General features: G+C 33.4%; 4 protein-coding genes across 6 annotated transcripts; 1 reads left to right on the forward strand and 3 right to left on the reverse strand.

Annotated features, from left to right (window-relative positions):
• Window positions 1-11,131: 11,131 nt before the first annotated feature.
• LOC126656097 (uncharacterized) lies at window positions 11,132-14,595 on the reverse strand. Of its 3 annotated transcripts, none has more exons than XM_050350581.1 (4): window positions 13,954-14,595; window positions 12,965-13,051; window positions 11,765-12,857; window positions 11,132-11,389 (listed from the first exon to the last, which is right to left on the reverse strand). In XM_050350581.1, exons 1-4 carry the CDS (start codon window positions 14,317-14,319, stop codon window positions 11,307-11,309), a joined length of 1,629 nt encoding a protein of 542 aa, XP_050206538.1. In that variant the 5' UTR covers window positions 14,320-14,595; the 3' UTR covers window positions 11,132-11,306. The 3 variants fall into 3 exon arrangements, with proteins under 3 accessions (XP_050206538.1, XP_050206539.1, XP_050206540.1); XM_050350582.2 differs by having other exon boundaries at window positions 11,132-11,403; XM_050350583.1 differs by lacking the exon at window positions 11,132-11,389 and adding an exon at window positions 11,442-11,681.
• Window positions 14,596-21,967: 7,372 nt separating this feature from the next.
• Window positions 21,968-24,512, reverse strand: LOC126657155 (uncharacterized). The gene is made up of 4 exons (XM_050351798.1): window positions 23,329-24,512; window positions 23,077-23,257; window positions 22,741-22,890; window positions 21,968-22,666 (listed from the first exon to the last, which is right to left on the reverse strand). The coding sequence occupies exons 1-4, from the start codon at window positions 24,510-24,512 to the stop codon at window positions 21,968-21,970; spliced, it is 2,214 nt and encodes a 737-aa protein (XP_050207755.1).
• Window positions 24,513-48,370: 23,858 nt separating this feature from the next.
• Window positions 48,371-49,182, reverse strand: LOC126657609 (uncharacterized). The gene is made up of 2 exons (XM_050352317.2): window positions 49,063-49,182; window positions 48,371-48,989 (listed from the first exon to the last, which is right to left on the reverse strand). The coding sequence occupies exons 1-2, from the start codon at window positions 49,153-49,155 to the stop codon at window positions 48,495-48,497; spliced, it is 588 nt and encodes a 195-aa protein (XP_050208274.1). The 5' UTR covers window positions 49,156-49,182; the 3' UTR covers window positions 48,371-48,494.
• A 13,035-nt stretch (window positions 49,183-62,217) lies between these two features.
• On the forward strand, window positions 62,218-70,776 carry LOC126657431 (uncharacterized). The gene is made up of 19 exons (XM_050352115.2): window positions 62,218-62,352; window positions 62,599-63,221; window positions 63,729-63,929; window positions 64,407-64,490; window positions 65,660-65,719; window positions 66,020-66,064; window positions 66,622-66,821; window positions 66,902-67,402; window positions 67,646-67,742; window positions 67,845-68,024; window positions 68,111-68,200; window positions 68,600-68,662; window positions 68,799-68,873; window positions 69,073-69,123; window positions 69,305-69,382; window positions 69,680-69,814; window positions 69,925-70,032; window positions 70,136-70,201; window positions 70,333-70,776. Exons 2-19 carry the CDS (start codon window positions 62,877-62,879, stop codon window positions 70,405-70,407), a joined length of 2,454 nt encoding a protein of 817 aa, XP_050208072.1. The 5' UTR covers window positions 62,218-62,352; window positions 62,599-62,876; the 3' UTR covers window positions 70,408-70,776.
• Window positions 70,777-72,089: the final 1,313 nt, after the last annotated feature.

A 72,089-nucleotide genomic window follows, 5' to 3' on the forward strand; every position in this document is an offset into this window, starting at 1 on the left:
AAGACGAGATTTGTGGTTGTCTTCCATGGAAGATGAGATCTATGCTTGTCTTTCATGGAAGACGCTCATCTACCATGTGGGAAGCGAGCAGGAAGACGAGCAGCGTCGGGTACAGAGAAGGCGGCGGATTTGGAGAAGCTTTTTCAATCTAAAAATATTATCAATAATTAATTTATATTAAATGAAAAAAATTATTATTATTTGTTGAATTTTGTGAAAAAGGAGGTTTATTTATACTATTTATAATACTAGTTTCGCATTACGTGCTATGCACGTGGCTCGTAGCGTAACTCATCAATGTACATATTAGTAAATTTATTATAATTATATCAATTTTTATTTATAATTGATATTAAATTAGTTAAGAATTTTTATAAAAATAAATATAATATATTTGGTTATTAAATTTTTTCCATACTGAATTTATTCTTCTTTTGGTTTTATAATCACCATAATTAAATAATTAATTTTATTTTATTAATAATATCTTAAAAATAATAAGATAGAAATTTATAATAATATATTGACCAAATACAATATTTTAACTTTTGTAGTTAAATCAAACTAAAAGATAGGTATTCATACTAATTTGGAGACAATTTAGCTACCTATTCTAATTAGGACTTTAATTACAATAGTGATTAATTAAATAACTAATTAGTTAATGACTATAAAACCTTTATTTAGTAATTAATTGAAAAGGATTATTCAGTAAATTTGTCTGCCCCCCCCCAATCCGTGCTTTTATATATAGTATAGATTGATGCCTATTTAGAATTTATGTCAAATATGAAAAATTTATTCTGAATGTTATCCAAATGATGAGATGTAAATTTGATGCTTCCGGTTCTAATTGAAACATGAATATACTAAATAGAGTAAAATTGATGATTTTTCAACGTTAAAGTTGGATCGAAAAGGGTTAAAAAGTCAGAAGCATTGGCCTTTTAAAAAAATTTATTTAAATATTAACTTAATTATTAATATAAATTATATTGTTTCCATCCCCTTTTTTTTGGCATTTAAAACAACACAAATATTAAAAGGAATTAATTTATCTAAATAAAATGAATTAGTTTATAAAAAAATAATAGAGAGTGACGCTATTACCACAGTAACAATTAATAAAAACATAGCAATATTTTTTATTTTAATGAAATCATCTTCAATCGTCGCTCTGGCAATAATATTATCCTTAATTAATATGGATATTGGCGAAACAAATATAGGGATGGCAATGGGGAGGAGATTCCCAGATCCCCATGGGGACGCGCCCCTAATAGGACGGAAAATCCCCATCAATTTTCCCCATTAGTACGGGGATGGGTGGAGATTTCCCCCCATCCACGGGGACGGGGGATATAGTCTCCACCACATGGGGATCCCCATCCCCGCCCCCATGGGGGATCCGATCTATTTTTATATAAGTTTTATTATAATTTTTAATATATTCTTCATGATTTTTAATAATTTAATTATTTAAAAGAAAATAATTATTATTTTTTGTTTGAAATAGACTTTTAATTACTTACGAAACGGGATAAAAAAATTTAGAGAACTTTTATTTTATTTTATTTTGATTATTTTATTTTAATATTTAAAATTGCTGAATATTTTAGATGATTAATTAATTTTGAGATAATTTAATTTTATTATATTGATATTGAATAGTTTATATTTGTTTTTTCAAATATTTAATAAATATAATAAAAATATTTAAATATTTTTATTAAATTATACGGGGATGTGGGGATCCCCATGGGAATGAGGAATCCACGGGAATGGGGACGGGGATAAATTATTCCCCATCAAAATAGATGGGAACGGGGATGGAGATTCCCCATAGAAGCGGGGACGGGGATGGGGAGAGCTTCCCCACCCCCACCCCACCCCATTGCCATCCCTAAACAAATACTAATATTTCACTTTTTTGCGATTTAAGACTAATATTTAAAATTTTATGAAACAAATTCTAACTTTTCTAATTTTTGCAAATTGTAGCATAAGCCGTTTTCTGGCATTATTTACTTATGTGGCAGCCATATTATTGAATTTTAAATTCCAATGTTTTAAAATTTTACAAATAAAATCTCAACGTTTAGCATTTTTATAACTTGTAACCTAAAAATGATGACAAAATGGCCGGAATTAGAACTTGAGCTACAATTTGTAAAAATTGAAAAGGTTAGAATTTGTTTTGTAAAGTTTTAAATGTGAGGCTTAAATCACTAAAAAGATGAAATGTTGGGATTTGTTTCGCAAATACCCTTAATTAATATGATGTAATTGCAAATGTTTATATATAGCCAAATAAAACATGAGAATTTAATTAAAGTAAAAAGTATAACAAATTCATAGTTTCTCTAAAAGAATATATAAATTTTAAATTTTTTATACACAATTAAATCCTCGTATTTTCAAAATTAAATAATTAAATTCTCTAAAATTTTAAAATCAAACAAATTAACTATTTCGTTAAATATGACAGTTAACCGAGTCAGATTTAATACAAAAAATATTCAAAAATAACCTTAATATTTACAGTATATTCCATATTAATTTCTTAAATTTTTTTTTAATAAACATCGTCTGAGAAGAAGAGAGACGCTTGATTTTACAAATCACTCAAATGCTGCTTTGAGAAGATCACCGGAGGAGGAGCTAGTGTTGACGGAGCAGGCAGAGAAGGGCTGTTATGGCATGTCGAATTGAAACTACATGCTTCCGGTGAGTATTCGATAGCAGTAAAGGAGGCAAAGAAGATCAAAGCCAAGTTTACACGTCACAATCAGCCACTCCTATTGGAATTTAGGATAGACATGGAGGTCCTGGAACTTCTAGATTTGTTAATAAACATCCATTCTCGATTATGCATAGTAATTTTCTTTCTTTTTTTCTTTTAATTATTTTATTTAGTGTTTTTAATCTATTCGTTTTCTTGTTTTGTTTTGTTTTAATTTACTTTTATGGCTATTGTTATAATTAATAAGATCTAATTAAAAAGAAAATACTAAAAAATGCTAAAAAATTATAAATATAAAATTAATAAATATTTTAAATATTAAAATTATTTTAAACTTTGTTCCTATATGATAATAAATGATATGACATCAATTAACGTTAGTTTGTAATGTTAATGGACGAAATGGTTTTATTATTCCATTTTGAAACTACGATGGTTTAATTATGTTGAAAAAATCTTTGAAAGTTTATATATACTTTTGAGAAAACTATACAAAATATTTTATGCTGCCTAAAATTAAATAAAATTTAAAATTAATTTGCTCCAATAGCTTATAAAGTTTTTCATTCTTATAAAGGTATTCTTTTTCTTCATAATTTGCATAGATTGATAGCTACGCACCTACACATAATATATCATGCACTCACAAGATTAAAGTGCACATCTATATTATCTTTTTCATGACAATTTACTCTGTATCATAAGTAAACTATTGTTATAAAAGTGCCTCAATTTTAATAATCAAATATTGTTCGCATACAAATTTTGTGTTGTCATTTAAAAAACGCTCTATATAAGCTTAATATATCATTTGACCTCTAAACTATATCATTTTATTGTTTGAAATCTCTAAACTAATTTTATATTCTATTAGACTTCTTGACTTTCTTTTTTATTCTATTTAACCCCTCAACTTTAACGTTTTTGCTGATCTGCCCCTTTTTTCCAACATGGCAAAAATGCGTGTTTTCAAACGCTTTGAAGCGCGTAAAGGATGATTAAAATGCATAAATTGTTCTATTAAACCCCTGAACTATATTATTTATTCTATTTGACCCCTGAATTATTTTATTTTCCTACTGCACCTTCAAACTTCTAATTTTTACCCATTTAACCTCCTCGAAAATACAATTATTTAATTTTTAACCATTTTATGTCTATCATGAATGATTAGAAGTATATAAATTACTTTATGTACGATGATATATAATTTTTTTTAATAAATATATTTTAAATTAATTTAATATTTTTATAAATTGTTAACGATAATACAAAAAAAATAGAAAAATAAAAATTATTATAATTTAGTCAAATAATTATATGATATAACTTTTTGTACATGTAAATATTTATTTACATTTCAATAATGATAAAGAGAGTTTGTGTATTTTTAACAATATTATAAAATATATAAATTTAATTTACTGTGATGATATTAAATAAAGACTTAATTGTTTAACAAATTATAATTTATAGTGTGTTTCACGAATTTCCAATTTTAATAATTTTAATATACCAGCTTTTAATTTTTTGCAATTTCAAACTCAAATCAATTCTGAATTTTTTAAATGTGTGTTAAAAATTGAAAAACACACTAAATTTCTTAATTTTTAAAGTAATTAAACCTTAAATGATTTTTTCAAATAATAAATAAAATATATCACTTTTTATTTTAAAAAGACATATATTTAGACTTAATATTTTATTAACCCCTAAACTTTACCCTTTTATTCCCTATGATCTCTAAACTATTTTAGTGTTTCATTGGACCTGTTAACTATGCTTTGGTTCTATTTAACCCCATATTAGCAAAGTCATGTCAGCAATTTTATCCACATCAGCGCGCGTTGTGTGCACGTTTCGAATGAGGGGTTAAATAAAACAAAAAAAGTTAAGAGGTCCAATAGAATATGAAATTAGTTTAGAAGTCGCAAAAAATAAAATAATATAGTTTAGAGGTCAAATAATGTATTAAGCCCTCTATAAATACATATAAACTATTATTACATATGTCATATAATCAATAATATAATACATAATTTAAAGTTAAAAAATATTTCTGTGAAAAAATCATTTATATTTAATTTTTGACGACATCCACATTCCACATAATAAAATAACTGAAAAGGCCAACTCGGCGTACAATGTAGAGGGACACCTCGCCACAACAAGCACAAGTGAATAAAATAAAAAAAATTATATAAACCATTTTAACCTAAAATCCTAATGTACTTTTTTTTGATATATCGTCTTTCTATTCTTGGTTTATTTTTCTTCTTCACCAAATACTTATTTGAGCGTCAGAGCGAGCGCTCGAAAAACCAATTTTTGCATTCTTTTTTGTTATGTTCTCTATTCTCAGATCCGAAACTTCAAGTAGAGCACTCCCCTATTTTCAATAATTTCGGTAACTCGTTGTTCACACCTATCTTTCTATTGTTTATGTTGTTGTTTTTGTAATTATTTATGTCTTTTAATCTTGTTAGATTAGTTTTTCTAGTGTTAATCTTTGATTTGCTTAAGATTCTTTACCGTTATACGAATTTCAAACTAATTCTTCTAGGTGAAATTATTTGCCTATGTCGTTGATGAATCAGGGTTATAGCCAATTGTTTGAAGTATATTGAAAATGGAGTTCGAGAACAGTGATGATGAAAATTTTAAGAACAAATAACGCTTGAGAATTCTCATTACTTGAATTCGTCGAAATATTGGCATTGTCAAAATTTTATTTTTAGGGTTCTATTATGTTATTTTATATTTTAGTATATTAATTGATTTACACTGTATTTTGATTTATCAATATATATTTTATCTTTTAAAAAAAGGATTACTACTAAAAATAATATAAAATTATTAAATATTTATTGAAAATTTATTGAAAATTTAAAATATTAATTGAATTTTTTATAAAAATTTAAAATTTAAAATTTACAATACTAATTGAAATAAGAACAAGGCTGAGTCAAGCCTTTTCTTTTCCATAATATCCTTGTGAACTCTAATGGCCTCTCTAAACTCATTCCCAATCATCATAAACAAATTGTTGGACCATAGAGATAATCTGAAATCGAAACTCAAACCAAACGTGTATAAGCTTGGTTAAAATCTTCTATCCATGAGAAAGATTAAAAAACTTCAGCTAACAAAGGTCATGTACCCATCAAAATTCAAAAGAAAATAAAAAGATTGTTGGAATTAAATATATATGCTTGTATTGTGAATGAAAATTATGATGAAGACGTGAATGTTTACTCACACTCTTGGTGTGATGACACAACTTAAATAACTAATTAACAAACGAAACAATATTTTATAATTTATAAATTGTAACTATCTAGTTACTATATCAGTGAACAAAAATTAATCACTTTGTTAAACCAACTTATTTATCGTTGTTCAACCATATATAGAAGAAGCATTGAGAAATAGCTCTCAGATTTAGTGTTGTCATTTCAAGAAAAAAATCAAAAAATGTTGGCATTTCTATTGTTTTTTGTAGCAATTTTGGCTTTATGCCATATCTTTTAAATTATCAAGTGGAGAAATTTAAAATGCGAAGGTGTTCTGCCTTGAGTTAATTTTTTCTAGTTATTCTCTAAATATTCATCTTTTCTTTAAGAAAATATTTCAAAATTATATAATAATAAATGACACACCATCAATTACATTAATTTGTAATGTTGATGGACAAAAGGATTTAATTATTCTCTTTTGAAACTCCGACAATTTAATTATGTCCAAAAAATCTTTAAAAATTTATATATAGTTTTAAGAAAACTCTAAAAAATATTTTATGTTGCCTTAAATTAATAAAATTCAAAATTAGTTTGCTCCAATAGCTTATAAAGTTTTTATTCTTATAAAAGTATTCTTTTTCTTCACAATTTGGATAGATCGATAGCTACGCACCTACACATAATATATCATGCACTCACAATATTAAAATGAACATCTACATTATCTTTTTCATGACAATTTACTCTGTATCATAAGTAAAATATTATTCTAAAGTGCCTCAATTTTGATTATCAGATATTGTTCGCACACAAGTTTTGTGTTGTCATTTAAAAGACACTCTATAAATACATATAGACTATTATGACATACATAAATATGTCATATAATCAATTATATAATACATAATTTAAAGTTAAAAAATATTTCAGTGAAAATATCATTTATATTTTATTTTCAGTTACGTTTAATTTTAGTGTAGTATTTACAAGTATTCTTAGATTACAACAATTCTTTTAATGGATGATGATGGAAACTTCTTCTAATATCGTGACTGTCTAGGCAACACAAACACAGCGAAAACAATTTTTTAAGATATTCTATGTTAAAAATGAATTTTTTTTTTATTTTTTGAAATGCCGAATTTTTAATATGTTTCTAAAACAGAAAACGTTATTTGAATGAAGTATTCATGCTACTTAAATTACTCTTATATTAATTTAGGATAATTATATTAATTTTATGAGATTTAAGATACTACTTTTCCCATAATTTTAAAAAAATAACTATTTCCCTCTTATATTTGTAGGGGCAAAGCAACCTCCGATAGTACATATATAACTAACTATAGCAAAACGGAATAGAATAGGCCCACGGGGCCAAGAGAATTCTAATCCCGGACTAAAAAAAAAATCATCCAGGATTGGTTTATGTCTCGTCTCGGATTAGTATTGTTGAGCAAGTTGTCGAGCTTAATGCATAAGGGACATTACTTGCAAAGAAATAAAAGAAAACCATGTTAGCCGCGAGGCGACTACTGAATATTCTCTGACAAGAGAACATACTCAAAATAACTGAAAAGGCCAACTCAGCCTACAATGTAGAGAGAACCTCACCACAACAGATATGAGTAAATAAGAAAAAATAAATTATAAAAACCATTTTATCCTAAAATCCTAACATACTCTTTTTAATATATCGTCTTTCTCTTTTAGATTTATTTTTCTTTTTCACCAAATACTTACTTGAACATCCTAGCGTGCGCCCGAAAAATTCCTTTTGTCATTCTTTCTGATTGGATTCTCTATTCTTATATCCCGGAGTTTCAGTAGAGCACTCCCCTATTTTTCAATAATTTATGAATCGGTAACTCATTGTTTTCACACCTATCTTTATATAGTTTATGTTGTTGTTTTTTGGCCAAATTCATCTAAAGGTTCCTGTACTTTATAATTTTTTTCGTAGGTCCTTATACTTCATTTTTATATTATCTGGTCCATCTACTTACCTATTCTTTATTTTCAAGTCCTTTTTGAATTTTTTCCAGTCCTTTTGTGTGACTGGAGGAAAAAACTATTGTAAGCAGAGGGACCGGAGAAAAAAAATTGTAAATAGAGGGACTGGAAAAAACTCAGATCAGACCTGAAAATCGAAAATAGGTAAGTATAAGGATAAGATAATACAAAATGAAATATAAGGACTTACGGAAAAAAAGTATAAAGTACCGAGGCCTCTAGATGGATTAAACATTGTCTTTTTTATGATTGTTGATGTCTTTTAATCTTGTTAGATAAGTTTTTCTAGTGTTAATCTTTGATTTGCTTAAGATTCATTACCGTACAAACTAATTCTTCTAGGTGAAATTGTTTGCCTAAATTGTTGATATATTAAGGTAATGGTCAATTTATTAAAGTATATTGAAGATGGAGCTCGAGCACGGTGATGATGAAAGTTTTAAGAACAAATAGCGCTCTAGAGTTCTCATAACTTGAATTCGTCAAAATATTGGCGTTGTCGAAAATTTTATTTTTAGGATTCTATTATGTTATTTTGTTTTTTAGTATAATAGTTGATTTTCAGTGTATTTTAATTTATCAATATATATTTTATTTTTAAAAAAAAGGATTACTACTAAAAATAATATAAAATTAATAAACATTCATTGGAAATTTAAAGTACTAATTGAGTTTTTTTATAGAAATTAATGGAAATTTTAATAAAATTATAATCATAGTTTTAACATTAAAATTTATTTTTATAATCTCATTTAAATAATTATGATCTTATATTAATAAAAATATAATAATTTTTTAAAGGCCTATTTACAATTTTAAGAATATCTTATAATTGTTTATTTTAAATTTATAATTTAAATTTTATTGATAAAATACTAAATTTAAATATATATTTTTAGCTATAAAATATTATATTTTAAAATTTATCTTTTATTTAAAAAATATTTTACATTCCCAGTTCGAAGATCTTATACAAAATTGATAATTTTAACTTCTCTTTACACTTTGTTAAATCGGTAAAGAAACTTAAACTTATGATATTATTAAAAATGATCAATAAAAATTGTAAAATGTGTGATATTCTACTTAATTTATTAAAACTATAAAATTTTACCAATTTGATCTTTTATTGAAAATCTAGGAGGCTAAGTAAAGGTTTACAATATGTGTCACGATACATTTGTTTAACGGATTAACATGAGGTTTATAAATCGTTTATTAAAAAGATCATAATTGCTTATTTAACATATTTATTAATATTATGTTAAATATATTTAACACATTTTATAGTCAAATGGGTATAATCAAACAAAAAATCACCAAAATAACTATAAATCTTAATACAACACATAATAATTAATAAAGGGTTAATGTCATAAAAATTCACCAACTTTACACATTTTCTCATTTTAATCACACAGTTTAAATTTTTTTCATTTTCATACACGAACTACCATTTTTTCTCAAATTCATACACGGTGCTGAAGTGTCACGACTCCATTGGTATAATTAGCTGAGGTGGAGGTCATTTTACACAAATGAATGAGTGTCACCTCAGCACCGTGCATGAATTTGAGAAAAAAATGGTAATTCGTGCATGAAAATGAAAAAATTTAAACTACGTGATTAAAATGAGAAAACATGTAAAGTTTGTGATTTTTTTTGACATTAACCCATTAATAAATCATGTGTTATATGAGTGCCTTTAGTCACGTATAATGACATAATTAATAAATAAATTTAATCGTGTCTTATATGAATTTTAATCTATTTAACCGTGACATAAACGGGGTGACTCGTTAATGACAAAACTCATATAACTCAACGTAAACCCGGTTAATTTCGTATTATGTCGTATAATCAGATGTCATAAACTGCAGTCCTAGCTATTTATCTAGCAAGTAACTCTCGCTTACTCAAAATAGTATATATATAATTAAAAATTTAAGTTCAAATTGTGTGAATAATTATAGTGAAAATTAGAGTGTGCAAGTGACTCAAACATTAAAAGTTTAAGGACATAAATATATATATGTAGCTATATGTTTATGAATTCCGGCCAAAACGCATATTTACGTTGATAAACTATTACTATTTTTCAATTTGGGTCCTTGCATTCAAAAACATTTAAAAAATGACATGTACTATTAGAAACATCGATTTTAAATCCCTACTATTGTGCAAATTAACAGAATATGGATGACGTTAACAATTAACAGAAATAAAACGTATATGTGGATCTCTATACTATATTTTTTTCTTTCAAATTGAATCCATGCGCAAAAAAAAGTTTAAAATGGATCCTTACTATTAGAAACATCTATTCATCATTCTATCACATAATTCCAATAATTTTAATAATCTATTTTTAATATTTTTTTTATTGATATTAATTGTTTTTAGCGTTTTTGACACTAAAACAGTCACGACAATTAATAAATTTTTTAAAATCTGATTTAAAATTTTAATCGTTCAAAATTTATGAAATCAAAATTAATCAATTTACAAATAATTTTTTTATAAATATACGACTAGTTTTAAAAAAATTAAAAAATTAATCTATTAAAAACCGTATGTCTTCCTCGCAACCCGATCTTGGTTGATTTTGAAAAAGATGAACATAGATTGATTCGTCTTCCACCCATGGAAGACGAACCAAAGAGTTGTTTGTTTTCCATGGGAGGAAGACGAGGTTCGTCTCCCTCGAAACAAACCAAGATTGAATTTCGAGGAAGACGAACGGTTTTATAAATTTAATTTAAAAAAAAATTAAAAATTGATTGTATATTTTTAATAAAATCTTATTAAATTAATTTTGATTTCATAAATTTTGAATAATTAAGATTTCAAGTTAGATTTATAGTGTAGGAACTCAATTGGCAAAAGCTTATAGTACAGCCAACCAAATTCTGATTTAATGAATTTTAAACACAACCAGTTTCGGAGAACAACGCGTTTTCTTCACGCTCTAACAGAATATGACAAAAGGATTTAAAATAGATGTTTCTATAAGTGTAGGATAAAATTTAATGCTTTTTAGTGCAGAGACTCAATTTGAAAAAACATTAGAGTGAAGGAACCCAAATATGAGTTTTGCCTAAATTATTAATTTATATTAAAAGTGAGATCAAAGGAGTAATTAAGAATAATTATATTAATTTAATTAATTAATCTAAGATGTCCTTTTTGACATAGGATTATGTGAGTTCGACTTGATGGCAATTAGGCATTTGCCAAAAGTAGTTCACACTATGGCATGCTAATCATCTCCAAGGCTTGTACAACCTTGAACATATATAACATTCTTCATCTTAGAAGAAGATCTGAATCCCGAATTTCGAGTTCTTGATCCAAAATATAGCTGCAGAATCACCATTCCTCCTAGTTGCATAACCTAATCAAATATGGCTGCAGACAAATATTCAGGTGGGAAAAACAACAACACAGACAACTCAACAAGATAATATTTTATAGAATTCATAAATACAATAATAGCCTCTGTACAAAATTCATTCCTAGCATGGATAATTTGTACATTTGTACTCTAGAAATATTATTTTTAATTAAAATTTGAGCATAATGTACTCTAAAATGATTCTACAGCTCAATTTTTCTTTTTAATCTAAAATTCAACATTGATCATTTTGTCCAGTTGAAAAGATCTGCAGCATCTAACCAGCTTTACCCTATTCAATAAGCACAATTAGCAATTGTAGCTATATATGTGCCGGACCATCCCACGAAGTTTCAGAATCGAAGAAAAGCATACCTGCATCAAACGCAGAGCACTCCGGAGAAAAAGCATTCAGATCTGGCACACCTTCTGAGGCCAATGCATCAGACTGGGCTAAAAGCCAGTTGTGGTAGTCATGGTCTACCACATGGTCTTTCGGATGGTGTTCAGTGCTTCCAGTAAAATCAGAACAAAGGTGATCAATAGTGGTGGAACCATTGTTCGAACTAGTTCCATTATAATGAATATTTTCAACTAAAGATTGCTGAGTTATTTTACTAGAGTTGTAAAGCCAACCGAGGTCAAAATCTGAAAAACCCGAATCTACAACATTTTGACTTTGATTTCCATATTGAAAAACATTTCCAGAATCATTTGACTGAGGAACAGGCTGAGAGTATGATTGAGCTAAAGGGAGCATTGTGCTTACACTGACATCATCCTTGTTAGGTTGGGGAGGGCTTTGACTAGAATAGGATTCTGAAATGTTGTTGGGTGGAATAACACCATGCCACCCAGAGGTACTTTTAGCATTTGCAGTCGTCTGTGGAGCAGAACTCATCAAACAGTGCGATGGAGGAGCACTATTCCTGTTAATTAAGGAGCCACACACTGATTGGTTAACTACTGCAGCTTGTCTGATGATTCCAGGCTTTTTAAACGTTGTTTTTGAAAAGACAACGTGTGGACCTCTATCTTGTGCAAGTGTATTATTATGCATGCCAATTCCAGCTGAATGTTGAGGAAAGCCAGGCAAAAATCCATTTCTACCCTGAGCATATACTGGTCGTTGGTTTCTTGTCTGGCTTATGATATTGGGAACACTAAACCTGGCAGAAGAGCAGGAACGAATAGTATCCCGTCTTGAAACCATATTATGCGTTCTCGTGATAGCGGCCGCTCGTATAATCTTTTCGGGTGGAAGTTGGTTGAGTAGGGGTAATGTCACGGGAAGATGAGCATCAGGACACTTCGGAACCGGCAAGGGAGACTTTTTCCCTAGCCTAGAACTTTCCCGTAGACGTTTCCACATTTCCTGTTTATCAGTGGCGTGACAATGATCAATAGTAGAGACACCTGCAACCCAGAGAGCACAGGGGGCAAGTGAATCACAGACATAACAGTGGCACTGCATTTCAGGAAGAATCGAAATCAGAAAAGCTCAATGTTAACCATGGAACTGCAAGGAGCAACTGCTATATAATGTAGGAACTCAATTTTAGAAAGTGACATTACCAATTCACAGTATTTTTCATGTGGGGTTGAACTGAAGGGATATTTAGCACAAAGATGCCGTGGATGAGGATAATCTCTACAAGCAATCTGCTTCCGAATAATAGAAAATTAATACAAATGTAAGAAAACAACAATTAGAGCTTTCAATCATAAAGAACAAGTACTATCAGGCTAACAGATTATCAGCATGAAGCTGGAGAAATAGATAAAAGTCGACATCAACTGTCACCAAGAAACAGAAAAAGTTACTGACAAGTCATTGATGTCATCAATAATATTGTAGCAAAAGAATCCATAAACTTCACATTCATAGACACTACTAATCATCAGAATCTAAAAGCATCACTAGGTGATACAACCGGACTATACATGAGCCAAAAGATCACTTTTCTTCCAACGTTATGAAATTAGGTGAATACTTATAACCTGTTATAATCATATCAATGAAACTTACTCTAGATCAATATTCATTTCCCCTTTCTTACATCGTGTTTAGCAAAACTGGACCGCCTAAGACAAACAAAACAGCTAAAGATAATATCAGATTTATCCTCTCAACTGAAGATGCTACAAAAGCATATGAAAAGAAAATACCCTTTAAACATACGCCATCTTCTTTGAATTAGATCTTGTCACCCATATCTTCTAGACTAAATACCATAGCATCTTCATATCTGCTAGCCTAAGGTCAAAGAATGCATCTCACCACAAGCTCAACCTTAATTTTCACAAGTTCCCGGCCATCAATTACACAAGCGACACCAACAAGGAAAGCACATCCCATTGTAATCTCTAAATAATCCAATTGCTAATTCCTCTAGTTCTAGACTATATCATACAAATTAACCAATTTAATTCTGAATGCTCCAAGCAACTGACTATATACGTAACTGAAAGGCGATTATAAAAGCAAATTAATCACAAACCCATACTTTACAGACAAAAACATCAACCATACTAAAAATTAAAACACTAAAAAAACACATTACCTGTCCTTTTTGTCCAACAACAAGAATATCATCTCCATCATCGTCACAATTATCAACAACATCCACTGATTTTTCCGGGTCACACTCCAAAATAACACAATCATCGTCATCATCGAAATGTTTTACTAACTTCGACGGCTTCTCCTTAATATTCTTATTGGCCGGAATATACTCGCCGATAACCACCACATCGTCACAAGACGATGAAGAATCGGCCCTTTCTCTATCAAAATTTTCAAGTAGCTGAGTCAACCAGTCATGGTCGTCGTCGTCGTCTCCACAACCGCCACTGCTGCTTCTCATTTCATCGAATGACGTCGCCTCCTCGTCGGAGCTGATATCGAAAATCACAGGATTTGAGGCCATGAGACAAAGATCCGAACTTTATCATGCATAAAATCTACATAATCAATCTTCTTATAGGGTTTCAAAGTATTAGAAATTGACAAATTTTAAAGAAGATGAAGAAATTGACTAATTAGGGCAAAATCAAAAACTGAATAAAACATAAAAAAAATTATGGATATGCAGATTGGTTTTATGTGGGAGGGAAGATTAATTAATTAGGGTTTGTTTTGAATTGGAAAATTGGGGTTTTGATGGAGTGTGCAGTGGGGGAGTGTTGAAATAGTTTTGGGGCCGGAACAAAGGATCACTTTACCCCCTGAACTTGTCATAAAGTATCAAAAACGTCCAAATTAGCAAAACGGGATCACTTTTACCCTGAACTTGTCAAATTTAGTACAAAAAACCCCCCTCCCCACTCTCACCTAGAGAGTGTACCTCACTCTCCGGTTTTAATAGGGGTTTTGGTTTTCTAAGGTGGTTTTTGATTGAAAAAAGTTTAAAATAGTCCTAATTTTTTTAAAACATTTTAAATTAATACCAAATAATTTAAAAAAATAACAATTTCATCCTTTTAATTTCAAACGTAAAATTACAAATTAATCCTCCAACTTTTACTTATATACCAAATTAATCCCTAAAATTTATATTTTTTAATAAAAAAAATTAAAATTTTTTACACATTAAATCAGACCCATGGGTCAAAAAATTGACCCATGGGTCTTGAAGAACAGACCCAGGTCTGTTTTTGAAGAACAGACCTGAGTCTGTTCTTCAAGAACAGACTGCCGTCTGTTCTTAAGAGAACAGATCGGCGGGTCTGTTCTCTCAAGAACAGACCTCGCCGGTCTGTTCTTCTTGAGAGAACAGACACGCGGTCTGTTCTCTCAGGAACAGACGGCGGCGCGGTCTGTTCTCTCAAGAACAGATGGCGGCGCGGTCTGTTCCTGAGAGAACAGACCGCGGGTCTGTTCTCTCAAGAACAGATATGTTCTGTTCTTGAGAGAACAGACCTCGCCGGTCTGTTCTCTCAAGAACAGACTTCCGGCGAGGAGGAAGTCCTCCTCGCCGGAAAAAGAAAAAAAAAATAAATTTTTTTTGGATAAAAGTTCAAAAAGGCCCCTAGATTTATTAGAGTTTAATTGTTATTAATTAGTGTTTGAGTGTGATTAATTAGAGTAAATTAGGTTTAATTAGAAACCCACTCTCCAATTAAGTGCCACGTCAGCATAAGGGGTGTTTTTGTACCGGTTTTAACAAGTTCAGGGTAAAAGTGATCCGGTTTTCTCAATTTGGATGTTTTTGATACTTTGTGCCAAGATGAGGGGGTAAAGTGATCCTTTGTTCTTTGGGGCTGATACAACCAAAAAGAAAAAAAGTGGGATAGGTTTGGAATTTTGTGTATTGTTTTGGGCTAGTTATGGGAAACAAGGAGTAGGAATGTTTTTGGAGTAAATTTTATACTACTCTATATTCCTATTTCTGTTAGGGACATTTTTTACCTAATCTCGGTACATGAATTTTCCATGTATTTAATGAGGTGTTAGAAAATTTAACATAATTTTCTCTTTTTTCTCATTATTTTCTCTTTTTTCTCATTTCTCTAACACTTCATTAAATAGGTACATGAATTTTTCATAAACCGGGTTTAGTAAGAACTTTCCGTCTGTTAGACTGTATGTTTTAATTTTTTTTATTTCTCCTAAAAAGGTCTTAACTGAATTGATTGGATGCAGAAAAATGTATCGAATTCAAGTAAATGTAATTATTTTTTATGGCGTTATGAACCCATATAGAATCGAGCCGCAGTGGTGAGCAATGAGATTAGAAAAATAAGTTGGGGTTAAAGAAAAAAATTATATTCTTGAAAACGCAATTGAAGCTGAATGAAGGAAGTGCCCAAAATCAATTTGAATCTGATATTGGTGTTCTTTGGATAGAGTTATGGAGATTAAAAATGAAACAACCCAAACTCAATGAAGAAATCAATAATGCAGTAAGCAAGAAGAATTTAGCAATATGTTTTTGCTATTTTATCATCATTGTTCCGAAAACTAATTTGTTATAACAATTATAATTATATATCAATTGTTCAAATATGTCTTATTTGCAGCCCAACAACTTGTTAACCCTTTTGTTGTTGCAGTTAGGATGTTATTACACTAGGACTCGTCCATTGTAATCTAGGTATTGAAAAATGCAAGTTTGTCGCTTGACGAACTTCAAATCTATCACCATTAAATTAGACAGTTTTTGTATAAGATTTGATGTATGTAGTTTGTCTCCTTGACCTCCTTAATTATCTCTCACTTGCAATTGCCTTTTAATTTAAGGATCAATCATCCTAGGAGAAGACACATGAGTAGTTGGAGGTTTTTTATGCCTTTCAATTTCCATTCCGAGCTATTAATAGAAACAAATAAATAAGACATCTAGACATTAAAATGTCATCAAACAAAGCACCAAGCATAACGATAAAATCAACCATTATTGTTTCCCATATCTCCTTATTGTAATTGTATCCATAGCCCCTATCTAGCATGTTTCTTTTATCTCAGTCTTCCAATTGCATTCTTTGTCTTTGTAAAGTTCTTCCTTGATTAGCAAACATTAGCCATGGTACTCTTTGTGATGGACATGGTCTTGATGATGTACTTACTTTAGTTAATGCACTTGTGGCTTCTATACTCATCCATGTTAGTGACTTGTGGTTCAACCAAAACACTAAGCCAGACTAGAACATTTGGCCTTTATGGCCCTTGGTGCGTTTGGCCTTCTTGTGCCTATTACGACAAATATCAATAACAACGAAAACCAACAATAGCACAAAATGCACCAAACTATCAATTAGTATCAACCATCAACCAGAAAAGTACGAACTATCAACTATCAACCAATACAAGCACACAAAATAACAACAGAGGCATCAATTATCAACCATCAACCAAAATATACTAACATAAGCACAAAATGTACCAAACTATCAACCCATATCAACCATCTACCAAAAAAGCATCAAGTATCAACCATCAACCAAAAATACAAATTATAAACAAAACGATACACATAATACAACATTTAATTTGAGTATACTTGTGGTGGTAAGGATAAATTTTGACATTTTTTCTTATTGTGCCCGTCTCCTCTACACTTGCCATATTTATGTTTTTGCTCTTCTTAGACAGTCTAGTTTTAGATGGGGACTCATGGACTCTTCAAATTCTCTTCTTCTTATCCTTCTAGGCATCGTTGTTATTAAAGGTGGTTTTATTAATTCAAATTATTGACATTTGAAAAACAAATCTAGAAACTGGCTGCATTGAAAATTAATATGTTGCTTCATACTTGAACTTATGATACCATGATGAAATTTTTCCTTTTGGATCAATTTCCAAGTGTTACATAAATATAATTGTATAGATGTGCACAATGGATTCATGTGAGTTCCCAAACTCTACAGGTTGTATAATTTCTTGTCCAACAAGATAGTGAGTTTGTCTTCTCCATCTCTTATTTCAAACTCATAATCTCCATTGAACACAATTTCACATGTGTCAACATTAAGTTCTTTATTATCTTAGGACAAATCCATACATGTTGGGCTTCAAATTATCGCCCATTTATCAACAATCTTCCTATTTTCAGCAATCATGATCATCGTTTTCAATCTAATTTCCTCAAGAAAAGACTCATAGGCTTATGTCTTGCTTTCTTGATCCAAGAATTGAAACACTTGAAAATGTTGGTGTCAACAGAACAAGATGAGCATGTGTTGATGAAGTAAGCCCTTTGCCAAGTGTGAGGAAGATAATGCAAGAGATCTTGAACTGACTCAAGATTCACAATTGCAAGCTTTGTTAGATTGTCTTCAAAATCTTCTGGAAATATGCTCCAAGAATATATCCTTAACAGTTTCTCAAGTTTACTCCCTCTCCATATCATGTCCCAATTTGCAAAAAAACTCCTTGCACACCTACGATGCTCAACTTGTAGAACTACATTCTAGTAACTTCAATTAACTCCTGTCAGTTAGCAAGCAATTACATTAAAAAATTACAAAAAATAAAGAAAAACAAGATAAAATGACCTTTTACATGTATGACATAATAATTATGTTGTTGTCATCCCCAAGATCTAGTTCCCTTGATAGTCAGACCAAAAATCATTGCTAGTTATTCTTAGTTTCTTTGTTAATCACAACCCATCCAATTGGAAACATATGGTAATTTTCATCCTTTGCTACTACTGATAATAGAGTCCCTTTGCGAACCCCTTTCAAGAAACAGCCATGTAAGCCAATAATTGGTCTATATCCTGCTAACCAGCCCCTTTTCCAAGCATCAAAGCATACAAACATTCTTATAAACTCTCTTGTAATATCCCACACTGTCGTGATGTAAGTTTCCAACGTGTGACGTGTGAATCATCAAAATCATGACATGATACATGATGTAAATGTGGTAATTATCATTTAATATATGTGTTATTGGCATATGATTAGTTTAAGAAGAATATGGATTAGGATTTGCATCAAAATTATAAGGTCATATAATAATTGAGATATTGGGGTTAATTGTGATTATATTTCGTAAATTGAGTTGGTCGTCGTTTGGAATCAAATTATGTATGTTCTAGAAGTGTAATGGATGTTATATGAAGGATATATGTATGATAATGTTATGTTGTTTGAGGTTTATATGATGGTTTGGAGTTAGATTTTGATTCGAACGATTAGCCATTCCTTTCCATAAAAAAGTGAGGTTTTGGGGTTTTGAGCATTGAACGATCGTACGTTTGGAATTAATAATTGTCAAAGTAAGTCGGAGACTAACGATCACCTAGTGATGTAAACAGTCATTCAGAATGCAGTGAACGATCGTACACATCCTTAAGGATTCTTTACCTGCAGATAATATAAATATGTTTTAAAACGAGAAAAGTCGTCATTTTCTTTATTTTCTCAACCCCAAAGATGATTATATAGCTCTATGGAAACCCTAGAACACTCTTAGGTCAAAATCTAATGTTGTAGCCATTACAAAATATAAAAGTACTTGGATCAATCAAGAAATCAATCGAAAGTATCATGGATTAGAGAAATGTTATGGAGTTCCTTGAAGTTTGGCGTTTGTTCATCGAATGACTTGAAGTTTTCTTTGAATTTCTTTGGTTAGATCGTTATAAGGTTAAAGGAGATGAACCTAAAGGTAATCTCTATGAATTATAATAGTTTATATTGAGTTTATGTGATTTTAGAATGAAACCCTCGTTTAGGGTCATTTCAGTATTTATGATACTAGTGTATGTTATGTGTATATCACTGCTGGAAATACGCTCTTTAGCGACGGTTTTTGCCGTCGCTAAACAGTTAAAATCCGTCGGCAAAAGTCTTTGCCGACGGATTGCCGACGGTGTTAATCCGTCGGAAAATTTCTAGTCGCTAAACAAATTCAGCGACCGGTGAGTATGTCCGTCGCTATTTGGCGACGGTTCCGGCCGTCGGTAAATGAAAAAGAGCCGTCGCCAATGGACGATGTCGCCGACCACATTGGCGACGGAGTAAGACCGAAATAGCGACGGAATTCCGTCGCCAAATTGGTAAAATTGGCGACGAACATTTCCGTCGGTAATAATGAAAAACCGTCGGGATAAAGCTGTTTTTTCCGGTATTAATTTTTTGCATATATCAATAAATACTTTTATATTTCCGAAACCAAACACACATTTTAACATAATTAACCATTTGAATTTACAAAAAGCCGTATCGGCAAATGTGATAACTATCATAAAAGCGTTGATTAGCGTATACAAAAAAGTAATATTACTGTATACATATACAATACCCAAAAAAACACTAAATAACAAACTACAAGTCCTCATCAAAACGAGGTGGGGGTGGGGGTGGCTGGTCACCAGCAATGCCCTGTCTGCGCAGCTCCGCGACAACGTCAGATACCAGCTGGGAGCGTGTAAGCTCTGACATCACCTCTGCTCGTACCTCCGCTCGCAGCTCTGTCAACATCTGCTCCCGCAGATCGCCCCGGATCTGATCTAAATCTGGAGTCTGGGACGATGTAGCGCCGCCTGTACGCCTACTGGTACCGGCCTGCGAAGCAACGTACTCCGAGCCTACCGTGCCTAGCCCGTAAATGCGCTGTTTCTTCACCCCTTCAAGGGCGAGAAACAACTGGTTCGCATCCACGGGCGCAGACCCTGTGCTCCCCTCTGCAGCCTGCGTGGCGGCTTGCATCCGCTCCTCAAATAACTCCTATAAAAGAAAATAAATCAAAATTAGTTTAATATCACAATGTGAACAAAAACTAAATTAAAAAATAATTAAAAATTGTCAAAAAAATTCGGCAGCATTTCCTCTGTAAATGGATTATCACCCATTTTTCAGGGACGTCCTGCAAGTACAACAAATCTATATAATCTACTGCTCGGGGGCAACCGAGACTCCAATAACATTTTAATTAACAAATAATCTATTCGTATAGTTATATGTTTTAATAAACGAGTTACTTACAGCAGTCTTCCTCGCTCGCTCATCGACATACTTGGTCCGATCGCTCTTCAGGGTATGCATCCGATGATGCACCTCAGCGAGATTGGCTTCACGCCCAAGTTCTGCAGCCTGCAAAAGTAATCATTTCAATTTTAAGTTAGAATATAAATAGAAATAATTTTTAAAAATATTAAATTATTAAAATTAAAAACAAACCAAAACTTCTGCATGCTTCAAAGCAGACATCGAACCCCCAGTATGCTTTACCGGTCCCGTCCCTGGCCCGCACGGCTCGCTCATCCGGTTGGCTCGTGCTTTTTCCGACTTCTCTCGAGCCTTGTCGCTGTCCCATGCCCTCTGCCACACAGCCCACACCTCTACTGGAATTGTCGAGTCCCTCACCCGGCTGGTCCTCATCTTAGATATGTTGTCTTTGTACCGGACCCGTGCATGCTGATAGAACGTCTCTCTGATAACGCTCTCATCGTAAGCCGTTGTATCCCACGAGAAGTACTTCTGCAAAAAATTTAATAAACGTATCAAATTTTTAGATAAACGGTGAAATATAACAAAAAAATAATTGCTAAATTAATTAAAAACGAATTACCTTAAACTCTTCAAAGTAAAAGGCACGGGCGATCTCGTCCAACCCGGCCCAGGCGGACCCCTCGGGATACCACCTAGCTCTAAAGATCCTCAAACACTCTCGGGACACGCTATTGGTGTCGAGCAAACGGTCCCTGCGTTTTAAAAGTAAATTTCCAGTTAGCTATCAAAGTATTATACAAAAAAATAATTTAACAAATATAATAAAGTGATTTTTTCTTACCTCCTCTGATTCGGCCTAACAGGGATCCTACCAGAAGCATCCCGCGCAGGCTCTGCTACACGAGGCCTCGGTCCACGGACTCGTCCTCCAGGTGCGGGCTGCTCAGTCCCCTGCACCTCTACTGCAACCTGACCCTCCGGCTCCTGCACTCGGTCCTCCTCCTGCTCAGACTCGTCTACAAGTCGCGGAGGACGAGTCCCACCTGCTCGCAGTCCTCTCATATCTGCAAAAATAAACAATATTAATAACACACAATTTATATTAATTAACTTAAATTATAAACCGACTCATATTAATAATACACATGTTATGAAAAACCTAATTACTACTTTTACCTAGTCAATATCATCATCATCGTCGTCGTCATAACATACTTCTTCGTCCGACGATATCACTTCTTCATTCTCGATATCTGCTTCTTCATATGCCGACACTTCTACTTCCCCTTCTGGGTCAACCAAAATCGTTGGTTCCTCATTTGTTATAACATTCAGAGGGGGTTGTGGAATATCTTCTTGCAACGCCGGAGTGATAGCCTCGGGCATGTCAATCTCTGATTTGGCCTTCATCCTACAAACCGACCACCAATTCTTTCTATTTTGTCTTTTGCTTGGGTAGCTACAGTAGTGTACTTGGCCGGATTGCCCTGCTAAAATGAATGGTTCATATTTTCTGTACTTCCTTGTATGATTTACGTCCACAATGTTATATTGAGAGTGCATTGTCATACCGACACCGTTTGTTGGATCAAACCAATCACATTTAAATAAGACAGTCTTTTTAATTGGCATTGCCGGGTACTCCAACTCAATTACGTCTGTCAAAATGCCATAAAAGTCACTTTCCTCTGGACCATAAAGTGACCCTTTGACACATACTCCACTATTCATGGTGTCTTGATTCTCCCCAGACGCCTGAGTCCGAAATTTAAACCCGTTGACAATATATCCGAGAAAACTCTTCACTTGTCTAAGCGGGCCCTGGGCCAGACTCGAAATGTACGGGTTAGTTACCCGATTTGATGGACATTGCGCCTGTACCACATAAAAAGTATACGATTTAACATTAAAAGCACTACACAATATTATACGGTACTACGACTACTTACATATCGTTGAAACCATTCAGGAAATTCTCTCTCCAGCTTTACGATTATTTCCCTTTCAGAGATACCGGGATTGTTTTCGTTCAACTCATCTACGAACAGACTTTTAAGAAAAAACACAATGTTTCTTAATCTTTTGAAATAATTAATGTACTGGATCAGAATTTTGATTAATATCAGAAAAATCAGAATATGTCTTACTCCTTGTAATGCCCGATTTCGGGACAATTTAGAAGAATGTAACTCTGGGCGGCGGTAAATTCAGCTTGATTCAAAGTTCGTAGAGTAAAAGCACCAATCGGTCGCCCATTTTTTTTTAAAGATTGATGGTTTGTCTACGTCATCATCTGCGTCATCATCACGAGTTTCATTTCTTCCCATCCGATCAGGTAACATCGGATCGCCGTCGTTAAAATAAAATGACGCAAATTTGGTTATCTCTCCATACATGTATCCGTTCGCAATGCTTCCTTCGACCTTAGCTTTGTTAGTTACCATTTTTTTCAGTTTCCCCAAATATCTGTTCAACAAATCAGCAAGTTACTTAAGAAATTAGGAAATTAACAAGTAAAATAAGGAGGAATTTATTACCTCTCAAATGGGTACATCCATCGATACTGGACAGGACCTGCAATCTTTGCTTCATACGGAAGGTGCACGGGTAGATGTTCCATTGAGTCAAAAAAGCTGGGTGGGAAGAAACGTTCCAACTTGCATAGTATCTTGGCAATATCCTTCTCCATATCAATTAGATCAGCCTCGTTAAGCGATGTACAAGTTAGCTGTTTGAAGAATATACTCAACTCTGTGATAGGCTCCCACACCTCTTTTGGAAGAAGTTCTCGAAAGGCAACAGGTAAAAGTCGCTGCATGAAAACATGGCAGTCATGGGTTTTCATGCCAGTCATTTTTTGACTTTTTTGATCGACACACCTTCCTAAATTTGAGACTTGACCATCAGGAAACTTCAAATTCCTAACCCATTCGAGTAGAATTTTCTTCGATTCTGTATCCAAAGCATATGATGCCTTCGGATATTTACCAGTTTCCTCATCCAATGCTTGATCTGGTCGTTCACAAAAATCATTCAATTCTTCTCTGGATTTTGCATGATCTTTTGTTTTTCCCGGGACATTGAGAACTGTGTTGAAAATGTTGTCAAACACATTTTTCTCAATATGCATGACATCGAGATTATGGCGAATTAAGTTCGTTTCCCAATATGGCAAGTCCCAGAAGATGCTTTTCTTATGCCACCCGTGACTCTTCGATTTATGCTCATTAACTGCCGCAGCCCCAGGCTCATATGCCTTTTTAAAACCAAGTCTATCAATCTCTGTTATAATTACACTTCCTGTTTTGACCCCACGGAACTTAGTTTTTTCTTTTTTGCCCTTTATGAAATCTCGAGTGTTATTTCGAAAGGTATGTGAATCAGGTAAGAATTTTCTATGGCAATCAAACCACGACTGTTTCCGACTCTTTGGTAGCGTGAACGCGTCTGTTTTTTCCATACAGTGTGGACAAGCCTTTTGTCCTGATGTGCTCCATCCAGACAACATCGAATAAGCCGGAAAATCATTTATCGTCCACATAAGTGCCGCTTTCAGTTGAAAATTTTGCCGCTTATGGATGTCGTATGTACGGGTTCCAAATTCCCACAGATGGTTCAGTTCTGCTATCAAAGGCTGCAGAAAAATGTCCAAATGCATTTTCGGACTACTAGGCCCAGGGACAAGCACTGTTAGAAACATAAATTCATCTTTCATGGCCATGCCAGGAGGCAGATTGTAAGGCGTTAAAATCACTAGCCAGGACGAGTACTATTTCCCAAAGGAACCAAACGGTTGGAATCCATCAGTACACAACCCAAGTCTAATATTTCTGATCTCAGCTGCAAAGTCTTCATGTAGCTCATTAAAGTGTTTCCAGGCTGGCGAGTCAGACGGATGGCACATCATACCGTTCTCCATCTCGTGTTCGGCGTGCCACCTCATATGTTTAGCTGTAGCCTTTGAAGCGTACAGCCTCTGGAGTCTCGGAGTTATAGGAAAGTAATGCATTTTTTTGTAAGGCACGTTAGCTTTTCTTCTCTTTGACTTACTTCCTGATGTAACTGGTTTCCACCTATTTTGTCCGCAAACCTTACACTTTGTCAAACCTGCGTTTTCTCCCCAGTATATCATACAATTTTCTTTGCAGCAATCAATGACCTCAACCGGTAGTCCCAAACCTCTGACCAACTTTTTTATTTGATACAAATTGCTTGCCATATTGTTCTCCTCGGGAAGTAATTCTGTTATGAACTCCCCCATCTCATTAACAGCTGATTCTGAAGCTTGAAACTGGCACTTGAATTTCAACATTTTAATAGCTGCAGACAAAGGAGAATGTCTAGAGTTACCAGGATATATTGGTTGTTCGGCCGCACGCATCATATCAAAAAACTTCTTCGCTTCTACATTCGGAGCTTCTTCTTCCGTGAACACTATTTCAGGACCCGCAGCATCAGTAACCATTCTCTGTGTCGCACTAGAACCCTCAGCCTCATATCTGTTATCAAACATGTCAGTTTGCATCACATCCTCGAACAACTCTGATCTGTTTTCCTCACCATGGTAAGTCCACACTTTATAATCCCGAACAAATCCTTTTTGATATAAATGTAGCGTCACGTCCACCGGACTTCAAAAAGTCGTGTTCCGACATTTGGTTAGAGGGCATGGACATTTTATTTTGGTCCCACTCATGCATTCAGGGTGTTGCGTAGCAAATGCCACAAACTCTTGAACGCCCCTACTGAACTCGGGATTTAATAGACCACCTACAAGTCTGGCATTGTACATCCAATCGCGGTCCGCATTCATTACTGTAGCACGGCCAATTTAGGTTGGTTTAATACAATAGATTCACGCAAAGTCAATGTAATTGACTGCTCAAAAGGTAGGAACCTATCCCATTCACAAAACTGACGCCCGTAGTTCGATCACGATATATGCATAAGTCCGGAGAAAAATATTCGGCAGCCTTCCGGCGTAGTTCTCTAGAGGCATTGTAAAATATAAGCCGAGTAACGCAAGAAATACATTCCATAAGAAAATTGCGTTATGCGGCATATATTAGACAGCCACCTAGAGAACAAACGTCAGAAAACTACAGAATATTTTTCTACCTCTAACTATGCATATATTATTTTCGTGATCGAACTACGCTGGCATCAGTTTTGCAAACTGTACACACGTACAATCCCGTGTCATTCAATCGCTCGAAGACACGGGACGGGAAATCTACGGCTAGGTGAGATTTTATTCGTGGGAATAAAATCTAAGTTTAGTTTTTTAATGTAACTGATCTAACTGATTAATTAAAATATAATAAATTAAAACACCTACTTGTTGAAGGGCAGAACCGCAAGAGAGAGGAACAAACGGCTATCAGCAGCTATCAACAAATACCTACAGAACCAAAACCTAGTTATAGTTAGAAATCAATTTTAACTTAATTTAAATTACTAATCAAGTAATTATTATAAAATTATAACAAAAATCGGACAGCACTTCCCCTGAAAATGAGCATCACCCATTTTTCAGAAAAGCTGCAAGCAAACAATACACGATATACCACAATTACATGCAATTATCTCAACTTTCAATATAGTTATATACTTAATTTAAATTTAGTTTAGATTTAACAATAAAACTAATTTAATCTAAAACACCTAAATTTATATTTTCTTACCTTAAATTAATTAATTAACCTATTTTATTAATAAGTAAACTAATTAACCTAAATTAAAAATGCAATTCAACTTAATTTAACGAATTAGCCTTAATTTAACTATGAAATTTAATTATATATATACAATTAACATTTATAATTACATTATAATTAGATTCATTAGTTTTTAATAAGATTAATTACTGATGGATTCCGGCATCTCGACGGCATTAATCCTGCAAAACAGTGTAGATGGCTAATCGGACGGTTTGTCCGATTAGCTCTCCGATGCTTAAGTCAGTTTAGGCTTAAGAGAGAATAATTGTATTTGTTATAAGTTGTGTGTTTAGGCATACCTCAAGCTCCTTTTATAGTAGTCGAATGTATACCTTGCAGAGTTGTAGTAGGAAAGTGATTCCTATTTAGTAGGATTTGACCCTGATTAGGAGTGTCCTTCCTTATTCTGACAGGAGTCCTATTTAGGAAGATATTCCTAAACAGTCTCGTCTTCCTAAGTTGGAGGTTATCTTCCTAAGTCGGAATTTGTATCCAAATAGGACAGATACTCCGAATATGTGTAGATCTTGGAGATCTTATCCGAATCCCGGGGTCGACGTGCTTTGTCCGAGTCCTCAGGGATTCGGTCTTTATGATGTCGAATGATGTATTCCAGTCAAGGCGGATCCGGTGGATTCGGCCCTTTGGGCGGGAGTCTGGTGTCGTCTGAGAATAGATCTCCAGCGACTCGGCTCCATTATAAGTAGAATAGGATTCGGTATCCATCATTAGCCCCCCCGCAAGTGAGCTGAAGTCATGGTATTTTATGCCTTGGAGTATTTCAGCTCTATTTGAGGCGAGTCGTTTTGTATTTCGGCGTTCCTTTTTGCTTCTCGAGCAAGATTCCAGTTTTTCTCCTTTTTCGCCATGTGTTGCTCATCTATTCGTTATTTTTTGAAGGCAGGACATGTGTCCATTCGTTCTATCTTCCTTTATCTTTAAACTGTTGTATTTGTTTTATTTTTCATCTTTTACTTTTGGTTGTTCGAAAGTAGCTTTGCCTCATCTTCAATCTTTAATTCTCGTGTTTGATTTCTTCTTTTGGCGAGACTCTTGGCGAATCTCGTTGATTTATTTTGATGTCTTATCTCCAGGTATTCCTTTGTTCATGTTTTGATTGTTTTTATGTTCTTTAAATTTCTTCAATTGTCTTCTAATTTCCAATCAATTTGTGATTCGATCCATCGGCCTTTTGAATTTTATTTGTTTACCCTTTTCCTCTTTGTTGAGATCCTTCTCGGCGATTCTTTATGGCGTAGCTCATTCTCTTGGCGAGACTTATTGTCTTCTTTTAAGTATTTTTGTAGGCAAAATTCATGTGGCGACTCCTCATCATTTGGCGAAGCTTTTATACTATATGAATCTTCATTAGTGGGCGAAGCCCTTGTATTGGGCGAAGCCTTTGTACTGGGCGAACCCTTATCTTTGGGTGTCCCCTCAGCTTGGGAGAACCTTCTTTTGTGCGCGAAACCTTATTCTTTTTATTTCAGGATTTTGAACCTTTTTTGTTTAATACTCGTCCGATTCTTTTTCGCTTTTCCTATGTATTCTTCTTTACTGCTGCATTACTCCTTATTTTCCATTTTTTTGCTATGTTTGATCTTCGTTGGTTGTGATTTTAAGTCGTTTATTCCTCTTTATTCTTGATGTTCATTCTTCTTTTCTTGGTTTTCGGATTCCAACATTTCTGTGTTCTTTGTCTTTATCTTCATTACTCGAAGTCTTTTATTCCAGCTGATGTTTACTCTTTTAATGAGTAATTGTTTCTTCGAGTTGACTCTTCTTGTTTGCAATTCTTTTTCATTTTGTTCATTTTGTTTTTTTCATTGGACAGATATGAGTCCTTCAAGCTCCTCCACAAATACACTGATCTCATAGGGTATTTATGCCCGTTTTGAGATCAGGTCATTCAATCTATTTCGTCGATTTTCCTTGATTTTAATTCTTTTCGGGTGGACTGCCTTCCTTACTAAGATTTGTTCCTCTGATTTGGGCGAGTTGTTTGTGATTCGTTGATTTGGGCATGTAGCCTTATTTCTTTTGATTTGAGTGAGTCTCCTTATTTTGGCACTTGGCCTTATTTTTACCCGAATCATTTTAGACTCCGTCTTCTGTTTTGAGATCTTTCGCATTCCTTTTGATTGGCATTTTTCCTTTCTTTCGCATTTCTCTTATTTTTCGGCGTTTTTCTTTCTTTCGCATTCCTATATTTCTTGGCATTTTCGTCTTTCGCTTTATTTTGCTTTATTTAGTTGATTCGCCTTTCGCTTTATTTTGCTTCGAGTTGATTTTGATCTTTGATATTTCGCTTTTAGAGTTAATCTAAACTCTGTTTTTGGCGTTTTGCTTTTATTTTTAGAGTAAATCTATACTCTGGTTTTTGGGCGTTTCGCCTTTATTTTAGAGCAAATCTATACTCTGGTTTTTCGGGCATTTCGCCTTTATTTTAGAGTAAATCTATACTCTGGTTTGTCGGGCATTTCGCCTTTATTTTAGAGTAAATCTATACTCTGGTTTTTCGGCGTTTCGCCTTTATTTATTCTGATTCCTGTCTGCTTTGCTGCGTTGTATGAATTAAAGATAGTTCGCACCATTGGGTATGACAAACGTCTATACTTGACAATGGGCGATTGGCACCGTCGGGTATGACAAAAGACCTATACTTGACGACGGGCGATTGACACCATCGGGTATGACCAAAAGTCTATACTTGATGATGGGCCTTTTGACTTCTATCTTATTCATCCTTTTTTTCCTCTTGGAGCTTTCTTCAAGGTTCAGACGAATCTATCTTCTTTGTCCCTCTTGGGGTTCTCCTTTGGATGAGTCTTCTTTGGATGATTCATCTTTGTCAAGCTTTATTTTCTTTTTTGTTGTTTTTTTTTTTTTTTTTTTTACTCTTTTTGACCGAACTTTATTAAGGCAAGTCTCTTCTTGTTTAAGTTTTGGTTTATTCTTCTTTGGCGGAGCCTTCTTTGTTTATTGTTTTTGACCGAGCCTTATTAAGGCGAGTCTCTTCTTGTTTAAGCTTTGCCTTATTCTTCTTTGGCGGAGCCTTCTTTATTTATTCTTTTTGACCGAGCCTTATTAAGGCGAGTCTCTTCTTGGTTAAGCCTTGTCTTATTCTTCTTTGGCGGAGCCTTTTTGGTTTATTCATTCGTTTCGCCCGAGGTCTTTTCCTTTATTTTTACATCGCTTGGTTCTTCATGATCTCAAGTGGTGTTCTCTTTATTGATTTCTTTCTCCATCTTCATTATTGTTCTGAGTAAAATTCATTTGATTTCTTATTTCTTCTCTTCTTTCAGCCTTTATATTTATTTTTTCTTTTCTTGCCACCGATTTTTGTTATGCTTTCTATATTCTTTTACTCCTTGTAGGAGCTCTGTTGCCACCATCTCTCGCTTTATTTCCTTTTTCTGGATTTTTCTTGTTTTTGCAATCACTAGATCTGAGTTATTTGCTTCCGCTAATTGTTTGTCTTTTTTTTTTTCTTTTCTTGATCGCATTCTTCGTGGAATTTGTATCTTTTCCTTCAAACTCCCCCACAAATACACCGATCTCAAAGGGTATTTATGACCGTTTTTTAGATCATATCTTCGTTTTTCGCCTCTTGGGCCGTTTTCGTTCTTCCTTTTGCTGATAGGGGTGAGCACTTCAGTTTCACGTCGTCCAGGTCGAGTTCTTCGGTTTTGATTTTCTTTAGCAACGTGATTATATTTTTTCTTATCTTCTTCCGCTACATATGTGGGTTTACTCCGATGTGCAAATTCACAGGATTCGCCTTTGTCTTTCTAATTTTTCTTTTTGGATTAGCTTTGTGGGGCTCTTTTTACTTTTGCTCTAATTTTCTGTCTTTTGCTTTTGTTGGAGCATTTTCCCTTCGTTCTTCTCTTCTTGAATTTGGTCCAATTATGACTTCGTTTTGGTTTTCACCTTTTCGGGTGGTATCTTTTTGTTTTCTTCATTCCTTGCATTTTTCTTGTTTCTCGTTGTTTCTAGGGGCGTTATGCCTTCTTCATTATTTTCGTGTAGTATTCACTTTATTTTGTTGATTTATTCTTTTCCTTTAGCTTCATGGGACATCTTGTCCTTTGGTCTTTAGATCGTTTCTTCAAGTTTTATTTTCGCATTCAGGGCAATTTCTTCCTTCAGCTTTCTAGGACATCTTGACCTTCAGTCTTTGAACCGTTTTTGCTCCTGATCAAAACTTTCTCTTCATCTATATGTTTGTTTCGCCTTCGGTTTGTCTTTCGAACCATCTCTCTTTCTGCCTCTTGGGCCGCTTCACTTTTCGCCTCTCGATCCATTTCGTTCTTTATTTTTTGTTGGGCGTTGTTCGCCTAGTTTTTTGGTATTTAGGACATCTCGTCTCTTCTTTCATATTCTCCAATATTTTTTTTTTATCTTCTATGTCTGTATGGACTTCATGATATAATAAAAATTTATCATATAGAGTTGTGTTCAAGATAGCAAGCAATTTTATATAAATTATGTAGGATATAATCCATTCTCACATTATAAATTTTTTATTAAACGGTTTTCTTATTCATGAAGATATTGTATATTCAAGTAGTAAATCTATTACTTGATAAAGGAAACTAATGATTCCATATGCTACATTTGATTATTTCCTTCTTAGCTAATTAGTCCTTTGTAGTCATGCAATATATTTTTTTTGACCGAGCCTTTTTAGGCGCAATACCTTCTTTAGGCCATATTTGGCTTCTTATTCCTTTTTTTTTATATATATTTTATAATATATTTTTTGAATTTCAGTTTAAAGACATAATATTTTTGAAATCATACAAAAGTGTGAGTTAAACTAAAATAATAGTTTATTATATAGTTTTCTTTGATTTTGAAATCAAAATCAATAACCAAATTTTAATATATAGCCTATGAAATTTAAGTATGTATGAAAAAATTCATCATGTATTGTTCCAACGAACATAAAAAGCATTGAATCTAATTTAATATAAGATAAAGTATATGAAAACTTATCGTGATTTAGCTCCCGTTGATGATGATATAGTATTTTTGATTTGACGATCTCGGATGTGATCTTGATGATTCCAGAACATCCTCCACCGAAATGTAGCGTTGTTTGTTGGAATTCTTTCTAGATTCTCCAAATTTAAGCAAAAACTGTTTCTCTGTAATTTTTGGTCACAGTGTCTCGAAATATATATATCTCTAGCGAGATATTATCTAATTTGATGCCCTTCGGTTAACTAGCCATTCAAATTTTCCATTAGGACTAAATTCCTTAATGGCGTGTTGTGATCTTCTTGCCTCGCCAACTTCCTTCTTTTTTGACCTGCTTATAGTTTGAATATGACCTGCTTGGCCCACTTAATGGCTTAATGATTTGAAATTTGTCCAACTATCATGCTTCCATCGTCATTATATATCAATCACATGTCTTCTCTTTTCTTTTTTGGCCATCAATAAAATATATCCTGCTTCCTCTTTTCTTGTCCAATATAATTTATTTTCTTTGAGTTTCTTTATTCAACTCTGGCCTAAATATACGACCTGTCTTTTCTTGACATTAATACATAGTTACTTGCTTCCTTTGGACAATCAATTATAATTAATCGACGATGATTCTTATATCTCTGGCTCTTTCGATTAATTAAATCTATATATATTTTTTTGGTTAATCCCGTCGGATGCCATCCTTCAATAAGAATTTTTTTGAGTTCAGAAAAGCTCATTCGAGTTTGAAGTTTTAAAGCTTTTCCCACAGACGGCGCCAATTGATGGATTCCGGCATCTCGACGGCATTAATCCTGCAAAACAGTGTAGATGGCTAATCGGACGGTTTGTCCGATTAGCTCTCCGATGCTTAAGTCAGTTTAGGCTTAAGAGAGAATAATTGTATTTGTTATAAGTTGTGTGTTTAGGCATACCTCAAGCTCCTTTTATAGTAGTCGAATGTATACCTTGCAGAGTTGTAGTAGGAAAGTGATTCCTATTTAGTAGGATTTGACCCTGATTAGGAGTGTCCTTCCTTATTCTGACAGGAGTCCTATTTAGGAAGATATTCCTAAACAGTCTCGTCTTCCTAAGTTGGAGGTTATCTTCCTAAGTCGGAATTTGTATCCAAATAGGACAGATACTCCGAATATGTGTAGATCTTGGAGATCTTATCCGAATCCCGGGGTCGACGTGCTTTGTCCGAGTCCTCAGGGATTCGGTCTTTATGATGTCGAATGATGTATTCCAGTCAAGGCGGATCCGGTGGATTCGGCCCTTTGGGCGGGAGTCTGGTGTCGTCTGAGAATAGATCTCCAGCGACTCGGCTCCATTATAAGTAGAATAGGATTCGGTATCCATCAATTACTTAATCATACCTCCTTTCACATTTAATATTTACAATTCTATAATTAATAAATATTTATTAGTAATTTCGCTTATTTGTAATTATAATTAACTAACGTAATCTAATTTCAATAAACTAACCTAATAATCTACAAATTAAACTAATCATAAACTAATTAAGTATAATTTATCTAATTATAAACTAACATTAAAAATAACAAATTTAATATCTAACTAAGTAATTAAACAAATTAAAAAAAATTAAAAACCTAACCTAGATGGGCTGTACGGGGCTGGAAGCAGGCCAAAGGGGGGCTGGCAGCCGGAAGCGGGTCTGACGAAGGGGGGCTGGCAGCAGGCAGCGGGTCCGGCGGAGAGAAACTACCTAAATCAATAAAAACAAACTAATTAAAACCCTAAATCAACCCTAATTTTTTAATTTTAAACTACCCTAATTTTACATTTTAAACCCTAACTTTAAAGAATAAATACATACCTTTCTGGCGACAGGAGGAAGCAAGGCCGGCGGACTGAACCGACAACGAACAGAGCAGCAGCAGCGGTGGAGGAGGGAAAAAAAGAAGAGGGAAGGAAAGAAAAGGAGAGGGAAAGAAAAGAAGAAGAGGGAAAGAAAAGAAGAGGGAAAAGAAGAGGGAGGCAGCGGTGGAGGAGAGAAACCGGCGGTGGAGGAGAGGGAAAGGAAAATGAAGAAAATGAAGAAGAAGGGAGGCTCGCTGCTGTTTTAGGGTAAAGTTTTTACTGACGGACCACAATCCGTCGGTAATTTCTGCAAAACGAACCGTTTCATTTAATTTACCGACGGATTCTAAAATCCGTCGGTAAAATTACCGACAGATTTCCATATCCGTCGGTAATATACTCATTTCCCAAAGGGGAAAACTTCCCGCCTAGGGAAATTTAAACTTTACCGACGGCTATGGACATCCGTCGGTAAATTTACCGACGGATGCATAAATCCGTCGGTAAATTTGTCGGCAATACTTGGCGGGAACCGTCCCGCCAAGTCTTAGCGACGGGTTAGCTAGCTGTCGGTAAAGTCCGTCGGTAAGCAGAGATTTTGCGACGGATTGGCAATCCGTCGCTAATTTCCGTCGCTAAACAGCGTTTTTCCGGCAGTGTATATTTGGTGTGGCTAGTTTGTAGAGTTAAGAAAGATGATACTTTTGAGTTATTGATTTCAATTTGAAGTTTTAGTGATAAGATGAGAAATCGTAAAATCTGAGTGGTTCGATGGTTTTTACAAAAACGTCAAAGTTCTGTCGACTTCGAGAAATTAATCTAGTTATTTGAATGGAATTATGAGCTGGCCTATTTGTAGGTATGAGCTGGCTTATTTGTAGGTATGAGCTGATGTTGGTGATTATGGTTTGAAAATATTAATTTTTGGTTAAAAGAGCTTAGAGTTAACTTGGTATTATCAATTTAGAGTCCTGTAAAATTGAGTATCGTTTTTAATAATGAATAAAAAAAATTGTGTTTTGAAAGTTATTTATGATGAAAGAGATATAGATAATTGGGCCTAGAGAGCGTATGGCCTCAGACAACGATTTATGAGTTATGAAAAGTGTATTTGAGAAATAAAATTGGTTTTCGAGAAATGAGTTTTAAACGCCGAGTCTTGAGGTTAAGAATTTTGCTGACGAAGTGGAAAGAATTTTAAAATGATTTTGAATGATGAATTGAAAAGTAATTTTGAAATGAAAGTATTTTTCAAAATGGAGCTTGAACCGATAATCGGTTAACTAGATGAGTTTACGAGATGTTTGTTTTACGTGGTAATTGGTTTGAGTTTAGAGGTTAACTCTAGAGTTAGGATCCTAGAGTGTTATCAATTATGTATGTTAATACATAAATGGTGAATAGATCCAACGAATACCAGAGTTTCTGAATCGGAGGTAATAGAGTAAGGTAACAAGATCAAGTAACTAATATAAGTTCATATTTACTACTTTAATTATTAAGTAAAGTATATTTATTTATTTTTCATATACGAAATGTTTTATATGAATAATGTTTTATAAATTTTATATGTTTTTAATACCGATATGGATCCAATGGAACAAGCTGCCTATTGAGCGACAATAGAACTATGTGCACACCGGTACTAATTAAGAGTAGATGTAAGCAATAGAAATATTACCACTACTAGAAAACAACAAATTACTGAAGAAGAAAAAACCCGATTTAGCAATGAATTTTAACCTTTTAGCGAGGAAAAACTGATTTAGCGACGGATTTCAAACTTCTATGTAATACACCGTGATTTCTAATCGTCGCTCTTTGCCACGTGTCCCAAGAAATATATCGTAATTATAGGATCTGAAAAATTTAAATTTGGTGATTTAATTTTAATAAGTGGATGTGACCGGGAATAAGAAAAATTTAGAAAATTAAAATAAAATAATTTATAAGTCCTGACTGAATATTTCGAGGGTTACTTTTCATGAAATATTTTTAAGACGTTATCGTTAAATTTTATGAATTTTGGACATAATTTTTATAATTAAATAGGATTGAGCGGGATCCAAAATAATCTTTAAAAAATTTATATAAAATAAAATATTTTCCAACATTTTATAAAAACAGATTCTAACAGTTCTGAATAAAAGTTTCTAACAGTTTTTGAAAATAATTGATGAAATAGTTACGAAAATATTTTCAAAAAAATTTATAAAATAATATTTAAAATCCTTATGAAGAAATGATGTATTGGTCGATTTTTTAATTTTTGAGAAATTGCAAGAAAAATTATTAATACTTTTTTGGAAAAAAATGATTAAATGATTAAAAAAAATAAGAGATAGATAAAGAAATAATGTAAAAAAAGAGAAGGAAGAAAAGAAAAAAAAGAGGAGGAAGAAAAGAAAAACAAAAAACACTAATAATTAAAAATTAATAAAATAGCAAAATTGTTTTTAATTGTAAAATTTGAGAAATGAATGAAGCATTGGAGAGCAAAATTAAGTTTTAAGGTTAGAATAGATTTTATAAATAAAATTAAGAATGAAGTGTTTTTTATTTTTATTTTTTCAAAATAAATATATGCCTTTGAGGAAATTAAGCCAGACACGTTGAAATTTATAAATATTTTTAGATTTATGGTACGACTCTCATCCTTGCTGAAATTTGGTACAAGTTGAACAGTATCTAAATTTATTTATTCTTTATTCCTTTTTAGGGTTAATTACATATTAAATCACCACCTTTACACGAAATTGCAAAAATAACACGACCTTTAAAATGTGGCAATTCAGGGCACTACCTTTCATTTTTTTTCAAAAACAACATGAGCACATTTTTAGTGACCTTTTTGCTGACGTGGCATGACACGTGGCACTCCCATTAGATGTCCAAATCAGCAAAATTTTATCTAAAAACGCACTCATGTTATTTTTGAAAATAAATGAAAGGTGATGCCCTGAATTGACACGTTTTAAAGGTCGTGTTATTTTTGAGAATTCGTGTAAAGGTGGTGATTTTATATGTAATTAACCCTTGTTTTATCGTTGTTTGTTGCAATAGTATGGTGGTGTTTGTTTCTCCTATTTTTTGAGTTGTATAATTTCTTATTCACAACTAAGACGAGACGATGCTGGCGAAACGATGCCGAAAAAGTCGGTTGTGCTTGTTTCTCCTATTTCTTAAGTCGTATACATGTATGGTATTTCTTGTGCTAAGTCAATTACTTACTGTTTCCTTCTAATTGTTGATAATATGGTTTTTGGTATTTTCATGCTTTGAATGTTTGACGTACAAGATAATGAGCATCAGATGTTTGATAAAAGTTATAACCGAGTCATTAATTCATATTTACATATTTTAAAAACATTTATAAAAGTGGTAAATCAATAGTAAACCTGTAATAATTAAATATGTCGAAGTGAATCTATAGTAAACCTAAGGTAATGGTTATTTTTTTAATTCATAATTAATATTTTGTTAATTTATTTTCACATGATAAACATGTGGTAAACAGGTAAACTAAATTTGAAAGAGTGAAATTTATAATGAAAATTTAATTTGGTACATTTAATAGTATTAGTAGCAAAACTATAATAAATTAAGCAAGATAATTTGCTTTAACTATAATTTTGATAGAAAGTTTATTGTAAATTTGTTTTTTAGTAAACTAAAAGTAATAGTAAACTAATTGTAAATTTGTTTTTATTTTAGTAAAATAAAAGTAAACAAGCTAAAATTAACTTAATACATATTCTATAATATTATAGTAAAACAATAGTCAATTAAGCAATATTTTATTTTAATTTTTATAATTAAAAATAATCAATAGTAAAGTTGTTTTTAATACCAACGAGCTATAACTCAAATCATATAAGCATTAGGCATCGTGGATTCAATTCCTCTCACCAACATTTCACCAATTACAAAAAAAGTTGTTTTTTTATGTAAGTTAATAGTAAATTTATTTTTTTAGTAAAATGATAATAAATTTAAATTAAAAAAAAATTTGTAAATAATTTTTTTGCAAATAAAGTTCATAATTTTAACAGTTAAATCATATTTTTACAATAAAATTTGGTAAACCAATATTTTTTAGATTATTTTGCTCGTTGGTGTTTCTAAAAAACCTATGCTTTTCTTTGTAGGGCTTATTAGGTATTTACCTAAAAAAAGAAAATAATATTTTGAAAAATATATTAAAAATACATCAAGAATTTGTTTTGTAGTCTCCGTTTCAAAATATTTAACATTACTCTCTCTCTCTCTCTCTCTCTCTCTCTCTCTCTCTCTCTCTCTCTCTCTCTCTCTCTCTCTCTCTCTCTCTCTCTCTCTCTCTCTCTCTCTCTCTCTCTCTCTCTCTCTTATGTGGAGTTCTCCTCTCTCTCACACGTGGTTCTCTATTCTCTCTCTTTCTCTCATGTAATCCCCTTCTATTTCGCTCTCTCAATTAATGCGCAGCTTACGAATTGTTATGTGCAGCTTATGAATATTTATGTGTATGTTGCTTTTTTTTAGAAGAGTACATTACAATTGAATATTTTGTTTTAAGTATTATTATAATATAATTATAATATTATTATAAATATTTATTTTACGTACTTTATTTTGATATTTTATAGCCTAAAATATCAAATTAAATCTGTTTTGAATTACATTTATATTTTTATAATATAGTAATTATATTATCATAATATTATCATTACATTATCATAACTTTATCATGTTATTATCAGTATCGTTTGTAGCAAATTATTATATGATAATGTGATGATACTGCTGGATAATATAAGATAAAATCATCGTATCACATTATCATATGATTATCACTATATTACTTTATCATATAATTATCACAACTTCACCTTAGCATGAAATTATCAGTATTTTATTATATTGCTATAATACCCCAAATAATTAAGTCGTGCCACGTGTCGGGAATTCCGATAAATTAAGTTAAGAAGAATTTAATTTAATTATATCGGAAAATTGGAATAATTTTATTAAGTTAATTAGCGGGATTTAAGGAAATAACTTCGGGAAGTAATATAAAATAAAATATAAATCCCGTAATGAATAATATTTTGCCAAAGTCGCGAAATGTTTTATACTACCTGTGGTAAAAGTCTCGAGCCAATCGGAGACCTTTTAAAATTTGGACGCGGATACGTTTTGGGCTAAATTGCAAATTTTGAGAAATTTAAGGACCAAAGTGCAAATTAGCCAATTAAGCCTCGAGAATAATAATTAAAAGATTATTCACGGAATATGATAATTTTGGGTTAGTATTATTTATTTGGATATAAATAATACGTAAGTAATTGAGTTAAAATGAGAAATTGACTATTTGGCTAAAAGGATAAGTATAAAAGAGAAATGGTTTAAGTTAAAGAAATGAAGGACCAAAGTAGTTAATTGACCAATATATATATATATATATATATATATATATATATATATATATATATATATATATATATATATATATATATATATATATATATATATGACCTTCAGAGTGAAGGGTCCAGAAACAGAACCAAACCTTCATCTCTTTCTTTATTTCCTTCGGCGATCATTACGGTTCTGTCGCTCGATCTCCGTTTCTCGTCCGTTTTCGACGTTCTATAGCTCGAAACGATCGTATTTCGACGGCGAATCACGGTAAGCTTGATGTTTTATCGTTTGGATGGATGAATTTTATTATATATCGAGTTAAAGTTTTAGGCCACGAAACGATTTTATCGTTTAATCGGTTTTAGAATCGTATTTGGATGTTTTGAGTTTAGATTAAGCGTTTTGGACGCGTTGGGAGCGTTTTTATGTCTAAGCACGTCGGAATACCCCGAAAAACGATTCTGGGGGATTGTGCACGCGAGGTGCACGAACGTGCACCATCAAGGCACGAACGTGCACCCGGATCCTTGCATTCCCGATCGTGTTGTTTTAATATCCATTTCGTATTCGCATACCGAGATTGAAATCGATCGATTATCGATTGATTGAATCGCTAGCCTAATGAGGTTAAACGTGAGATGACTTAGAAATGATATTCGATACGTAAACGAGTTAGATACCGTTTATCGGGATAAATATATGAGAAGCACGACGGTTAAAGAGTGTAGCGTCTCGTGTCTTGAATTTGGAATCAATCCTATAATAAGATTTGGAATCAATCCTATAATAGGATTCTGATAAGGGTCGAATGTTTTGAAATTGTTTTAGACCCGGCGAGGCAAGAGGCAGCTGGACAAAGAGGTCGGGAAGCTTGACGGTTCTAAGCCCTGAAGTGTTTTTGGATAAGCGTTTTCTGTGAGTACATTTTAGTTACTCGTTAATATTCATAAAGTCGCGTATTTTCATATACGGACGACTATATGAATACTTATATGTTTAATAATATGTTTGAAAAAGTATATGTATGTATGCTTTAAAAACGATTACTTTCCGTACAGTGTTAATTTAAGAATAACATAAACAGATGAAAAGAATATATATATGCTTAAAATACTGGGAAAGGGTTAAGCAATATAAATCGAATCAAATATGCACGAGAAAAGTATAGTACATTCCTATATGTACTATTATTCATATGCTTATAAAGAAACATAGTATGTTTCCGTACGTACTTTTAATTATAACGAATACCCATACGTGCGTGTGTTATAGATGTATGATTGTAGATTGTAATGTGCATGTCATGGTCTATAAAGGATCAATACAACAGAACGGAAAATATAGAATTAAATAATAAACGTAAAACGAGAATGGTACGATGGTACAACCAAATATAAAAACTGAGATACAAGGTTGATCTCGGTAGAGGTATCCCGAGACCTGTATCTTACCCATTCTCGATAATAGTCCTCGGGACTCATATGAAGATAAAATCAAGCATAATATATTAAGAATCAATGTGAGATAAAAGTAATAATTAAGATATGATATAAGACACATCGGTTGGCATGGCTATCGATGTCAGGTGATTAAAAACACATCGGTTGGCTTTGCTATCGATGTCAGATATGCATAACACATCGATTGGCTTTGCTATCGATGTCAGAAAGATGAAGATAGAGAAACTTGATGAGAAGAATAAAGACAATCAAAATTATAACAGTAAACAAAATATGTCAAGTATGTACGTAGTATAAACGTACATGAGACATAAGAATGAGGCAAGGATATCAAGTACGTCTATAACATAAACGCTTAGTTTATGACACGTACATGACCTATAAAGGTATGAGTGAATATACGAAGTAAGATCGTATGAAGTATGATCCAAAAAGAATATTTTCTACATAAAGTTGTTTTCAAACGTTCACTCTTTATGTAATATTGCTTGTAATTAAATGTATTCACTCAGTTTTATACTGACCCCGTTGTTACTCCAATTTTTACAGGTTGAGTTAGGTACGATGTGGAGAACGAAGCTTCCGACGTCTTTAATTCTCACAAGTAGTACGAGTCATGAGACTAGGTTCTCATTCTAGCAAGTCCGCAGTAGTTTAGAATAATCAGACTCTATTTGTGAACCGCTTTAACTCTGATGTGTATTTCAAACAGGGGTCGTGTATATTTTGATATTATTATGATATACGTGATATAATTTGATTTGCGAAAAAATTAGTATGTATTTTCAGGCTTGCTACGGGTTTTGGAGCTAGCACTCCCATTCCCTAACGCCGGTTGCGACTCATAAATTTTGGGTCGTGACCATTGCATTAATAATTACATGATTTATTAAATTTAAATCTTATTATAATATATTATGTTTCTTATATAATTTTACTCCATTATCATCTAATTATCATAATATTATCATACTGTTATCATGAAGCTTTTTTTTTACGTACGTTATCTGACGATTATCATAACCTTATCATACTCCATTATCATCTATTTATCATGGCATTATCATACTATAGTGTTATGATAACGACATGTAATGTAGTGATACCTACGTTATCATCTTGTTATCGCGATTTTTCTATAATTTTTTTTTTCATATCGGTATCATATTATCATACTATTATCATAATATTATCATACAGTTATTAATATCATGTCATATCATATCAATCTATTATCACAACTTTATCATAATCGTATATGTTAGGATACCGATATGATAATACTGTGATATTTATATGATAATCAAACGCTACTTTTTAAGAAAAAAAAAATATTTTTCTCTGCAGTGATATGATAATGCAGTGATACTCATATGATAATCAGATGCTGTTTTTTTTTTTGCAAAAAATTATTTTTAGGTGTAATTTTAGATCTGAAATTGAAAAAATATTTAAGAGTAATTTATTTAGATCTGAATGTTAAAAAAATGGAAATAATTACCATGAATTAAAAAAAAGGTCGCTAAAATAAAATATGAAAGAACAGTGGAATGATGGTGGAGCGATGAAGGAATGACGGCGGAGCGATGAAGGAACAGAGAAGAAAAAGTGGAAAAGAAAAGAAGAAAAAAATTGACGAAGAAAAAGAAGAAGAAGAAAAAGAGAGAAAGAGATAAGAAAAAATGATAGTTATCACACCATAAGAGTAAAAAATATACTTAGAGTAAATAATTAATAAAACAAATAGATATAATTATGATATAAACATGCTTTAGAACAGTGTTTTAAAAATCAGACCGGTGGCTGAACCGGTGAGGCCACTGGTTTCCGATTGAATCGGTTCAACCGTTTTAACAATTATGAAAAAAATATAAAAATTTGGATTTACCGCTTATTCTATCGGTGCAACCTCCGGTTCACCAGTTCAACAACAGTTTTTTACTGATTTGATCCGGTTCAAACCGATTCAATCAAATTCAATTAAAAGATCCGGTATTTTGCTGTTTTCGACCGGATTACCGGCCGGATCTCGATTCGACTGGTTTGACCGGCTGGTCCAGTTTTTAGAACTTACTTTAGAGTAAAAAAACAAAAATATTAAAATAGTGAGATATTTTTTTTATTTTTTTATTAAAATAAAAAATTAAATTATTTTTAAAACTGGAATATTTATCCTAATTTTTTTATTCTTTGTATATGTTGCAACATCTATTAAACTTGCTTCGTGGTGTATGGCCAATAGTGGTACTGTCCCAGACAATAAAAGTGATTAGCTATTCTATTTGAATTAGTCCAAGCCCATTAAATTAGCATTTCTTTTTGAAGCACATTATTTTATTTAGATATCATTTACAGAATGTGCAAAAATTGAATCAAACTAAATTATTGAGGTGAATTAAAAAAATTAGTTTAATTCAATAAAATTATAAAAAATAATATAAAATTTGATTTAATTAGAAAACACATCAGTTCACTTTTGTTTCAAACGAACAAAAAAATAGTAAACCAATTTAGAAAGAGAATCGTTTGATTTAAAAATATTTAAAATATTTTTAAATATAATCTTGAGAACACCTATATTTCTATTTTCATTGAACACTCAATTTTAAAACTAAAAATAAGTTTATTTTAAAAAAGTAACATTTTTTCAAATGCAATGCCGAAGGTTCCTCTATAATTTGAAGAGTGCAAAAAGAAAAAAACCATTAAAATAATGTAAAAGCGGTCATAAATTTTAAAACTGCATTTTTAAAAAAAGTAAATTTCATTTTTCAACGCTCTATTTTCATTTTGTATCTAAAGTTTTTCGCTATTTACCTAATTTTTTTATTTTGTAAGCTTCTGTAAAAAATATATAGAGAGAGAGATGTCTTTTTGACATATCTAATATGATTTTGCGATGTATTTTTTATAAAAGAATATTATGATTTTTATTTAAAGAAAAATATAAGTGGTCCATGGAAAGTCTTTCTACTAATACCCATCAAACTATATTAAAATAATTAGAATTTTTGTCTAATCTTATACTCCTATGTCGCACTTAATAAGTATCATATTCCATTTTAAAATTACCAATTTTTCTTTTTTAATTTTAAAATATTTTTCCATTGAACTTCTCTTTGTGCCTTTTTTTTAGTCATTTAAAAAGAACTCTATTGAAAATTTTAATATTATTAATAGGAATAAAATATAAAAAAATTATAATAAATATTTTTTTAATTTATATATAAAAATAAATGTGATTTTATAAATTGAACTGATGGAGTATGTATTATTTACCTATAACAACTACCTGATGATTGGATTTCAAAATTAGTTTGTATGGTAGACCAACATATCAAATTTCTAGTTTGCATTATAAGAGTATTTGGATTGTGAAACCTACTAAATTAGTTGAATATTGATTTTAGATTGTTGTTTCTTGATGGATACCGAATCCTACTGTAAGTATAATGGAGCCGAGTTGCAGGAGATCCACTCTCAGGCGACGCCGGACTCCCCCTGAAGACCGAAAGATATGAAGGAGATGCCGAATCTCTAAGATTCGGTAACACACTAATAAAGACCGAATCCCACATGATCCGCCGGGAGCGCGTCAGGTCCGGGATTCGGGTAAACGACTAAATATGGAAATATTGTCCTATTCGGACACAAACACTACATATGGAAGGATAAGCTCTACTTTAGGAAGATAAGACTATTTAGGAAGACGTTCCTAAATAGGATTCTTATCAGATTAAGGTAGATCCCGACAAATCAGGAGAATCTCTACGATACTGCCGAATCCCTACAAAGTAGGATTCACCTGCCTAATACAACTCTACTAGGTATATTCGACTACTATAAAAGGAGCACGAGGTATGCCTAGAATCACAATTACATTCATATACTCAAAACGCTGCTCAAAGCTCTAGACTGACTTTAGCATCGGAGAGTTAATCGGACAACCACCGTCCGGTTAGCTTCTACCCTGTTTTGCAGGTTCACTCACCGGTTCAGAAGGCAGACTCCATCAATTGGCGCCGTCTGTGGGAAAAGCTTAACTAAACTTCAAAAGAAGGAGCTTTTCTGAACTCAAAAACAAATCTCATTGAAGAAGATGACTTCTGAAAGAGTAAACCTGAAGGATCAAACGTCACAGAGAAAACGAAAAGCAACAGAACTCTCAACTCCTCCTCCAGTAACTTTTGACGGGGAGGACTTCGGGAGAATAGCTGAAGAGCACAACGAAGCTCTGGTAGTGGCCATGATCATCGAACACTGGAACGTTGAGAGAATCCTGATCGATGAAGGAAGCGCAATAAACCTAATAACAAAAAAGGCCTACGAAAGCCTGAGAGGAGACCTAGCGGAACTAAAAAGAAATGCCACGCCTGTGGTAGGATTTGGGGGCTTGCCAATTAAGCCCAACGGAACAATTACACTCGACGTCAAGCTAGGAAAGACAAGGAAAAGCGAGGAATTACCTACACGGTTTAGCGTCGTAGAAATCGACCTGCCATACAACGCGATACTGGGGAGACCTTTCCTCCACGACTCAGCCGCCGTGACAAGCGTAAAGGCACTAACCATGAAGATACCGACGAAACAAGGAATTATCACGATACAAGGAAACCGAGCCGAGGCGAAAAAGTGCTACGAACAAGCAATAAAAGAATCAGGCGAAGCAATGGCAATAGAAGAAATCCTTAATCACGACATCGAAGAAAAAGAAACAGCACCCGAAGGCGAAACAAAGAAACTCCAACTCGACAAGGAGAAAAGAGTAAATCTCGGCGCAAACATGAACCCAAAGATCGAAAGCGAAATCACGGCCATGCTGAAAAACAACGTCAAAACCTTCGCTGCTAACGCATCAGAAATTGTCGGAATAGACCCCCAAGTCATTACTCATGATCTAAATGTAGCAGAAGCGGCGAACCCAGTGAAGCAAAAGAAAAGGAAGTTCTCGGAAGAAAAACAGAAGATAATCGCTGAAGAAGTAGAAAAACTGGAGAAAGCAGGATTCATACGAGAAGTCCACTACCCCGAATGGGTAGCTAACGTAGTTATCGTAAAGAAAGCCAACGGAAAAAATAGAATGTGTGTGGATTACACCGATCTAAACAAAGCGTGTCCTAAAGATAGCTACCCTCTCCCAGATATCGATCAACTCGTGGACTCTACTGCTGGACACGTGATGTATAGCCTAGCCGACGCAGCTCAAGGCTACCACCAAATTCAGATGAAGGAGCAATACCAGGAAAAAACTTCATTCATCACGGAGGGAGGAACTTACTGCTACACGGCAATGCCTTTCGGCTTGAAAAATGCTGGAGCAACATACCAAAGACTTATGAATTTCATGTTCAAAGACGAGATAGGAAAACGAGTCCAGGTGTATGTAGACGACCTAATCATCAAAAGCGAGAAGGAAGAAACCCATGCAAAAGATCTTGAAGAAACATTCAACATACTGAATAAGTTTGGAATGAAGCTGAACCCTGACAAATGCACGTTCGGCGTACAAGGCGGGAAATTCCTGGGATTTATGATATCTCAAAGAGGAATAGAGGCGAACACCGAGAAGATCAAAGCAATTATGGACATGAAGGCACCAAGAAGCATAAATGAAGTTCAAAAACTCAACGGGCGAATCACGGCACTCGGTAGATTCATGTCTTGCTCAGCAAAAAGATGCTTGCCTTTCTTCAAAGCCCTCAAAGGAACACAAAAATTTGAATGGAATGAAGACTGCGAGAACGCTTTTGAAGAAATAAAAAAGTTCCTCGTCACCCCTCCATTGCTAAGCAGACCGCTGAAAGGGGAGACACTATACCTATACATCAGCACCACGCACGATACCATCGGGACAGTGCTGGTGAGGGAAGAAGATAACGAGATGAAGCCAATCTACTACATTAGTCGAGTCCTGAAGGGCGCGGAGACACGATACCCCGAGATCGAAAAAATGGCACTGGCCGTATTAACCACAGCTAAAAAGCTGAGATACTACTTCCAAAGTCACAACGTTGTGGTAAGAACAAATCAACCATTGCGAAAGGCGATCCAACGACCAGAAACTTCCGGAAGATTAGTTCACTGGTCCATCCAACTCAGCGAACACGACATAAGATACGAACCTCGTCCGACTCTAAAAGCACAAGCTTTGGCGGACTTCGTAGCAGAAATAACTCCAACCGAGACTGGCCAACCCAAACCAGCCTTGGTATGGGAACTCCATGTAGACGGAGCGTCGAATGAAAAAGGAGCTGGAGCAGGAGCCATCCTCAAAGGACCCGAAAAAATCAGAATCGAATATGGAGTAAACATCCAATTCGCCGCCAGCAACAATGTAGCTGAGTATGAAGCCCTAATCGCAGGCCTCGGCCTCGCATTAGAAATAAGAACGGAAATCCTAAAAATCTATAGCGACTCCCAGCTGGTGGTAAATCAGGTCAAGGGAGAATATCAAGCCAAAGAAACAGGGATGATCGAATACCTGAGTCAAGTCAAAACACAGCTCCAACAGCTGGAAGCACAAGGAGGACAATGGGAAATCATTCAAATCCCAAGAGAGGAAAACACCGAAGCCGACGCCATCGCCAAATCAGCATCAGAACTCGGAGATCTATTCGCTAAAATGCAGTTAAAGGAAATTCTCGAATCGCCAAGCACCAGAAAAACAGAAGTCATGGCAATCGAGGAGGCCGACTCCTGGATGACTCCATTGATCAAATATCTAGACCGCGGCGAGTTACCAACAGACAAAGTCGAAGCCATTCGCACCATCAGAAAATCTGCCAACTACTCTTTTTACAACGGAGTTCTTTACCGAACCTCATTAACTCATCCATGGTTTAGGTGCGTCTCGCCTCAGACAGGAGAATCCATCTTAAAGGAAATCCACGAAGGAATATGCGGCGCGCACGAAGGAGCAGTCACCATAGCAAGAAAAACAATACTCCAGGGATACTACTGGCCGACCATCAAAGAAGACGCGAAAGCATTAGTCAAGAAATGTGATAAATGCCAAAGACACGACAACATCAGTCGTGTACCAGCAGTGCCTCAAGGATCAATGGAAAGCCCATGGCCGTTCGCCACTTGGGGGATTGACATAGTTGGACCGTTCGAAACGGGAAAACATCAAGTGAAATTCCTAATCGTCGCAATAGAGCACTTCACAAAATGGGTAGAGGTAGCGCCTGTCGCAACCATCACCGCAGCCAAAGTAGAGGAATTCTTCAAGAACGAAGTAATATGCCGATTCGGCATACCCCACACTGTAATAGCAGACAACGGCAAACAATTCAATTGCAAGCGGTTCAAGGCATTTTGCAAAGGACTAATGATCAATTTGAAATTTACTTCGGTGGCGCACCCTCAGACAAACGGAATGACAGAAGTCACCAACCGAACCATAGCACAAGGAATAAAAAAGAGACTTTCTCAGTATAAGGAGAACTGGGCAGAAGAATTATACAGCGTTCTATGGGCATACAGAACAACTCCTAGAAAAGGAACTGGCGAAACACCTTTCAGGCTCGCCTACGGCACTGAAGCAGTAATCCCAGTAGAAATTGGTATACCCAGTATCAGAGTAAACTACCTAGAAGAAGAAACTAATGAGGCTAGAACAAGGCTATGTCTAGACCTACTAGAGGAGAGAAGGGATGAAGCGGCAGCCCGAGCCGCTACATACAAGAAGCAATCTGCAAGATACCATAACAAAAGAATGAATTTTAGAGAATTTCAAAGAGGCGATCTGGTCTTACGAAACGCGGAAGTTGGCAGAGGAAACGCAGGAGTAAAGAAAATGCAAGCTAATTGGGAAGGCCCCTTCATCATAGAAGAAGCTACTGGCAAAGGCGCATATAGACTAAAGACAATAACTGGGTCCATGGTACCCAGATATTGGAATGTAGAACACCTGAGAAAGTATTATCAATAGATTAATTCATGGCATGTACTTATTTCTATTTTTGAAATAAAAGGCGATTTGGCGAAGCAAATCTTATAGGCTCGCTCGAGACCTAATACATACAATTTAACAAGAGTCGTTTGAATCTTAGTTAAAAAATAATTTAGACTCGTCCGAGTCAAATAAATAAAAGGATCTGTTCGGACCTACAAATAAATTACACCAGCAGAAGTTTAGACTAACTTCTCAAAATAAGAAACGAGTTTAGATTAACTCTACAACTAAAGAAAAGCAATGGTCAAAAGATCATTATATTCACAGAAGCAAAATTACAAAGGATCCGCCTACGATCCAATACAAAAATAAGGCAAAAGCAAAAAATACAAAAAAGCAAAAATACAAAAAGAAGAAAATAAAAACTAAGCCTTCTTCAGAGCATCTTGCTTCTGCTTATCAAGCTTCGCCTTCACCTCCTTCGCCAAAGAAGCAGGATCCAACTGATTGACTCCAGAAAGATCGACGCCAGGATTCTGCTCCCGCAGCTTTGCCCCGATCGCCAACCGGTATTGAGTCATGACTTGGGAATAAAAGCTCCCAGAGTCACCCAATCGCCGGCGGAGACGCCCCTCTTCTTTCTTCAGATCATCCCTCTCCTTAGTGAGAGCGCCTGAAGAAGACTGTAGAGACTCGACTTCCTCGGACAAAGTTCGAACCCGAGCCTCTAAAGCGGAAATCTCCCGAGTCTTGGCAGATACGGAAGACCTCAGCTGCTGGATCAGACCAGTCGCCTCGCCAGCCTCCTCCTCCATCTTCTGTCTTTCGGAGAGCCAGGATTCGGAATCCTTCTGAAGCTTCTTCAGTTGATCCACCGCATCCCTTCGGCGGCGCTCCAAAACAGCGATGGACTGGACCACCTGAGAAAGAAAGCAACAAATAAGAAAAAAGGAGAAGCAAATCATAATATAAAACAAAAGAAAAAAAGCATACCGAAAAACCGCCGAGACAGGCGAACTCAGCCAAACTATCGCCATGTTCGCGATCAATGGACTCAATGTCCTCTTTTATCATAATATTCTCCATGCAAGCATGAAGAATGACGACGTTTGAAAGTCGAGGCGGATCTTGTGCGTCCGCCCAAGCTGCAAACCGAGGTGCCTCCTCGATAGACACCCCAGCAGATTTCTTTTTCTTGGGACGCTTGGCAGAAGCTCCAGCCTGGTCCTCAGCAAGACGCTTCTGGCCGGCGGTAGGCAACCCCTTCAGAGAAGGAGTTGATTCCTTCGAAGGAAGCAAAGGCGACTCAGAAGTCGCAGCAGGAACTTGATCGCCGGAAGCAGGACCAAGATCCACCGAATCAGGAGTCAGATTCGGTACGGCGATCGGAGACGGATTAGGAACGCCACTAGTGACCTCGCCCATATCTACAGTCATATCGACATGAAAATTGTCAAGCAAATGTTCAAGAGAAGTCGACATCCTACAAAACAAAAACATAACAACAAAAGATTAGAAAAAATACCTTCTAAAGGAAGACCCGCCAAAAGTATTTCACGGCGACTCAAATATTGTTCTAAAAGAACGCTGTACTTGGGCTTATCAAAACGACAATCCGACAGCAAAGACAGGGCGAAGTCCTTCTCCCCATCAGCCAGATCAGGTACATTAGTAAGCAAAACCTTACTAGAAGTAAAACTCCGCGAGAAAGAGGAGAAAGAAGGATGCTGAACCAAGAAAAACTTAGGGGTCCAACCCTTCAAAGAAGAAGGAAGACTAAAAAGAGATCGGTTCGGTCGACCACCAGCAAAAATAAATTCCTCACCCTTTCGGCGGGAAAAAACATAAAAATAATTAAAAAGAGCAAGCGAAGGCTCCTGCATCCGAACCCTACACGATTCCATAAAAGAACAAAGAAGGGGAATCGCGTTCGGATGCAGTTGACCCAAAGGAACACCTAAATTATGACAGACCTCTACGATTAAAGACTCCAAGGGAAACCTAAGACCCGCTAAAAGCTGTTCGTGAAAAATTACTATCTTGGAAGGCGAATCGGTGCTATGATTCGCCCGATACAATTTTGCCGGTCTAAGAATAACATACGACTCGGGAAAGCTAAATTCCTCGGCATAACCGAGTATCTGCTCTCTTGACAAGGAGCTCCGGGTATATTCTAGCTCGTCACGAGCACCCTTCGCCCCCTCAGTTACTTCTGACATTTTAAAATTTTCTAAATGGGGGGGAAACACGGAATGATGATGAAATTAAAACTCTAAAGATCAAAAGAAAGGAAAAGACGAAGAACAAAATGAAGAACAAGAAGAACAGAAGGAATAAAATCAAAACTGAAAAACTACCAAGAAATTAAATTAGGGAAAAGGTAAAATACCTCGCAAGCAAATACGCAGGATCAAAAGAAAGATAAGGAGCAACTTGAAAACGAGGAATCTTGACAGCAGAAGAAGAAAACCCACAGAAAGCTTGAAGAAATCGAAAGTTTAGTAGTTGCAGAGAAAGCAAAGGTTGAAGAAGAAAGAAAATTAAAGAAAATGAACAATTATATAGCCTGAACCAAAGAAACTGAAAAGACGAGATCCCATAATTACAAATAAGGACCAACTAATAGCGCACGAAGACACTTGTCCTTCATCCAGTCATAACCCTCTACTGATGGACAACACGTGGCAACGCAGAATCTTATTAAAGATGAAACGTCGCCCACAAACATATGAAACGACTCGCCCGGAATACAAAACGACTCGCCCGTATAAAAGAACTCAGCTCCAAAAGAGCTAAAATCCACTAAGGCATAAATGCCAAGCTACTTCAGCTCACTTGCGGGGGGGCTAATGATGGATACCGAATCCTACTGTAAGTATAATGGAGCCGAGTTGCAGGAGATCCACTCTCAGGCGACGCCGGACTCCCCCTGAAGACCGAAAGATATGAAGGAGATGCCGAATCTTTAAGATTCGGTAACACACTAATAAAGACCGAATCCCACATGATCCGCCGGGAGCGCGTCAGGTCCGGGATTCGGATAAACGACTAAATATGGAAATATTGTCCTATTCGGACACAAACACTACATATGGAAGGATAAGCTCTACTTTAGGAAGATACGACTATTTAGGAAGACGTTCCTAAATAGGATTCTTATCAGATTAAGGTAGATCCCGACAAATTAGGAGAATCTCTACGATACTGCCGAATCCCTACAAAGTAGGATTCACCTGCCTAATACAACTCTACTAGGTATATTCGACTACTATAAAAGGAGCACGAGGTATGCCTAGAATCACAATTACATTCATATACTCAAAACGCTGCTCAAAGCTCTAGACTGACTTTAGCATCGGAGAGTTAATCGGACAACCACCGTCCGGTTAGCTTCTACCCTGTTTTGCAGGTTCACTCACCGGTTCAGAAGGCAGACTCCATCATTTCTATTTGTATGATTTATTTTATTAGTGAACACATTACTAAATTTTTTTTGTGAAAAAGATGATTTTTGTTAAATTTGTTGGCACCATTTTTATTATAAGAAAGACTAAACAAACATATTCTAAAACTACTTTTTGTTTAAATTGAATCTTCCACGAACTCCTCTTATAAGAATCCCACCTCCATTAAATGATAAAAATATTTACATTAATAAATCAGATCTGAATAATTTTTTTCTTGAAAACATATCCCAAATATATATCGACGTCGCAGGTGTTCAAGTTGATTTCAGCTTGAATCAATCTATAAAATGTGATTTTTTATTATAAATTTATACACATATAAAACTTAATCAGAAATTTAAGATAAAATTATTATTAAAAAAATACTCCATACGCCCCATAAAAATAGAAAAAGTTAGTATTGTTTGTTCCATAAAAATAACAAAATTACTGTATTTATTGATAATATAATAAAATTATCAAAAATATTTTCATAATTTTATTATATGAGCATTAAATATAGTAGCTTTATGATACTTCACTTTTAAAAATAACATAAAAAATATTATAAAAATATTTAAATATGTCAACCACAATTAATAGATTTTTTAATTCTTACAAAATCGCTATTTTTTTCTCTCTTTATAGGATGGAAGGAATGTTATTCTATCAATAGTATTTAAAATACTAAGTAATGTTTTTTAATTTTTATAACATTAAAAATCAGTATTATTTACTTTAATTTGTATAATAATTTTTTTTTAATTTATTGACTTGAATTTGTTATTGAATTTAGGCTTAATTCCTTAAAAAAACCCCCACCTTGCACTTTTTCTTCGTTTATATCATGATCTTGTAAAAACACCATTTGTACCCAATTTTGAGTTTTTATGTTTCATCCCTACCTAAAAGCATTAAATTGTACTCTTTTCATTTGGAAAAGAGTTAAATAAATCCTTAAACTTAAAAAATAATCAAATACGTCCAAATAATTAAATAATTTTTTTAATTTTATAAAATAATAAAAAAAATATTATTATTTTTAATTTTTTTATCGGAAATATTTTTTAAAAAAATTAAAAAAATTATTATTATATTTAATTTTTTGAAGAAAATGGTATTTTTGTACTATTAATAAGATTAATATCTAATTAGTATATAAGTTAAAAATGAAGGATTGTTTTAAACTTTTTTTTAAATGAAAAGAGTACAATTTAATACTTTTGGGTAGAGATGAAACATAAAAACTCAAAATTGGGTACAAATGGTGTTTTTACAAGGTCAGGATATAAACGAAAATAAAATGCAAGGTGGGTTTTTTTTAAGAAATTAAGCCTTGAATTTATTAGAAACACTTAAAAAGACAGATATCGAGAAAAAGGACGGCTATAAGCATGTGCGACTTAGGATGGTTTCCCGCGAATCATGCTCTTTTGCAAATTCAGCTATCTCCTTTGGCGCGTTTGCAGCACTTTAGTTCATTTAAATACAATACTACTGATTTTTGTTTTTTTAGAAAATGTTGAAATTATTTAGTAGTATTAAATCAGTAAATTTATTCATACCAGTTTATTTAAATAATATATCACTGGAAAAATTATTTTGAAGAGAATAACAATTAATTAATCACTTTTTAAAGCAAATACATATTTATATTATACTACTTCAATTTTATTAAACATATAAAATTAACATTTTAAATGTATTAAAATATAGATAAAATTATTATTTTAATTTAAAAAATTAAGTTAAATTAGCAAATTCATCTTTTTTTAATTTATTTATTTTTATTATATTTTTAAGTTATTATTAATAATCATTTTATTCAATAAAAATAAAAAAGTATTTTTATATGTTTTAAATTATATTTTTTTTTATAAATGATGGGTTTTATAAAAGCTCAATCACAAAGCTGTTATTAGCAAAAGTCTTATTAAAGGCCAAAAAGTTCAATCAAATTTATAAAAAGAAAAAGTAAATTGCGATATACATTATTTCCGGAATAAACAAAAACGTGATTGTTGTCCTTTTAAAATTTCACCACCTTTCAAATCGAAATGTAGTACCAATTTCAAAAAATTCGTTCTTGAACACCCTTTTGTTTCTAACTTTCCACAATTCCCAAACGCAATAAAACCAAATCGTCCTCCATAGAATTCTAAATCTTCCACGAGATAGGGAATCCCATAACTGAAATAACTGTAATAATGAAGGAGGTAAGACTGAAATGATGTTGCACATATAAAGAAGCTTACTCCACACAAGCCAAGTAAAATGACATTTGATAATAATATGAGTATTGTCCTCCTCTTGATTGCAATAAGAACAGCCTCCATTCTCGTGAATGATTATTCCTCTGCTAATAAGAACTGAGTTTGAAGAGATTCTATCTCTTATCAACAACCATAGGAAGAATTGAATTCGAGGCGGAAGTTTAAATTTCCAGAAGAAAGACGCTGCTGCTGAACGAGCCAAATCTGCTGTCGTGCGTCGGTTTGCTGCTGCTGTGCGACAGTTTGTTGCTGTTGAAGTCTGCGGCTGCAGTAAATCTCTGAAGGTGGCCAGCGTATAGCTGCTCTTTTTATTCCATCAAATAATGTCAGGCTGAAGAGGCTTTGGCGAATGAATTCTGAGCTGATCATGAAGGTTAGCAAGCTGGTGTTCATCACCAATACGAAGGCTTCGATTCCAGTTAAATTTGTACATGCGCAAATCAACATTAAAAGCTTGCAAAACTGAAATGTTCTTGTTGGAATGGAAGCAAGGTGATAAAGCCTTGGAAAGCTTAAAGATAAAGGCTGCTGACCAACCCAATTATCCTTCCAAAAAATAATGTTAGCACCATTACCTAAACAACCGAACTACTAGAAATACCCGAACTACTAGAAATAACCGAGTATAAAGGTTGGAATTGTTACCTGACCATAATTTCCATATCCATTTTAGAAGTAAAGATTGATTCTTGATGCGAATTGGCGTATTATTTAAACCACCTTTGTCTATAGAAAGACAAATATCCGACCAAGCTACTTTGCTAAAACCCATATGATCAATAGAACCACTCTATAAAAATCTTCTCATATAGCGCTCAAGAGTAGTAACGACTGACCGCGGAATAGAGAAAGAGCAAAGATAATAAATCGGAAGGCTACTAAGAACCGATTTGATTAAAATGAGTCTACCTGCAGGAGAAAGCGTATTTCCTTTTCAAGTCGCCAACTGAGAAGAAAAATCGCTAACAATCGGGTCCCAAAGACTTGCCCTAATCGATTTTAAGGCTAAAGGTAACCCCAAATACATGATAGGAAGATAATCAATTCTGCAGCTAAGAATTTCTGAAGCTTCTAATAAAGAGGCGTCATCCACATTCAAACCAATAATTGCCGATTTTCTAAAATTAATTTGCAAACCCGAAATCAATTCAAAGCAACGCAAAAAGCAACGTGTTATCTACAAATTGCAGGATAGAAATTGCTTCGGCAAAACCATCTAAATGGATCCCATCAATCAAACCCATGTTGAATACTTTTTGAAATAATTATTTTTAGGCGTTCAGCTGCCAAGACAGATAGCATTAGGGAGAGAGGATCACCTTGTCTGACGCCTCTACCCATATTAAAATTCTTTGTAGGACTGCCATTTATTGAAACTGACAATTGTGATGAGTCAAAAAATGAAGAAATCCACTTGATCCAAACCGCATTGAAGTTCATTTTACTTAATATTTTCAAAATAAAGTCCCAAGATATGGAGTCAAAAGCTTTTTTGAAATCTAGCTATATGAGAAAAATTTGATCCTCACGTTTATTTGTTAAGTGAATCAATTCTGAAGCAATCATGTGGCAGTCGTGAATACTTCTTCCTTTAATAAAACCAAATTGGTTTTCAGAAATAATTAAAGGAAGAATGGGAGAGAGCCTGTTTGCCAAAAATTTGGAGAGAAGTTTAAAAACCCCATTGATCAGACTAATAGGCCGAAAATCCTTGATGTCAGAAGCTCCTTTCAACTTAGGAATTAGAACCATGAATGTCGTATTTAAACCAGGAAGGAAGATACATGTGTTGTAAAAGCTCGTAAATAAATCAAGAAAGTCTTGCTTAAGAATGCTCCAAACCCTCTTATAGAAGTAGTAGTTAAAATCATCCGGACTCGGAGCCTTATTTTCATCACACCCCGAGAGAGTAGCAAATATTTCATCTTCAGAGAAAGCACTAATCAGCCCATAAGACTGGTCATTATAGAGAGCGTTGATTTGTAACTCATCAATTGAGTAAGTCACGGGAGAGATCGGCCGATAATTTTTTTTGAAAAAAATCTAAATGTTGTGTTTTATATCATTCGGAGAGCAGTATGATTAGGTTTTCACAGTGATTTTAGTAATCAAGTTACTACGAGAATGAACCGAAGCTATCGTATGAAAGAATTTTGTGTTCTCGTCACTATATAAATTCCAGTTTATTCTATACTTCTGATGCCAAAGAGATTCAAGTTGTATCAAAACCACATTAAAATCCTCATGAAGAACAACCCATTTCTCCAAATCTTCTGCTGAAGCCGAACCCTTGTCCATATCTTCTTCCAAACTTTGTATTTCTGACTGAACCATATCAAGCTTTTTATTCAGGTTGCCAAAAGGATGTTTATTCCATGACTTAATAATATTGCGAAGCTCTCTTAATTTGATCACAAGATTACCCCCTGGATATTTAGCTGAAATTGTGTTTCATGAATCACCAACTAGAGGTTGAAAAGAAGAATAGTTCCACCACACATTAATTGACTTAAAAGGCTTTGGTCCCCAATCTACGACAAGAGACGAACAAAATAAAAGAGGAATATGGTCTGAGTAGCTTCTCGGAAGAGCTAGCAAAATCAAATTTGTCCATAACGCAAAAACTGACGCTGACAAGAAGCATTGATCTATTTTCGATTTTGAAGTATTGGTTATCCAAGTATACTGCCGTCCTAGTAACTGAGCCTCCAGCAAATTCGAGCTATTAACCAAATCCTGGAATTCACGCATACCTGCTGTGTAACCGGAATGGTCCAGTCTATCTTCGGGCTTCAAAATCTCGTTGAAATCCCCCATCAAAAAGCAAATTCTATCTGTAAGCAATTCCTATTTTAATTCAACCCATAGTCTTGTTCTATCAACAACCAAAGAGTATCCATAAACCAACACGAATTTGAATTGAACATACGACAACTCAAAATCTAAACAAATCCAACGAGAATGGCAAATGATACGAAAAGGAGATATAGTATTTGAATCCCAAATACAGGAAAGACCCCTTGAAGCACCAACCGAGGGAGAAAAACAAAAATCAAAGTCATTTGATGGTCATAAACGACTTATCAGAAAAATCGTCAAAAGTTTCCTTCTTAATTTCAACAAAACCAATAAGAGAAATACGATTCTTAGACACTAGAGATCTTATAATACGTTGTTTTCTAGAAAAAGTTAAACCACCTCGCAAATTCCAAGCAACACAATTGAATGTACTAATCATTAAAAGATTAAAAACCTCGAGAAAAAATAACTTGTTAAACCAGATTCAGGACCTCCTTGTCTAAGGATTGTATCAAAAGCCTTAAAATCTCATCTTGATTTTCAGGAGAAAACAGACCTAACTGCATTCCAATGTCCCATGTCTTCTTAGCTTCTGGGCTAATATGAGCCTTGTGAGAATTAGTAGACTTGCTGTTATTTTCCTTGCTTTTTCCATGAGAATGATCTGCAGTGTTGGGATAAGTTTCCCCCAAGTTTGTTATAGGAACTGAACTGTTGGAGCGGGAATCCAAGTTGGTGACATGATCTGCTGCAATATTTGATCGAGATAAAAAAGTTGTTGGTGTAAGATTGGTGTTCTGCTGATTTGCTAATTTTGTTTGCCTTGATTTTATGCGCTTTATAATGAAAAAAGAATCATGATCTGGGAATGTGGCCTTCGAATTGATTGAGTTGTCTTATGAATCCTTAAAAACATGATTCTGCTTCTTCTGTTTTGAGCTATCCTTAATCTGAAAAGACTCTCCATCTCCTTCACTCTCAGATTCTGAGCTAGCTTCATCCGTAAGATCCATAAGAACAGGTATATCTGTTTCGCTCACATGAATCAGAATTTCTATTCCATCCACAATGACATGTAGATCACAGTCAATTAGAGTCTTGCTTGTAGTAATGAGTACTGATCCCGTATCCAATCTCTCCTTACTAAAAATCAAAGGTGATATGGAAATTGAATTCCCTAGGCTATCTCCTATCAGCAAAAAGAACTTTTCCTACCAAGCCTTGATTGGTGTTCCAATGATCATAATCCAGACAAAACGTTTTCCAGAGGTGAAATTCCCATCCCAAGACATAATATTAGAGAAAAAACCACTAAGCGTTGGAAAATTTTTCTCAAACTGTTCCTTATCTTCTTTATTGAAAAAGTTAATGAGCACATAACTCCCTCTAAATAAAGATAATGAGTCATAGAAAATCCCTCGGTTTTGAAGGAAACTCTTGGCGTTAAGAAGATCCGGATGGTGTTTAATGGTGACGATAACAGATGTCAAGGAGCAATCTGCAAAGGTGGAGTTGAAGACAATTTGTTTTGGGTTAACAACTTGAGAGTAAGATCTTGAGTCCCTAATTGATGGAATAACAGGTGGCTTTACTGTTGTAGTTCTAGGAATAACATTCTTGCGTTGCATGGAAACGTTGTTAGGGTTTGGAAACCTGGATAAAAAAGCACGCAGAACATAGGATCCAATGTTGACCCTATTCAATCTATAAAGGTAATCACCAATCTGATCATAATTATTCAGGTGTAGGAAAACAGATCTCATATTCTTAACATTTTTTTGCGTGCAATTGTAACTCTCCCTTTGATGTTATATTTCAAAAACGCTCTCTGTAGGTCTGAGTGATGACAATGCTCTAGAATATTCTCAAAGTAAATTACCGATGGGGAAGAGAGTGTTGGACGTTCATGGTGGTTTGTTCAGGCACCGTCAGTCTGTGCTGAAGGTGGATGATGAGGGCGCTGCATATCGCGGCAGCAGCTAAGGTTTTTTTCCAAATATTTTTATTTCAAAAATTAAGAATATTAATAACATTAATAACATTATAAACTATTAATTTATAACTTTTAGCATAAATTGAATTCTCAAACTGGTTTTCTTATCATTATAAACCGAGTTATAACGTTTATGATTTATGCTAAACGTTTATGATTTATGCTAAACGTTTATAATTTATGCTAAACGTTTAGCATAATGTTAAGCTATTATTTCAAAATTAAGAATATTAATAACATATACTAAGATATTAGTTTATAAATGTTATTAATATTTAAACGTTTATGCTAAAAAGAATTAGGTGACTCTCATCTATAAAAACAATTTAAATGATAATATTCTCTTTATTCCAAATTAGAATACACTCTATGTTTTTTAACTATAGGCAGTACTTTATTATTCGGATAATTATTTATTATTTTTATTTTTATTAATTATGACATAATATATTAATATTAAATAAAAATAAAACCGTAAAAAAATACCAAATCTTTGTGATTTTTGTCAGTTATATTCAAATCTTTTAAAATTTATAAATATAACTCGTTTTCGAAAATTATGTTTTTTTTAGCTAAATTCGAATCAAATCGATTTTCTTGCCAACATGATAATCATGTACTCCCTCCGTCCCGCTCTAATTGACAAAATATGGAATTTTTAGTGTCTTATTCTAATTGACAAAATTAACATAACTACTTCCTCCGGTCCATAATATTTGTCGCATTTGAGAAATTTTTTTAGTCCATAATATTTGTCATGTTATAATATCAAAAGAGTATTAATTGCTATTTTTCCATGTTTGCCCCCCATTAATTTATTGAAATAATACAACAAATATATGAAAATGGTAGTCATAAATATAAACAAATTTCAATGTAGGGTTAACTTAGTAAAAGTGTTTACAAATTAAGACATATTAATTATTTTCTTAGTTCTTGTGCCAAAGCCAAATGCGACAAATATTATAGACCGGAGGGAGTATAATTTTTTCCTTTAATTTTTCATATTTACCCTCATTTAAAATCATGTATTTTATGGAAAAATGGTGAATATTTAATGAAAATTTGACTAATATACTAATAGCATTAATTAGCTCTATTATTAATAAAAGGGTATACAAATAACTCTTTATATCATTTACTCCCTCCGTTCTTTTTTAGTTGTCCATTTAGCCAATATTGCACATAACAAGATAGTGCTTCTTTTGTCTTAATTTATAAAGAAAAATACTAATATAAACCTATTAGTTAATAATTACCTTTTAAATTAAAACTTAGAGTCATTTATTAGGGATGGATAAACTTGGAAGATAAGTAGCTAATATCACATGAGATTTCTAAATGAACAACTATTTGTAGACAAATAAAATTGGCTAAATGGACAACTAAAAAAAACGGAGGAAATATTAGTTTGTATTGATTATTTTAATTTAGTTATTTTATTAATTAGAGTGGGACAGAAAGAGTACTATATAAATTTAATGAACTATCAAGCATTTGCGTATTTTTTTAATGCGTATAAGTCACGCATCCTAGGTCGAAAGTGAAAGTGTTCAATCATAATCTCGCTGCACGCCGCATATAGTTATAATCAATGGCTCAGATTAAAAAAGAAAAAAAAAATACTAGCACAGAAAAACAGTAAGCGGAGCCCACGCGAATTAATATAAAGTGGGAAGAAAAGTGGTGTTTCCATGCACGTGACACGTTGAACTTCTAAGTCAAATCAAAACCACTTTATCGTTAGTGGACGTTATTATGAAACTTGTAATATTTCTCTCTTTATTTTATTAGTTTTACACAAAATCTTTTCATTAATTATCATATAGCCCCACTAAAAGGCTTTATAGTCATAATATGCCCTTCCTATCCTATGGAGTAAAATCTTTTCAATGGGGTTGTCTATTATTAATATTTTTGTGTTTCTGAAAAATAACAAATAAATTTTTATAAACAAATAATAATATAAATAAAGTACTTATGAAAAGATATTTACAGTCATAAATTAAAATATAACACAAATTTGAGTTCCTGGATATCATATTTTTTGAATTAGTTTCCATATTACAATTTACATAAACTGAATTTTTATATTTTTAACTTTTACGGATATTAAGTTCCTTTGTTAATAATAGTGTAAACAATGTCAAGTCATATTCAAAAAAATTATTCGAGAGATTTATTTTCAATAAAAGTAAAAATATAGGGGCCTAATTCAAAAATTAAATGTAATAAAATGTACTATTGAAAATAAATCTTAGTCGTACTAACGGTGTATGAATTACACACTTCATTTTCGTAACAAAGAGACCTAATATTTATAAAAAATAAAAGAGGAGCCCTCAATTTTGATAAATAAAAGTAGAGGAATTAAATTTAAAAAAGTTATAAAGATCCAAATATATATTCTACCATAAGTTAATGTTACTTTCGAGCTTTTTAACTCTAACTACATGGTTGTCACATTATATTATTTGAAAAGTATCATGTGACATTGAGTATTTTTTTATCACTAGTCAAATATAAGACTATACATTGGAAAATGATAATATAATCCTTTGGTGCCACAATTTTTTTTTAATTCACATTCACGCGATTATCATATGTTTTTCTTTTCCTTTGAAATACTATGTGTATTGTGGTGTTGAATTTTATATCTATAGTATATTAATGATGCTTATGCTAAAAAAATGTGATTTTTCTCAATCTCCGAAATTTACAATCCTATTTATGTTTAGTAATTAAATAAATATTTTTCCTTTAAGTTATCCAATCCTTTAATTTCATTTCAACAAATTATAATATTTGTTTAAATTTAGTGTTTAGCCTAAAATAAGCCCATTGATCATTGTAAACTACATATCATGTAAAATTATTATTACTATTATTAGTATAATTTAATGCTTGTGGGAAGTGGAACATTTAAATTTATTTAATAATATTTCAATAATTTTAATTATAATTTTGTAAGTATTAGTTTGAATCGTTTATGGATGTAGAGAACTTAATACCTTTACTAAATCTGTAAAAGTTATACGGATCCGAAAATCAAATATTAAAAAAATTATCTATGTTTTTTTTATTTTTTTAACATTTATATCTAAATAAAAATCTAACTATAAATAAATTATAAATGAGAAGTTGATGACTATTAAATATTATAAAATATATCTTAGAATGGAATCCAACTAATTTTTTAATACTTTAAACAAATAAATATATTGTTAAAAAATTAACTATATAAAAAGTTAAAGAAAATAGATTGAGTTTGTTTATTTTCAATAATATTAAATTGTTATTTTGATTAGCATAATTTAAAAAGTCATTTATAAATATATTGGTGCAATTTATAATCATTTTCATTTAAAAAGTTTGACATTATCGTCAAAAGATTTAACTTTAATTTTCATACTTTTATAAATTTTTATTAGAGATATGTTATGTCAAATGAGCCCGATTTTATTGTCCTAAAATTCGAAACAAAGAGTGTAATCGAAGAGTTTAGCTACTCGGGTTCGACCTCACCGGTTTAATTTTATGACTAAAAAAGACTCATTTTCATTTTAACATTAAAAAATACTTTGCATTTTGTGTGATATATTATGAATTAAGGGAGTTGAAAACAAGATAACCAAAAACCCATAATTTTGTTTACTTTTTTGTTTATTATTATTTTCTCCATCTCTTCTATTCTGTTCTATTTTTAGCAACTCTCTATCTGTACCTGCAAAACAACAAAATCAAGAACCTGAAAAAACAAACTATAAACAAGGTACATTTTTTAATTATTACCAAATTTTGACCTGTTACTTTCCATTTTATTTAAATTTTTGAATTATAAGCTGTGCCAATCTTCAGTTTCAGTTACATTTCACCATTTTTTTAATGATGGGTAGCTGTTAAAATTGTTAAATTCTTGATTTGGTGCCACCTTTATTACTCTCTGCAATTAATGCATTTTCTCTTGCTCTTGACTATTTTATATCTTTTGTAACCATTTTTTTGGGTTGAATAACAGGGCTTTGTGGATGTATCTGCAGCTTATATAACGTTATGATTCTGAAGTTTATGTTATAAAAGATAGAATCTTTTTGGATACCCTTTAGCTATGATATCAGGATTTTTGAATGTTTTAGTGATTTAAAGTTTGATTCTTTGATATAAGTTGAGGATCAATTGCTGCTAAAAATTGTGGGTTCAAGTTGTTTTTGGTGTTAAATTAATGGAGGGTAGGATTTGATGGATTGGAGAAATGGAGTTTTTTATTTATACATTTTGAGCTAAGTGTTTGAGAAGATGGATGTAAAAGAAGATACTGATTCACAAGAGAGGCCGCCGTCGCCTTATGCGGAGTTGCAGCATATATCGGAGGAGGCGTTCAAAATGGCTGGGGAGGCATTGCATAATGCCTACACAGGTAATGGTCAATCCCCTCAGCCAATGCCACCGTTGCACCGGCGTAGTCAAAGTGAAGTTTTGAGCCCGGGGCATAGACGGACTAGTAGTTTTCATAGGTTTAAAACTCAGATGCAAAAGGCGTGGGGATGGGGTGGAAATAATAAAGAACCGTGTTACAGTTTCAACCCGGAGGTTTTGGCTAATCAGAAACGTCAGTGGTATCAGCTTCATTCCAAAACTCTGGTAATTTATCCATCTGTTTGCACCTTTCGAGTTTTATTGTTCTTTATTTAGAGGATTTGCACCTCTTTTGATGAGAATCCTGTTTAATGGATAAACTTCTCCCCATATCTCCACGTTTTCCTTGCTTCTCTCTGGTTTTCGCTTGAACATTGTGAAAGGTTAATGAGAATGTTATAGATCATATCGTTTCATCTCTAGTTATTTTTTCTGTCCTGCAAGTTGATTGACTTGATTCTTGGAATTCCCATTTTAAGAAATTATTGTCAAGATAGTTAGAGGACTTGGTTAATTTTGTAGTTTGTTTCAGTGTGGTGCTAATATGTGATTTTGCAAATTGATGGTGATATTTTTGTTCTTGTGGTTCCAAAGATAATATGGCTGCTTGTTTTTAGTTGTGACATTTTATGAATGCTATTATATATTTTTTTGGTTACTTCATGCTTTATAAATTATCCTTTAAATGAGATCAGATGACTATAAATGAATAACATGATGATCTTGTTATAGGACATTAAAAAGTTAAAGGATCCCACCTCACTTTTTGAACAATTTGTTATCATGGGGCTTCATCACGATGCCAATCTTGAGGCTGTAGAGGATGTATTTGCAAGAAGGAAGAAATGGGAGTTCGAGGTAGCAAAATCTGATATGATAGCTTATAGAACTCGGCAGAGTCGGGGACCTACATATCCTTCAATGGAACCCCAGGTGATGATTAATTCAAGAAAGCTCATTCTAATCTCAACTAATATAATCAAATCTTTCAATTTTTGTCTAGAATTACAAAATGGGGTTGCGAATTCTCTTCACAATTCTACATATTAAATTGTTCGGCTTTGCAGTTCATATATGCTGCTATTTCCATATAGATGATGTTACCTATAAGGCTATGAGGTTCAAGGAAGCTCATTCAAATTTCATTCTAATATAATCAAATGTTTCAATTTCTTTCTAGTATTATAAGATGTGGAGTGAATTCTTTTTACGATTCATTTCCTGCATTGCGTGCCACCCTCCCTGCGAACATCCTGAACATTGGCAATAGATGATTTAATATTGATTTCTTGAGTTAGGGGATTTTTATTTTTAGGCATTTCCCATGATAGTAATTGATTTCTATATTTTCATTAATTCCTGTTCCGTTAGATATTTGCTGAATTGCAACGTTTTTCTCTTTGACCGCAGATACTTTTCAAATATCCACCTGGGAAGAGATTGCCTATGCGCCTAAAGGATTTAGGCTCCTTCTGCTTTCCTGAAGGTGTCAAGGTTTGATGTCTCTCATCTTCTTGGGTTTCCTAGACCAGTTATTAAGTTGTGTGAAAACTGAGAAAAGTGTTCGGCTTAGTCAGTCCTCATTTTAAGTTTTTAAAGTCACCCTACATTCTATGGGTTAGTTAGAATTACTTTCAGAGTACACTCTCATTTGTGTCAGAAAATTATTTTTTTGAATTGAAAATAATTCCAGATATTCCATTCAGTTTATTTTTCAGTTCAATAACATAATTGGTGTCTTATTCTGGTCATGTAGCGCTGGATTTTTGACTGGGAACTTATCAAAAATATGCTTCATACTCCCATTAGGAATAGACGAGAAATGAAGTTCTATAGGTTTAGTACACTTCAATTTGCAAAGTTTTGTGCGGGAACTTGGGCCACATATATGAAGTTAAAACAGTGTTACTTTTATGTAGATACTATGTTGAGAGCCGTTGTTGAAGTCTACTTGCATTCCATTTAATTGTGTTTCTTTACCATTCTTTTTCTTTCTCTCTCCCTCTCCAATTTAAGAGGAGAAATCAACATTTCTTATTTGTTTTGAGGTTACAACCTTTAGTTCTAGCTATAGCCAAATCTGTTATATTTTCATGCAAAATAAGATGTCCCAAATGAGCGTGCAAACATGCAAACTGTTGCCATATTGCTAATGCAATGGGATTTAAAGAAAGTAACATCAAAATTCCAGTTGGTTGTTCATAACAGCTGATATTCTCTACTAAGGCAAATCTGTTAATTTCAGCTGATGTGCCAGTCTGCTGGAAAAAAAATGAGTCATTTTCCTCGGTCATCTTTATGTCTCTTCTCTCTTGTTTTCTGCTAGTTGCTAGTGGCAACCTCGTGTAGTTTTAAAATTTCTCATATGCTGTCATCATATAATAGTAATCAAAATATTTCATGTTTGAATGATGACAATAATATAGTGAGTGATTATATGTTTTTATCATTTATTTCATTAAGGTGAGGAAACAATTTTTTTTTTTTTGCATGTACATGTTAGTTAGCTTTCACTTTTTCCTTTTCTTTTGCTCTCAAGAACTTGAGTTATGCAGTTAGAGTCTGCATTGTGATTTCTTTACTGTGGTATGCTTGATATACTCTGTTGTATTTCAGGTTCTAATCATCAATAACTGATCTATGTTTGGGTTGTCATTGTACAGACTCGCTTATTGGAGAGGACACCATCCTTAAGTGAGCTAAATGAAATTGTATACGGACAGGTATATGAAAGTAATATCACTTTTTTTTCTACCCTGTGGAAGCTGGTTCCAGCTTGTTTCCTGTGCAATTGCTATTTTATTTCTTTTTTATTTCTCATAAAATGGTTGAAGCTTGAATTTCTATAATGGGTACTAAATTTTCTTTCTCATGAATTTTTAACTAAGTCGATTTGCATGTGAAACACACTTTGGTTTTATCTTACTCCCAACGCATAATGAGTATTGGTGTTTTCTTAACTTTAACTTTAATTTAGCTTCCAGTGAAGACATAACATTTTCAGCATTGCATACTATCTGCAGGATCATAATGGAAGGGATGATCTAGCATTCATATTTTCACTTAAGGTAAACTCTCTTTTTGTTTCTTTATACTATTAGTATTGCACTTTTGTAGAAAGCTTGTTATTTGGATTTGCCAATATTCCTCCCAAATGAATAAATTTACAATCAATTTGCTTAATATGATCCATTCGATTTATGAATTTAAGATGATTTGAGTGATGCTTCCATCTTAGGTTAGTAGGAGCTATGTTAATGCAGTTTGCGCATGTTTATTTGTAAGGATTCATTTACTGTTGCCAATTATGCTGCTTGAGCGACGCCTGAATTTTTGGCTAACTTTCCGCATCTTTCAGGCCTTCTCTCTTTTATTTTTGTTCAAATATCTACTGTCAGACTTTTTATTCAAGGGTTCTTACTTTTTTTCTCCGTTTTTAAATGGCATTCCTTGTTTCTTACAAAAACAAGCGTCAGACAAAAAGATGCATTCCTTGGTTCTTACTTTTTTTCACACTGAAAACTTGCTTTCGTTCGACTTGCAACTCTTGTGAAGTGCTCATACAATTTATCTGACATACAAGAAACTGTAGATGATTATATATGTATTTTGTTCTCTTAATCAGGTGGCAGATAATGATACTCTTTACGGGGTTTGCTTACATGTAACAGAAATTGTTCAAAGACCGCCTGGTATTTTAGGCCACACCTCACCTGTTCGACAGTCAACTCGCCGCTGTGGCCGCTTTTTGGTTTCTGCGCCTCGCTGCTACTGTGTGCTTACTAGAGTTCCTTTCTTTGAGTTACACTATGAGATGTTGAACAGGTGACTTTAATTTCCCTTGACCTGGAAATGTCAGCATGGATTCAGTACAATTTACTAGAATTTTACTTACTTGAATGCAGTATCATTGCACAGGAGCGATTGAATCGAATAACACAGTTTGTTAATGAAGTGTCACTGAGTGTTGTCCCTTTATTATCCAAACCGCATGATCAAATGAATATGAATGTTGACTACCCTGATAAGCAGTGTGGTTTTGATTGGACAGCCTCTGCAATACCCGTTGATAATGCATTGGCACTTACTGCTGCTGCTGCTGGAATTATATCAGATGATGAAGTCCAAATAACATCACCAAAGATATGGGAATCTCATTCTCCTGAAAGTTGTACTGCTAGTGAGGCTTCAGATTTGAGTCAAGTGAGGGAAGTGGACAAGGATGGTAGGAAAAATATGCAATATTCTGATGATTGTGCTTCTGAATCATCAGAAGCTCGCTCTGATGCTTTAGAAAGGATTGATGGGAGCTATGAAAATGGACAAGCCTCTCCAGATATCATGACACTTAACGGCTTTCGGAGCCAAGGATTGGAGCGTATAGGAAGTTATGATACTTTATTCAGGTAATAACTTTGCTGTTTAATTATAACAAATTTAAAATCTACTGATGCAGAATTTGTTGTTTTTGTCCATAGTTAGATATACTTGCAATTCTGGTTTAATTAACGTGACTCTGTAAAGTTTTATTAAAATGTACTTTCTTTTCTTTCACTAGATGTCAATTAAAATTCATGCTCACGACCTTTTGCACTATTCAGTATACTTCTAAGGTATAGTTTCAGTAATATATTATTGCCTTTTGGCAGTCCAGTTAGAAGCATGGGATTAGATGATGAGGATGATGAACTTTTTGCATATCGCGAAAAAGATTTTGATGATGGCTTAGTAATGGAATGGGCAAAGGTCAGTTTATGATCATTTCCTTTTTCTATACATAACTATTTTGCACAGTGATGTCTTCTTAACTACCACTAAATCATTTTTCCTGTTTGGACTCTTGGACAGGAAAACAAAAATGAGTTGCTTCAAATAGTTTGCGGTTATCATTCTTTGCCTCTTCCCCAACGAGGAAGTAAAATAGTCTTTCAGCCTCATGAACACTTGCAAGCTATTTGGTATAGGCGGCCTTCAGTTTCCGACTTCAAATTTCCTGAAAATTTTCTAACTTCTTTAGAAGCTCCTGAGGTATTTCATTCTTTATTAGTCATTCTTAACCTGAAACTCTTGATTAATGCATCTGCTTACTACTACTAATACTAATACTGGTAAAGGTCAAAGGGAAGTTAGCTGCAGCCGAGGAAGCTCTTGCTCTATCAATATGGACAACTGCAACCATATGTCGAGTTCTATCACTTGAAACTGTAATGTTCTTATTAAGCAAAGTTGTTTTTGATCTGTGTTTTAGTAGTTTACTTCTTCAAGTAACTTTAAGGCGAGGGAATTTATGTTGCATATGAATTGTTGTGCATTCTGTGTGAAGTCTTGAATGTTGTTCGTACATGCAGCTCTGTTTGTTTAATTGAACATGTGGATTTTTGTTAATGTGTATGGCTACCCTGTTATGTTGTTTATACTTCTTCTATGCGTGAACAAAGTTTAAATACCATGAAAAATTGGATTAATTTTTAGTTCCTTGTACCTTAATGATAAAATTTATATCTCATTTCATTTCATCTCATCTCTTTTTCTTAAAAAATCGTTCCTACGTCTGCATATGGAACTAACATATATTATTGAGGTCTGACTCTCGGTTCTTCCAGATTTTGGCACTTGTCACAGGAGTATTACTGGAAAAACAAGTGGTTGTTGTATGCCCAAACCTGGTAATTGTTACTTTTTATCAGATATAACCGTCTATTTTTTTTTAATTTTATTGTCAGTTCCGTTTTGACAATTCTTATTGGCTACAAATAGTACTTTGAATAGGCTTTTGGCTGAATTAAATTTCAATTGATGCAGGGTGTCCTATCTGCTGTGGTACTATCTCTTGGTCCCATGATTCGCCCATTTCAGTGGCAGAGTTTATTTCTTCCGGTAAGTCAGATAGTAGTCCATATACATCGGTGATTTATTTCAGAAACATCTTTGATTTAGCTAAAATTTTGATACGGAGCTCTTGATCTTGATCAGAATAGATTATGTCATGGTTCTGAACCAGCACAACATATACTTATGATATCTGATATCTCCTCCTTGTGACCATTAGCAACTAAACTCTGTTACTCTGCCACAGGTTCTGCCAGGGAGGATGCTTGATTTTCTTGACGCTCCAGTTCCCTTTATTGTGAGTTTTATCATTTTACCTCCGGTTGACAAAACATATCATGCAGTTATCATATCTTTTTATACGTTACGAAATCCAACCCAGGAGGATAGTTTTATGAGATTCTGCAACTTTTCACTTTATTCGAAGCATTGTTGGAGAATTTCTTCATCATTGTAATATAGGTTCATAAATTTTGCAGGTTGGCATACAGCAAAAACCAGAAGACTGGAAGATGAAAACATTTAATCTTGTCCATGTGAATGTGCTCAAGGATCAGGTATTTTAGGCTCATGAAAGAAGTTTTAATACTCATTTATCTTCCCTTTGTCTTTTTTACAAACTTTTTCCTTTTCGTATTTAGTCCTTGACATGGACCTAAAATATTTTATCCAATCCATGTTCTTTTGGTTTATTCTTGGTCGCATAAAACTGATATTAGTGTTTATTATATCAAATAACCATTTTTTCGCACAGCTTTTAAATTTATGTTGGTCTACACATAGTACATTGTTTCTCATAATAAACTAAAAAGCTGACGGTTGCCTATATTATATTCTTAATTTTGAATTTACAGGTGAAAATGTGTCACTTGCCAGCACTTCCGCGGTATAAAGAACTTGTTTCTGAACTTGCGCCACTTCATTGTAGATTATCATATCAAAGCTCGATAGCCAAAAAGCATCCTGTATATAGATGCAATGAAGTACAGGTGTTACTCATAGCTCTACACAAATGCAAAAAGTCTGTCTGTGTAGCAGATTGTCCTATGTATTGCTTCTGATTCTGTTATCAGTACCTTTGCTGATAGTTTTTTCTCAGGCGGAAGCTGCAAGCCAATTTTTGAACATCATGAGGCGGTATTTGGAATCTATTTGTTCGGAATTGAGGTTCCACACGATAACTAATGTACAATCAAACAGCGACAGGGTTAGAAAACTGAAATTGTTATTTTCATTTTATTTCTGTTATGTAAAATTCCTAGCTGTGCATACTTTATTTAAACATGAATTTTATCTTTTATTTTCTGCAGGTATGTTTACTTCTGAAAGATAGCTTTATCGATTCCTTTCCTAGCAGGGACCGGCCATTTATTAAGGTGATCATACATTTGACTTATGTTTTGTATCGGTGTTCTTGACACTAAATCAACACGTTCATTAATTCGAAGTATTTATCCTTACTCAATAGTGTTTGAAATGCTTATGCATCATACAATGGGGTTTGCAGATATTCGTAGACACACAACTATTTGCTGTTCTATCAGACCAACGACTGTCGAGCTTCGAGAATGATAGACCGTAAATTAATCCCTTTATTAGTTTAATGCATCCAATCAGAATTCGGAAAAGCTAATTATAGACTAAGTGAATGCAGTGGGAGAATAGCGGCTTCTGCAACGGTGTTTGATTCAAGCAATGAGTGATCTGATATAGAGTGAAGGCTGCAGAAAAGAAATTTGTAGTATAGGAATAGCAATAATTGGAGGATGCCTAACACTAATGATTATAGGTCTTATTGAACAAAAGAAAAGGCAGATGAAATGCATCATAATCCCATTATTTTATGGGGATTTTGGTCTTAGGCTTCAAGCTTTTGTAAATGTCAGCAGCATAATACTCGAAGATGGTAAAACTCTTTGAATGCAATAATTAGCATCAGCATTAATGATTATACCCCAAGTTACTTAAAAATATTCAATCTTTTTGATTTTTTTATTTATGGTTGAATTTTTAATTTCGTAAATTGTGATAAAATTTTGATAATTATATTCCAATTGTAGTCTACTTGTCCATTTAGGATTTCAAGATGACTTTAGCTATTATTTTCCAAGTTTATCTCTTCTTAATAAATGACTATAACTTAATTTACAAAACATTTATTAAAATGTAAGGCTATATTAGTATTTGCTCTTATAGTTTAAGACAAAAACCCACTTTCTTAATATGTGCAATTTTGGCTAAATGGACAAATAAATAAAAATGGAGGGAGTAATTTTTTTAATTGAAAGATACTTATCAAAATTAAACAATAATTGATGAAATTAAAAAAATTCAGCATTAAATAAAAACATAGAAAATAACTGCTCTTTTTAAGGCAACGTTTGGATTGATAGGTTTTTTAAAATCCATTTGTTTTAAAAATTTTAATGTATGAATTAAACATAAATTCTTGGATCTATAAGGGTCTTTTTAGAATAATAAAAATTTACAACAATTCACTTTTCTTTAAAATTGATGAATTTGCAACTTTCTCAGCGGGAAATCAAATGAAAAATTTTCAAAATCTATATATTTTTATAACTTTTCAACGTATAAATTACACAAAATCCATAAATTTTACTTTTAAATTCTCTCGATTCAAACAGTGTCTAATATATATATATTTATTGGTCAAAATTGAAAAATGGATTATAATTAATGAATTGAAAAGATATAGTTGACATAAATAAAAGAAATTGATATAGTTGATATTCTTTGATTAGACCATATAATGCATTTAACTCCATATTGAATGTAAATAAAATAGTACTTTTATAATTAATTTTGTTTATAAAAAGCTAAAATTTCAAAACCAATTAGTTTATTAGATTCAATTTGTACTAGAAGTAAAAAAAGAATTAGTTTCAAAACCAAACTGATACCGGCCTAGAAATGTCTAAATCCCAGGCTCCACCTAATGAATTTGGGTCGCCCATGACATCTCGTGGACGCCCTGATCTTAGTCCTCCCCAAGTCGACATATTGACATCGCCTATTACTATGACACACATCGCCCTTTAGACGACATATCAGATTGTTGTGGTCATCTCCATTATTCCACTATCCTAAATAGACGGAGAACGTGGCCTCAACCTAACAAAGATTGTGGCCAAGACCCACGATCTCCTAGAGAATAATTGGTCATGAGAGACCCTATAAATGGAGGCATATCTATACTTGAGGAGGTAATCATTTTTAAAATCCCAAATACTAATACATTAATTT

The sequence above is a fragment of the Mercurialis annua genome, linkage group LG7 (assembly GCF_937616625.2).
Source record: "Mercurialis annua linkage group LG7, ddMerAnnu1.2, whole genome shotgun sequence".
NCBI classification, from domain to species: domain Eukaryota; kingdom Viridiplantae; phylum Streptophyta; class Magnoliopsida; order Malpighiales; family Euphorbiaceae; genus Mercurialis; species Mercurialis annua.

Coding starts and splice junctions, on each gene's coding strand:
- LOC126657609 (XM_050352317.2), bottom strand. CDS start 49,155: ATGGAGAATATTATGATAAAAGAGGACATTGAGTCCATTGATCGCGAA. Junction 48,990..49,062: donor CCTGTCTCGGCGGTTTTTCG/GTATGCTTTTTT, acceptor TTTCTTTCTCAG/GTGGTCCAGTCCATCGCTGT.
- LOC126656097 (XM_050350581.1), bottom strand. CDS start 14,319: ATGGCCTCAAATCCTGTGATTTTCGATATCAGCTCCGACGAGGAGGCG. Junction 13,052..13,953: donor TTGTTGGACAAAAAGGACAG/GTAATGTGTTTT, acceptor ATTCGGAAGCAG/ATTGCTTGTAGAGATTATCC. Junction 11,390..11,764: donor GTGCTCTGCGTTTGATGCAG/GTATGCTTTTCT, acceptor ATATTTGATTAG/GTTATGCAACTAGGAGGAAT.
- LOC126657155 (XM_050351798.1), bottom strand. CDS start 24,512: ATGGCCATGAAAGATGAATTTATGTTTCTAACAGTGCTTGTCCCTGGG. Junction 23,258..23,328: donor TGGATGTACCCATTTGAGAG/GTAATAAATTCC, acceptor TTTGTTGAACAG/ATATTTGGGGAAACTGAAAA. Junction 22,891..23,076: donor ATGATGACGCAGATGATGAC/GTAGACAAACCA, acceptor ATTCTGATCCAG/TACATTAATTATTTCAAAAG.
- LOC126657431 (XM_050352115.2), top strand. CDS start 62,877: ATGGATGTAAAAGAAGATACTGATTCACAAGAGAGGCCGCCGTCGCCT. Junction 66,065..66,621: donor CATTCATATTTTCACTTAAG/GTAAACTCTCTT, acceptor TCTCTTAATCAG/GTGGCAGATAATGATACTCT. Junction 69,383..69,679: donor TGAATGTGCTCAAGGATCAG/GTATTTTAGGCT, acceptor TTGAATTTACAG/GTGAAAATGTGTCACTTGCC.